The 52,289-nt window shown below is 43.3% G+C and overlaps 1 protein-coding gene across 1 annotated transcript; it reads left to right on the top strand.

Moving 5' to 3' along the window:
• The first annotated feature begins 17,460 nt into the window (after window positions 1-17,460).
• On the top strand, window positions 17,461-47,381 carry med16 (mediator complex subunit 16). Its single transcript, XM_034179296.1, has 15 exons — window positions 17,461-17,671; window positions 20,289-20,396; window positions 20,511-20,680; window positions 21,074-21,355; window positions 21,456-21,605; window positions 22,964-23,069; window positions 23,751-23,906; window positions 40,420-40,637; window positions 40,736-40,942; window positions 41,164-41,374; window positions 44,006-44,139; window positions 44,214-44,406; window positions 45,535-45,751; window positions 46,312-46,395; window positions 46,877-47,381. The coding sequence occupies exons 1-15, from the start codon at window positions 17,533-17,535 to the stop codon at window positions 47,001-47,003; spliced, it is 2,502 nt and encodes an 833-aa protein (XP_034035187.1). The 5' UTR covers window positions 17,461-17,532; the 3' UTR covers window positions 47,004-47,381.
• Window positions 47,382-52,289: the final 4,908 nt, after the last annotated feature.

Below are 52,289 nucleotides of genomic sequence, written 5' to 3'. Positions count from 1 at the left end.
TGCCATTTTTTGTTACAAGCAGGCATCTATGCTAGATCAAGTCCTTATATAGTAAGGTTTCACATCAGGGGCGATGCCAAAAATAAAAATAATTTTTGGGTCAAAATTCAGAAATGGTCCAATCCTTTTGATATGCATATCAAATTACTCGTCTTGACGAGTAGAGTTCAAAAATATATAGTTTGACCTATTTTTGACCTTGCGTTATGTCAATGACCGAAAATGTGGAAAGGTCAACTCACTTTTCGTGAAGGGTCAAATTCATAAAATCTGTTATGATGGTCCGATTATGACAATTTTGGTGTCTATATGTTTTCTTGCACAAGAAAACCAATGAGATACAATACATAGACCATTATGCCAGTCTCAGCTATGAAAATACAATTATGTCAGTTAAGATGGGTCTATTGATTAACTTTAGCCAACTTCAAAATGGTTATGACATCAAAATTGATCATAATTGGCCTCTTTTACATTAAGCACATTAATTAAATATAAAAATTGCATAAGTATGTTTTTTGTGAATATAAAGAAAATCAGAATACAAAAGCAAAGAAGACAGATACATTTTAGAGTACACTGTGGCTAATTTATTAAAATCATTTTTTATGATTCATTGTTTCCATTACACAACATACACTTGATACCTCTGCCACTCCAGACTTCCTCATACAATGCCACAACTATTCTCTTGGCACCCTATCATAAGGTTTTTCTAAGTCCACAAGCACACAATGTAACTTTCTGTCCTTCTCTGTACTTTTCCAACAGTATTCTCAGAACAAACATTGCATCTGTAGTGCTCTTTCTCGGCATGAAACCATATTGCTGCTCACAGATCTTCACCTGTTTTCTAAGCCTAGCTTCTACTACTCTTTCCCATAACTTCATGCTGTGGCTGATCAGCTTTATGCCTCTGTAGTTACTGCAGCTCTGCACATCACCCTTGTTCTTGAAAATAGGAACCAGCACACTTCGTCTCCACTCCTCAGGCATCCTCTCACTTTCCAAGATTTTATTAAACAATCTGGTTAGAAACTCTACTGCCGTGTCTCCTAGACATTTCCATGCCTCCATTGGAATGTCATCTGGACCAGCTGCCTTTCCACTCTTCATCCTCTTCATAGCAGCCCTCACTTCTTCCTTACTAATCTCTTGTACTTCCTATTTACTCTCACCACATCATCCAGCCTTTTCTCTCGCTCATTTTCTTTATTCATCAGCTCTTCAAAATATTCCCTCCACCTTCTCAGCACACACTCCTCACTTGTCAGCACATTACCATGTGCATCTTTACCACCCTAACCTGCTGCACATCCTTTCCAGCTCTGTCCCTTTGTCTGGCCAATCGGTACAAGTCCTTTTCTCCTTCCTTACTATTCAACTTCTTGTACAGCTTGCAATATGCCTTTTCCTTTGCCACTTCTCTTCTCACCTTACGCCGCATCTCCTTGTACTCCTGTCTACTTTCTTCGTCTCTCCGACTATCCCAAAACTTTTTCGCCAACCTCTTTCTCCTTATGCTTTCCTGGACCTCTTCATTCCACCACCAAGTCTCCTTGTATCCCTTACTGCAGCAGCGACTCTGCAAGTTTGAATCTGGTGACTCCAAAGAGAAACACACCCAACCTTTTCCCACAAGTGTAAAAAAAAAAAAAAAAAAAAAAAAAGTGCAAACAGCCTGATGGTCGGCATCTTCACACTTGGAGACACTTCGATGTTTTGCACGCTCTGATTCATAATATCCCCTGTGATGAGGTTATCCAGAGATTTATCTCCATATTGTTCAGATCCAATTTGTAGTGCGACACGTTCATCATATGGTCCAAACCAAGTTCGCACAATCGGGATTTTGACTTTGATTCATTCTGGATTAGAGCTAAAATGAAGTCAGTTAATCTCAGAACAAATGTTGCTTTGATCAACTTGTCTACAGGCTCTGACGTGAAGTGGGTGAGAGTCTGTATCTGTCTGGACAGGATGCCAGTCCCATGCTGCTTACTTCCTCAGCCAAGGCTGGTACCCATTTACAGTTGTGTGGACTAGTTTGGGACAATCCAGATTAAGTGTCTCATCCAAGGACACAGCATGAGCAGGGTTCAAATAGTCTCGAACACCTTGAGGTATGTGCCCAAATCTCTATCCAGAACCAACGGGTCTGAAAATGACCACGCCCTTTTTTTTGTCCAGATTTACTTCATTCGGCTGTATTTTCTAAACTGCAGCAGCTACAGATTTTTCCAAAGTATTCAGAACAACTGGTACATGTTTGGGAGGGTCATAGAAAAGTGTAAAATTTCTATTTTGATATTTTAAGAGAAAATGGTTAAAAGAAGTGGGTCCAACATATTACTGTACATTGAAAGAACACAAACATTTGCTAAATATAATGAAATTTTATTTTCAGTCATGCTGGTATCAATGGAATATTGATTAGAAAACAAACTTGTTTAGCAGACAGCAGTATCTACAGATCATACAGTGAGGAAAATAAGTATTTGAACACCCTGCGATTTTGCAAGTTCTCCCACATGTATCTTTTTTTATATATATATAATTTGTATGTTACTGCTTCAAATAAGTATTTCAACACCTGCCAATCAGCAGAAATTCTGGCCCTCAAAGACCTGTTAGTCCGCCTCTAAATAGCCCACCTCCACTCCACTTATTCCAAATTCGAAGCACCTATTTGAGGTGGTTAGCTGCATAAAGACACCTGTCCACCCCACACAACCAGTAAGACTCCAACTACTAACATGGCTAAGACCAAAGAGCTGTCCAAAGACACCAGAGACAAAATTGTAGACCTCCACAAGGCTGGAAAGGGCTATGGGGCAATTGCCAAGCAGCTTGGTGAAAAAAGATCAACTGTTTAAGCAATTATTAGAAAATGGAAGAAGCTAAACATATCCCATGGGATAAAAAAGCTTTTCAACCTACCATCCCTGGTTCTCACGACCAGGCACCTAAGTGGCTTGACTATACTCTCTTCTACTCTCCTATTTTACTCTTCCTTTTTACCTCCGCCAAGGATGTTATGTTTTCGGTCGCGTTTGTTTGTTTCTGTTTGTCAGCAGGATAACTCAAAAAGTTTTGAATGGATTTTTGTTGAAATTTTGTGGAGTGGTTGGAAATGACAAGATGAACAAGTGATTAAATTTTAGTGGTGATCCGGATCCCGATGCTAACGCGTTAGCATGTCTATGGCATTTTCAATGTTAAAAGTTAGCATTAAGCATTTGCAGCTGTCAGCACGTTCGGTGCATTTGTTTTCAAATTGTAATATTTCTTTTATTTTTGTTTATATATTAATAATCTGATTATTATATACAATTTTAGAAAAAAAGACAAAAAGAAATGGATCACTGTGCCAAGGAGGGAATCTCTTTAGGGTCAGTGACCCTATGGCCTTGTTTAGAGAAGTGTTTCATAAATGTTAAAAAAAAAAAAAATCATATATTTACAGTTGAATAATAAATTGAATTTTGTCTCTTATACGCACATGCAATATCAATATCAGTGCTCAGATGACAGTAGCTTCTGGGAAAGGTGCAAGCTGCAATAAACTGTGATGCCAAGCACTAAGGATACATGCTATCCAGTCACAGCAGATGAAACTTTTTTTCACTACTGAGCAAACATCATTAGACTTTATTAGTTTCAATGATTCCACGGCGTGTAGATGTTATGGCGTCAGTGACCCCATGACCTTGGCGGAGGTTTGCACAAAGTGCTTCTAGTTAGATATTTAGATTTACCTTTATATACTAGCATAGTTCCACCTTAGAATTGGAATATAATATATAAGATATACAGTAGTGTTCAGAATAATAGTAGTGCTATGTGACTAAAAAGATTAATCCAGGTTTTGAGTATATTTCTTATTGTTACATGGGAAACAAGGTACCAGTAGATTCTCACAAATCCAACAAGACCAAGTATTCATGATATGCACACTCTTAAGACTATGAAATTGGGCTATTAGTAAAAAAAAAAAAAAAAGTAGAAAAGGGGGTGTTCACAATAATAGTAGCATCTGCTGTTGACGCTACAAACTCAAAACTATTATGTTCAAACTGCTTTTTTATCAATCCTGTGAATCACTAAACTAGTATTTAGTTGTATAACCACAGTTTTTCATGATTTCTTCACATCTGCGAGGCATTAATTTTGCTGGTTCACTAGTGTGCTTGGGGTCATTGTCTTGTTGAAACACCCATTTCAAGGGCATGTCCTCTTCAGCATAAGGCAACGTGACCTCTTCAAGTATTTTGACATATCCAAACTGATCCATGATACCTGGTATGTGATATATAGGCCCAACACCATAGTAGGAGAAACATGCCCATATCATGATGCTTGCACCACCATGCTTCACTGTCTTCACTGTGAACTGTGGCTTGAATTCAGAGTTTGGGGGTCGTCTCACAAACTGTCTGCAGCCCTTGGACCCAAAAAGAACAATTTTACTCTCATCAGTCCACAAAATATTCCTCCATTTCTCTTTAGGCCAGTTGATGTGTTCTTTGGCAAATTGTAACCTCTTCTGCACGTCTTTTATTTAACAGAGGGACTTTGCGGGGGATTCTTGCAAATAAATTAGCTTCACACAGGCGTCTTCTAACTGTCACAGCACTTACAGGTAACTCCAGACTGTCTTTGATCATCCTGGAGCTGATCAATGGGTGAGCCTTTGCCATTCTGGTTATTCTTCTATCCATTTTGATGGTTGTTTTCCGTTTGCTTACACGTGTCTCTGGTTTTTTGTCCATTTTAAATCATTGGAGATCATTGTAGATGAACAGCCTATAATTTTTTGCACCTGCGTATAAGTTTTCCCCTCTCCAATCAACTTTTTAATCAAACTACACTGTTCTTCTGAACAATGTCTTGAACGTCCCATTTTCCTCAGGCTTTCAAAGAGAAAAGCATGTTCAACAGGTGCTGGCTTCATCCTTAAATAGGGGACACCTGATTCACACCTGTTTGTTCCACAAAACTGACGAACTCACTGACTGAATGCCACACTACTGTTATTGTGAACACCCCCTTTTCTACTTTTTCTTACTAATAGCCCAATTTCATAGCCTTAAGAGTGTGCATATCATGAATGCTTGGTCTTGTTGCATTTGTGAGAATCTACTGAATCTACTGGTACCTTGTTTCCCATGTAACAATAAGAAATATACTCAAAACCTGGATTAATCTTTTTAGTCACATAGCACTACTATTATTCTGAACACTACTGTATAACAAGACTTTGACCTTGAAAATTTTTTCCATGAATATGTAGGTGCAAATGTGTGAAAACCAAAAGTAACTAAAACAAAAAATGAACCAAAGACAAACCAAATGTGTTACCTGGTGGGGAGAGAGAGAGAATGAGGACAGCACAAACAGTTTAACAGCACAGGTGCCACCACTCAAGCAGCCCCTCCCCTGCCTGCCATGGGGAGCCTCCCACAACAGGCAGGGGAGGGCCGTGACACCCCCCTCCTTAAAATGAAGGTACTACTCTCATCCAAACAGGGCTACGTACATAAGACCCACCCAAAGTAATACCCATGCATACAGTACTTTCTGCACCCTTCCACCAGCTGTCCGTACCTCCACCCAGCAGCCCTGGTACCTGGGGAGCAGTTTAAGAGCAGGAGGACAAACAGTGAGGCAAAAAGGAGCAGAGAAACACATTAGGTTAAAGGAGCATAGGAAAGAGCATCAGCAATAATGTTGTCTTTACCACTGATGTGTCTTATGTCAAGAGTGTACGGTTGTAAAAACAAAGCCCAACGCATAAGGCGCTGGTTGGGATTCTGCAGAGACTTCAAAAAGGTCAGTGGATTATGATCAGTGAATACAGTCAACGGAGTCAACCTGGAACCTACATAGACCGCGAAGTGCTGTAAAGCCCAAATGAGACCCAAAGCCTCTTTTTCAATTACAGAATAATTAAACTGATACTTATTAAATGTCCGGGAGAAGAAACTTACAGGGCACTCAAAGTTATTATCATTGTCCTGTAGAAGTACAGCACCTGCCCCAATCTGACTGGCATCCACCTGTAATTTAAAAGGTTTACTAAAACTTGGTGCTGCCAACACCGGAGCGGAACACAGCAATGCCTTAACTAAATCAAAGGCCTCCTGACATTGCGGGGACCAGAAAAACTCAACCTTGGCTTTCAACAGGTTGGTTAGAGGGGCAACTACCATAGAAAAGTATTTACAGAAGGAACGGTAGAACCCGGCCATCCCAAGGAAGCGCATAAGCTCCTTTTTAGTAGTCGGAGGAGGAAACTGCTTTACAGCCTGTATTTTAGCCTCCACGGGACGGACAAAACCTTGACCCACCACTTTACCAAGGTAGGTGACTGTAGCTCTAGCAAACTCACACTTTGGCCAGTTTAAAGTCAACCTGGCCCACACCAGCCGATGAAACAAGGCTTGCACTCTCCAGACATGCTCCTCCCAGGAATCCGAATAGACAACCACATCGTCAAGATACACTGCACACCCTTCTAAACCAGAGACTACACAATTCATCAGCCTCTGAAAGGTGGCAGGAGCATTCCGTAGTCCAAAAGGCATCACTGTGTACGAAAATAAACCAGATGGTGTTATAAAAGCAGCAATCTCACGTGCCCATTGAGAAAGTGGAACCTGCCAATATCCTTTCAAAAGATCAAACTTACTTGCATACTTTGCAGACCCAACCTGATCAATACAGTCCTCCATCCTAGGCAAGGGATAGAGATCTGCTTTTGTAATGCCATTTACTTTTCGGTAATCTGTACATGGTCGAAAAGTAGAGTCTGGCTTTTCAACAAGCAAACAAGGTGAAGCCCAATCAGAATGGTATGGTTCTGCAATACCATTATTTAACATATACTGTACCTCAGAATCCAACTGTCGCCTCTTCTCCTCAGAAACCCTATAAAATTTTTGTTTAATAGGCTTAGCATCTCTGTCTGTCATGTTCAATTAAATGTGTTTGAGTTGGAGTATCAGAAAATAAAGCTGGATACTTTTTAATTAGCCCATCTAACTGAGTACGCTTCTCAACATCCAAGTGGTCAACTAAAGTACCAAGATTTTCCAAAGTCTGCGAATTCTTTAACCGTCCTCTCAAAATCTCATCTGCAGCCAAAGCTACCTCTTCTCCCCCCTCCTCACAATCAAGACTACCAGGGGCAGTAACGGGCACAACAGCCAACGCTGCCCTCTCCACATGACCAGTATTCCTCTGATCAGAGTGGTAAGATTTCAGTAGATTCACGTGATAAAATTTAGAAGTTTTCCTATGTCCAGGAGTTTCAATGAGATAGTTTAGATCAGACACTTTTCGCAGAACTGTATAAGGACCAGAATACTTTGCCTGAAACGGAGAATTAACCAACAGTAACCGAGCAAGTACCCTGTCCCCAGGACAAAACTCATGCAATTCACATTCCCTATCATACTTTTGCTTCATTTTCTTTTGAGAACACTCCAATTTTTGTTTTGCAAGTTCACCTGCTCGGTACAACTTAAACCTAAACCCATTGACAAGCAATCAAGTTCTGTGGTGGCTCCTCAGGTAAACAACCCTCCTGGAGGACAGCTAGAGGACCCCTAACCTTATGCCCAAACACTAAGTCATTAGGGCTAAACCCTGTACTTTCCTGCACTACCTCACGAGCAGCCAACAAAAGCCAAGGTAAACCCTCTTCCCAATCAGCAGATAGTTCAGTGCAATATGCACGGAGCAACGACTTCAAAGTTTGATGAAAACGCTCTAATGCTCCTTGACTCTGAGCATGATAAGCTGTTGACTTGTTATGCTTAACTTTTAACTGCTTCAGAATCTGAGCAAACATTTTGGAAGTAAAATTTGAACCTTGATCTGACTGAATGATCCTCAGAATACCAAATGTAGAAATAAACTGAGTCAAAGCTTTAACTACAGACTTGGTAGTGATAGTACGCAAAGGAAAGGCAGCAGGATATCTAGTTGCTTGACACATTACCGTCAGCACGTAACTATGACCTGATTTCAAACGTGGTAAATGCCCAACACAATCAACGATGAGCTGCTCAAATGGCTGACCAATTGCCGGTATCGGATACAAGGGTGCTGGCTTAACAACTTGATTAGGTTTACTAGTAAGTTGACAAGTATGACATGTTTTAATAAACTTTGATACGTCCCTCTTTAAGTGTGGCCAGAAAAAGTGACGCAAGATTCTGTCACAAGTTTTCCGCACACCTAGATGACCAGCCACAACACCATGCGATGTCTGAAGGACTTTACCACGCAAGGAGGTTGGTACAACTGTTTGAAAAACTGCTTCTCCCAAACCTTGATCATTATGTGGAACATGTTTTCTAACCAACAGTCCATCAAGAAGAAAATAACATTGAGCACTATCCCTCACTGCTACTTCAGGAACAACTTTATCAAAAATTTCAACCAAAGATTTGTCACCCTTTTGCTCTGCTATCAAGGAATCTCTAGAATTTGTCAAGCTTCCAATTTGAAGATCAGTTGGCAACTCAAGATTATCAGGCCGGCTCTCTGCCTCCTTACGCCGAGAACCAGCACGAGTAGTAGCGCAACTTGGGAAAACATCTAGACTGCAATCTGGGAACCCACCAGCAGAGGGCACAGTTAACTCCTTGAAAATGTTAGGCTTGCCATCCGCCCACGCTTTCCCCCCTGCCAGATCATTTCCCAGAATCATGTGGACACCATCCACTGGCAACCTGGGTCTGACACCAACCACAACATCACCCTCGACCAAACCACACACAAGACTGACATTATGTAAAGGGGATGAAAAACGAACCAAACCCATTCCATGGACTAGAACACAACTTCCTGTATCCGACAGTTTTGAAAATGGCAACACAGACTCCAAAATAAAATAATCCAAGGCTCCTGTGTCCCTCAAAATTTTAATTGGAACTTGATTCCCATCTAACAAAGACAACCCCATCGGAAATGAAAGCTGAAAACTCACCCTGGGTAGATTCAGAACCAACCTTAACCTGTTGGTGGTAAAGCTCACCCTGGTGGACAGGTGTGGCAACAGAACTTGTAACCGGAGCTGCCATCACAGCCGGCTTTACTTGTTCCGACCTTTTGGAGCAAAGCAAAGGACAATCTTTTTTCCAATGTCACCCAAACAGTATCTACAGGTATTTGCATTAACTGGTCCTTTTGATCCAACATTAGCAAACTTTCGCTGAGGTTTTTGGAAAGAAACCCCAGGCAGTGGTGACATGTTTTAGCATAGACTCACTTTTATTACAACTTCCCCCCTGGAGGTTTCTTCCTGTTAAAAGGGAGTTTTTCCTTCCCACTGTAGCCAAGTGCTTGCTCACAGGGGGTCGTTTTGACCGTTGGGGTTTTACATAATTATTGTATGGCCTTGCCTTACAATATAAAGCGCCTTGGGGCAACTGTTTGTTGTGATTTGGCGCTATATAAAAAAATTGATTGATTGATTGATTAGAGTCAAAATGAGTTTTATGGGTCAACACATTCATCTGCCAGGATAGCTGCTTCACTAGGAGACTTGACTTTCCGTTCATTAACGTATGTGGCAACAGAATCAGGTACAGAATTTTTGAAGTGCTCCAACACAAATTAGACAAATCCTGTAAAGTAACCACTTCAGCAGCTGTAGACCATCGATTAAAGGCATTTGACAAGTCCCTTACAAACTCAGAATAAGTCTGTGAATCCTGCTTCTTCCTGTACCGAAAACGTTGACGATACGCTTCTGGTACCAGCTCAGACTTTAAGGACTGCCGCTTTAACAGTAGCATAAACTTTACTATCTACAACATTTAATGCTGAAAAAGCCTCCAATGCTTTCCCTGTAAGCACACGCTGTAACAAAGTTGTTCTATCCACATCTGACCAGGCCCTAGCATCAGCAATGTGTTCAAACAAAATAAAGTACGTATCTGGATCTGATTCATCAAATTTAGGTAATAAATGAAGATTCTGTGAAACATCAAACTGAGGCTCCCTTTCAACCCCTGGTCTCATGCCACTTCTCAGCCTTTCCAGTTCTAGCTGCATCTGCAACAGCTCCCGCTGCTGCTCAAAAGTTAACATGACTGGACTAGACTGAACCGCTGCCCCTTGACTGACACCCGACTGAAAGAGAACATCAGCTTCCAAAAGACCTTGTTTTAGTGAATCCCTAACCGTTTCCTTTAACTTCCTATCCACTATACCAATTTTGTAATGGTTTGCAATCTCCAATAACTGTTCTTTTGTGCACAATTCCAAAGCCAACTCTGAAGGTGACTGAACAAAACTAGCTAACATGGAAGACATCATCTCAGAAAGACCAACCAAATTAACTAAACAAATTTAGAAAACTCACCTGCTGCCCCGACTGGGTTATTGGTAAAGTGCTGCACTCCACTAAATAAAAAAAAAAACTAACTGCCCCCTAGTCTTCGTGCAGTCTGGCAGGAGGTTTTTAATCACCAGTGACCCTAAATGCCACTGCACCAATGGGGCTGTGAGCTCCCGCACATGCAGCCATCCACAGGATCCCACGGACGTGAACCCGAGCCGACGAAAGGGGAGAGGGGATAGGGAAGCTCTACCCACCTCGCTGCCGCCTACAAAAAAAAACAAAAAAAAAACACCACAAGCCACCTATTGTGACCCGCTGATAACCTAGCAGGGGAGGACTCCCACCAGGCTAAACCCAGTACTAGGCCCAGATGTGAGCTTCCAACCAAAGTAGCACAAAAGAAAAATGCTAACTGCTCTCAACCCCAACTGGCCCAAACCAAATTTCCCCACACAAAAACTGGCAATCAAAGTAACCTACTGAAACTACTGCAAACAGAATGAATTACAAATTAGGTCAAACAAGGCCAAACTACAAATGCAAAACCACAAAATAAACAAACTAACCAAAATTTAACCGAAATAATAAATTAAATTAACTTTAAATTAGACGAGCCCCCACGTGTGCAAGCCTGGCTCAATGGCAAGTCACAACCTAAACAAACTAACTGGGAGGGGGAAATAACTCGAAAGGTTCAGGCCAATTAAAATAGTTTATTTAACAAACAGTAATAATGAAATGCAACATAAATACAGAGCATGCAAATGTAAGTAAGAATCAGTGGTGTATGCAGTGCATGAAGGCACATTCAAGTCCTTAACTTTTAGAAATGGCAAAAAAGTGGAACCCCCAATTGATCCTGTCCAAACCCTAAATGGCATATATTCAGCCCTCTGCTGCTGGGGGGAGTTTAAGCACTTTCCCAGTCAGTGCCTCTTTATGGTAAATAGATTGCATTTATGTAAAATGTTGATGCTCAATGCTTTACAGTGATGCCTCACATTCATTCGTGTGTTATAAACGCAACACTTTTGGTTTTGCTCCCATTTTGTATGCGATGAACTCAAAGATCTAAAACTTTTTCCACATATACAATATCACCATTTCCCTCAAATATTGTTCACAAACCAGTCTAAATCTGTGATAGTGAGCACATCTCCTTTGCTGAGATAATCCATCCCACCTCACAGGTGTGCCATATCAAGATGTTGATTAGACACCATGATTAGTGCACAAGTGTGCCTTAGACTGCCCACAATAAAAGGCCACTCTGAAAGGTGCAGTTTTATCACACAGCACAATGCCACAGATGTTGCAAGATTCGAGGGAGCGTGCAATTGGCATGCTGACAGCAGGAATGTCAACCAGAGCTGTTGCTCGTGTATTGAATGTTCATTTCTCTACCATAAGCCGTCTCCAAAGGCGTTTCAGAGAATTTGGCAGTACATCCAACCAGCCTCACAACCGCAGACCACGTGTAACCACACCAGCCCAGGACCTCCACATCCAGCATGTTCACCTCCAAGATCGTCTGAGACCAGCCACTCGGACAGCTGCTGAAACAATCGGTTTCCATAACCAAAGAATTTCTGCACAAACTGTCAGAAACCGTCTCAGGGAAGCTCATCTGCATGCTCGTCGTCCTCATCGGGGTCTCGACCTGACTCCAGTTCGTCGTCGTAACCGACTTGAGTGGGCAAATGTTCACATTCGCTGGCGTTTGGCACGTTGGAGAGATGTTCTCTTCACGGATGATGCGAAGGAGATGTGTTGCACTGCATGAGACAAATGGTGGTCACACCAGATACTGACTGGTATCCCCCCCAATAAAACAAAACTGCACCTTTCAGAGTGGCCTTTTATTGTGGGCAGTCTAAGGCACACCTGTGCACTAATCATGGTGTCTAATCAGCATCTTGATATGGCACACCTGTGAGGTGGGATGGATTATCTCAGCAAAGGAGAAGTGCTCACTATCACAGATTTCGACTGGTTTGTGAACAATATTTGAGGGAAATGGTGATATTGTGTATGTGGAAAAAGTTTTAGATCTTTGAGTTCATCTCATACAAAATGGGAGCAAAACCAAAAGTGTTTATATTTTTGTTGAGTATATATATAAAAAATCACCCTGTCAACATGCTGCCATACACGCTCAACTGCACACAGGGAGAAGGCATTGTGTCATGTCTGTGATCTGCTTTTTTTCTACAAAATGAAACAACTGAATGAACATCCTCCGAGGCCGGTCATTCCATAATTTATTGCCAGGGGTTGTATTCCACTGAAAATCACAATACTACGAGGTCTGTGAGAAAAGTATCGGACCTTTTTATTTTTTGCAAAAACTATATGGATTTGAATCACGTGCGATTACATCAGACAAGCTTGAACCCTTGTGCGCATGCATCAGTTTTTTCACGCCTGTCGGTTGCGTCATTCACGTGTGGGCAGGCTTTGAGTGAGCACTGGTCCACCCCTCCCGTCGGAATTCCTTTGAGAACTTCCTGAGAGAGTGGCGCTTTGCTTGATCAAGTGCGTCGCCACCCAGCCGTGGTGAGTCCACACGTCTTTCATTACAAAATCTCCTTTAACCGTGGAATGTCCGGATAAACTGCTGATCCCGACCTCTTCTGAAACTTCTCTGCTCTCTCACGACGTCCTGGATCAACAGAGGCTTAAATTTGGAGGTTTTCAACTTGAAACAGGCTGACGACGGTGGCTGGGGGCGCGGTGCGCCGTCCGATGCCGTGGGCTGTCCTTAAAGCGATCGTAACACTCCATAATCTCTCATCAGCCGTTAAAATTTTCACCGAAAACCATATGAATTTCTCGAATGGTGTCCACTTGGATGTGTCTCACAGTTTCTGAAAAAATTTTGATCAAGCAAAGCGCCAGTCTCTCAGCAAGTTCTCAGACAAAGGAATTCCGACGGGAGGGCTGGACCAGTGCTCACTCAAAGCCTGCCCACAGGCGAATAACGCAACCGACAGGCGTGAAAAACTCACGCATGCGCACCTGTTGGGTGGAAGAAAAAAAAAGATAAAATTATTCAAAGGTCAAAATGGAGCAATAGGGATGTATTAACTGGATTAGGAAAACCAAATACATATGTAAAATTATAAATGTTTTGAGCAACATTTTATTGCTGTTCTGTCTACATATATATTAAAAATTAACATCCATTGTTACTCAGGGTACACTATAAAAATTTCATACCTAATCAACTTGTGGTTGGTATCAATATGCACAAGGGATCTTGGGCAAGGGACTGAAAGTATGAAAGACTGTTTGGGTAGTTTCTATGGAGATAAACAGTGACATCAGAGCACATGTACAACCCCTGGCAAAAATGATGGAATCACCGGCCTCGGAGGATGTTCATTCAGTTGTTTAATTTTGTAGAAAAAAAGCAGATCACAGACATGACACAAAACTAAAGTCATTTCAAATGACAACTTTCTGGCTTTAAGAAACACTATAAGAAATCAAGAAAAAAAATTGTGGCAGTCAGTAACAGTTACTTTTTTAGACCAAGCAGAGGGAAAAAAATATAGACTCACTCAATTCTGAGGAATAAATTATGGAATCACCCTGTAAATTTTCATCCCCAAAACTAACACCTGCATCAAATCAGATCTGCTCGTTAGTATGCATCTAAAAAGGAGTGAACACACCTTGGAGAGCTGTTGCACCAAGTGGACTGACATGAATCATGGCTCCAACACGAGAGATGTCAATTGAAACAAAGGAGAGGATTATCAAACTCTTGAGGGTAAATCATCACGCAATGTTGCAAAAGATGTTGGTTGTTCACAGTCAGCTGTGTCTAAACTCTGGACCAAATACAAACATGGGAAGGTTGTTAAAGGCAAACATACTGGTAAACCAAGGAAGACATCAAAGTGTCAAGACAGAAAACTTAAAGCAATATGTCTCAAAAATCGAAAATGCACAACAAAACAAATGAGGAACGAATGGGAGGAAACTGGAGTCAACGTCTGTGACCGAACTGTAAGAAACCGCCTAAAGGAAATGGGATTTACATACAGAAAAGCTAAACGAAAGCCATCATTAACACCTAAACAGAAAAAAACAAGGCTACAATGGGCTAAGGAAAAGCAATCGTGGACTGTGGATGACTGGATGAAAGTCATATTCAGTGATGAATCTCAAATCTGCATTGGGCTGCATGTCAGGTAAAGGCACTGTGGAGATGGCTGTCATTACATCATCAATAAATGCACAAGTTTATGTTGATATTTTGGACACTTTTCTTATCCCATCAATTGAAAGGATGTTTGGGGATGATGAAATCATTTTTCAAGATGATAATGCATCTTGCCATAGAGCAAAAACTGTGAAAACATTCCTTGCAAAAAGACACATAGGGTCAATGTCATGGCCTGCAAATAGTCCGGATCTTAATCCAATTGAAAATCTTTGGTGGAAGTTGAAGAAAATGGTCCATGACAAGGCTCCAACCTGCAAAGCTGATCTGGCAACAGCAATCAGAGAAAGTTGGAGCCAGATTGATGAAGAGTACTGTTTGTCACTCATTAAGTCCATGCCTCAGAGACTGTAAGCTGTTAGAAAAGCCAGAGGTGGTGCAACAAAATACTAGTGATGTGTTGGAGCGTTCTTTTGTTTTTCATGATTCCATATTTTTTTCCTCAGAATTGAGTGATTCCATATTTTTTTCCCTCTGCTTGGTCTAAAAAAGTAACCGTTACTGACTGCCACATTTTTTTTTCTTGATTTCTTATAGTGTTTCTTAAAGCCAGAAAGTTGCCATTTGAAATTACTTTAGTTTTGTGTCATGTCTGTGATCTGCTTTTTTTCTACAAAATTAAACAACTGAAAGAACATCCTCCGAGGCTGGCGATTCCATTATTTTTGCCAGGGGTTGTATATAGCGCCAAATCACAACAAACAGTTGCCCCAAGGTGCTTTATATAGTAAGGCAATGGTGTGGTGGAAGTTACATTTACAAGGCCAATAGTGCCCGTAGTTAAAGAATCACCCATTTGCATCTCACAGTACAGCCCGTGGAGGTCAGTCTTGTCAACACACTTAAGGTGTCAACTCGGTGCATGGAAGCCCTCACATGTTACCACTGAACTAGGCACCCCCTAGATTTCAGAGCTCCCTTGACCAGTCGATACCCAGATCTGACGCGGCAGAACTGTAGCAAAAGTCACGTGTAAGAACACGTCCAATCGAGTGGCCCGATTTTCACAGACACACGGACACGCACAGATTTCACACGCACAGATCAAAATACGCACGCACAGATTGCTACACGCATTTGTGGATCAAAATAGGCATTTGCAAATACTTTTACTACAATAATGGCCCCATACGAAACGGAGCAGAGTGAACCAGACTGACTCCAAATAAGTACTTTTCTTGAATTGTTGGTTAGGCTTTTATTTTTTGTGAGATGCGCTCAGTACATGTAGTAATGTAGTAGGGGCAGGTGCGCCATCTGGCGTTAAAGAGATGAAACTTCAGTCAATGGGTCAGTCTGCTCCATTTCGCTAAAACAATTAAATAAAGGCCGCCGTGACTCTCATTTAATGCAGTATGTTTGTTTATACAAGTAGTTCCAAGTTTTACCACCGTGCGAATAGACACTTCCTTAAATAAAAGTACTTCATTGAATCATATTTGTAGTCGGTGTTAAAATGATTAAAAACATCGAATCCCCGAAATCAGTTGCACACACAAAGAGCGTGTGTGTGTGTGTGTGTGTGCGCGCGCGCGTGTGTCCGCGGGGGGGGGGGGGGGGCGGGGTTGATGCTATCCTTACACTCCTGTCCTGAAGGTGGCGCAAAGGGAGAGTGAGTCGGTAGGGCGGCACTATTCTATGTGTCAGCCTTCGGTTAAAAATAAGAGACTCCTCATCCTGTCGTAAGGATCAGTCAGATTGATTAGATTGAGACTGGGGCATTGTGGGTTGGCAGCATATTTAAAAGTGATTGGAAAACATCCAGATGGGTTGTTGTCAGTGTGCTCAGTTGGAAAGTGTTCATCATGTTTTAATGTGCTGTCCTCTGTATTCTAGTGATAGGCGGAAATTGTTTAAAGATTTGTCAGACAATGGATTGACTGAGTTTTCTTTTAGGTCATTTTTTTCTGAGGGCAGTTACTCGCATTTAGTGGACAAAGCTGTGATTAAGTTCCTCCATTCCACCAACCTCTATTTGAGTCTAACATGAGATAAAGTATTTACCTGTGGGGGCAGCATTATGCTACGCCAGCGTATAGCCTGCCGGAATCTATTAGAAGAAGAAGAAGGTGGCGCAAATGCACAAAGCAGTTGTTTGATAACCAGCTGCAAAACAAGGTAAACGCGTCTATTTTTCCACTGGTTAAGTGATGTATAAAATGTTTTTTTTTAATTTTGTAAAGGTTGTAAAAGCTCTGTCGACCTGTGTTCAGTATTCTGCTGATTTATGTTGATTGTGTGTGTTGGAGTTACGTTTGTCTTTTATTTTTGCCGGCGTCATACTAAATGATTGTTAGCATTAGCATCGTCGCAGTGAGGCTCAACAACAAAACCAAACTTAATCTTTAAAAATTCTTGACGATAATAAACATCGATGAGGCCCAAGTAGGAATATTTTTCTTTAGAACAGGAATAAAACTTACTGAACACAAACAAATCAAACCTATTTGCAGCAATTTTTGTTCAGTTTCAAAGTTCTCTTTGAAGTGTAAAATCTGATCCGATGACGTTTTTCAATTTACAAACATCATTTGATTCTCAAATTTTGACACGTCAAAGGAGCAAAATAATGTCCGTTTGTACCAAAAAAATACCTGCAGTAAAGCACAAATTAAAACTTTAAAGGCTTATTATTAATATTTTCTGCCAAAGAATATGAGAGTGAGTTTTGAATTTGGTCTTATTTGATCAGGAATGACTCGTCTGTATTTTGGTTGTGATGTCAGCAAATCAGTTAATAGGATTATATTTCTTAGTGTCTAAATTGTCTCCTGTAATGGATGATTCTCTTGATAATTGATTCATTGTTTGACCAGCACAGAATAATCAGATTGTACTCAGTGAGTGACTCTGAGCTTTTTTGGTTTCAGATCTTGCTGGACAGGCTTCAAGTTCTTCTTGTGTTTTTTTTTTTTTTTGGTTGTTTTGTTTTTTTAATTGAATCATGGAGCTGGCTTATGTGTGTGAGTGGGAGAAGAAGCCAAAGTCCACTCACTGTCCCAGCATCCCGCTGGTCTGTGCCTGGTCCTGCAGGAACCTGGTGGCCTTCACCACCGACCTCAAAAATGAAGATGATGACAAAGGTACAAGATGCTGATGCTACCAGAGGAATGATGGCAAGACACACTTGTTACAAATGTAAACATGAAAACCTGTATCACCCGTTCACAAAAACAAACTGTAAAAATGAGATCTTCAGCAGAAACTGAGAAATCCAGTGGTGTGTTTATGCAGCTTACTGACAGCCACAGCGAGCAAATCAGTCAAATATTACAAAGCTGAAGGTGTTTCCATGAATTGCTCATATTCTGGACGTTTACCTCATTCATGTGTCTGGATTCTGCTTCACAATAAAAGCCTGATAGGGTCAAAGTAAGCACACAGGAAAGGGATAAAAAAAAATGCTGAAAACATCTTACCTTAACCTCTTGAGAACTGCAAATGAGAACTGAACAATAAAACAGCAACAACCAGAAAACAAAGTTCAGGAAAAGGTGCAGGGGAAAAAGTGAAGGTATCAGGTAGGGATGTCCCAATCAGGTTTTTTTGGCCCGATCCGATTCCGAGTCATCTGATTTTGAGTATCTGCCGATACCGAGTCCCGATCCGATACTTTAAAAAACTGAATGAACAAATGCTAAATATATTATATTTTCTTTTTAATCACCTTATTTTATTATCACTTAAACAGTGCACTTCTCCTTGAGGTAGCTTGAACAATCAATAATCTACCAGACTTAAAAAATGTACAAATTTCCATGTTATTTTATTTGTCTAAAAATAAATGTCCGAGGTTCCTCATGTTAAACAAGAAATTATCTAATCTGAAATAACATGTGGTTTTAATTTACAGATGAAAGGTTTCTAAAGAACCATTTATTGACTTATTTAGCTATTTTAATTACAAATGTTCTAAAGTTTTTTTAAACAGTAATTACAAATTTTGAGGTAACAAACAACAACAAAACATTTCCAAGGATTTTTCTTCAGAAAACTGCTCCTGTTTTGTACAGATCAGCCACTAGTCTTCCGTGTTTTGGCCCGGCGCGTCGTTCCTATTGGACAGCGCGAAGCTACATCACAGCTCAGTGTCGAAAGTTGGATTGGGTTGAACTTATGTTTTTTTCTTTTGTTCAATAAAAAATAAAATAAAAACAAAAGGTTGGGTTGAATTTTGATCGCGTCAGCCTGTCGACAAGAGGCAATGCGCGCTCCCGTCAAAAGTATCGCTTTAGTTCAGCTTTTGACACGACGCTTCTGACTCCTCTAAAAAGCAACACATCTCTTTGAAAATAATGCTTTTTACACCGATTCTTGACGCTTCTGACGAGTGAAAGGCCCATAAATCTGCAATAATGAACTTGAAATAGTGCTGATCAAAATAATGAGGATAAAATCTAGATCGGATTTCTGATCGGGATGCAACGTCCGATTTCGATGAAGTCTGAAACCACGTGATCGGGCCCGATTTCCGATCACGTGATCGGATCGGGACATTCCTAGTATCAGGGAGTGTGATGAGGAGATGGACATGGAGGTGTTGGGATGCTCCCTCAGAGCGTGTTCTGAAAAATCATTTCACTCTGGTGGCTTCTGGTTGATGCTCACAGGTTTAATAGGAGAGGAGGTGCCGGCTTGCAGGTCGGATGTGTGGGCATGTGACCGTAGAACCCTCAGCTCAAGTTTCTCTCAGGAAAACCAATGAAGTGCCCTTCAACAATCCAAAATTCACTCCTGGTGCATAGGTGAGTGTGGCTGCACTCTTCCTAAAATTCAGAGTCCATCTCTGTTGACTCTGAAGATGTTGGTCCTCTGGCAGAAGAGTACGCTCAGAGTGCCTTCATTCACTGCAGAATGAAGAAACTTGTTAATTTGTGCTGCCTGACTCTTTGAGATCAACTGATGAATCTGAAGTTGTTGTCTTTCAGCTGCTCCCATGTGTTCAAGATCACTACAGCGGGTCCAGTACAGACCCCCACCAGGATATGGCACAGGTTTTACGCCAGATTCCCATCCTCGCGCAACTTCAGTTTCACCTGCAGAAACACACGCTGCCCCTGGTCTTAAGCCTCGTTCACACCGCATGCGATGCAAGTGAGGGCGGCGACAGTTTGCCCCATCTGAGTACTGATCAGGACCCACTCAGCTTCTGAGATCTGGATCAGACACACACACAGCAGCTCAGCTGCAAATCTGAAGACTTTTTCTAAAATGATGGCATTTATTTCCACTTACTGAGAGTTGAGCTCGTAGGTCAGGGGTAGGCAACCTGTTCCAGAAAGAGCCATGAGGGTGCAGGTTTTCTTTGCAGCCACTGACTCCACCAGGTGATTTCACTGATTAACTGATTCCATCTGCTCAAAGTGATATTAATCAGTAAAATCACCTGGTGGAGTCAGTGGCTGCAAAGAAAACCTGCACCCTCATGGCTCTTTCTGGAACAGGTTGCCTACCCCTGTCGTAGGTTTACGGTCACCTGCTAGAAAAGACGTTTGCTGGTACCAAGTGATAATGTGTTAACTCACTTAAGTCATCCACTTAGATTTTTGTGTTATTTAATAATTACAGGATAGATTTTAGTTTCTCTTCACTCTGTCACATCTGTCAGGAGTTAAACCTTCTCCAGAAGGTACCTCAGATACGGGCATCAGATGGACATGTGACATCTCAATACCCCACCTGTTGTGCTCTGTGTTTTAGAGGTCAGTCACATGATCCACATCATTGACACTGAGCATCCATGGGATGTCTTCTCCATCAACTCTGGACACATTGAGGTCATTTCCTGTTTGGAGTGGGACCAATCAGGTGAGGAATTCACAAGCTATGTTCAGGATGTCAACGGGACATCGTGCGCTCTGCTTAATCTCAGCTCCTTGGTTCTGTACCATCCTCTCTTTTTTTCACTTTTTGTGTGTTTAGGCTCCAGACTTCTGTCTGCAGATGGAGATGGTCAGATTAGGTGCTGGTCAATGTCAGATCACCTGGTAAACAGCTGGGAGAGCTCATTGTCCAGTTCCATGGACGGGGACCCCATTGTCGCATTGAGCTGGCTGCACAACGGTGTCAAGTTAGCACTACATGTTGAAATGGTAATGCGTTGATGTGTATATATATGTTCATGTTCACACAGGTTGCTAAGACTGAGGCTCTGTCTGGTCCTCATGCCTGGATCCTCGTCTGTGGCCCAGTAACCCTTGTCAGGACCGCGTGGACTCTTACAGACACAGCGGGCCACGTGGAGCTGATACATCTGTTCATGCAAAAATGACACGTTGATCACCGCTCTGTGATGAACATGCCAACGCGTCCACACTATCAGTCCCGCGTTAACCTTCTCAGCTGTAGCTCACGTTCACTTACAGTCAAACATGGGTTGTTTTTTTTTTTCTTTTTTTTGTTTTGTTTTTTAGGGGGTTGAGTCACGTGTGGAGTGTTTTACTTTTGCACATATTTACCGACATCTTGTTTGTTTTCTTGCACAGTCAGGCTCCACAAACTTCGGTGAGAAGTTTTCCCGTGTGAAGTTCTCTCCTTCTTTGACTCTGTTTGGTGGGAAGCCGATGGAAGGCTGGTTGGCAGTGACCATCAGCGGTTTGGTTACCGTGTCACTGTTGAAGCCAGGGGGCGCCCTGCTAACCGCCAGCGAAAGTCTGTGTCGCCTGCGAGGCCGTGTAGCGTTGGCCGACATCGCCTTCACAGGAGGTGGGAACATTGTAGTTGCAGCGACAGACGGCAGCAGCTCTTCCCCCGTTCAGTTCTACAAGGTCGAGAAGGAAATAGCACTTCAGAAACTGTTAGAAGCATTTTGTTTTCCTGTAGTGCCATCTTCAGGACAGACTGTTGATATTTGCTGTGTTTGTTCAGGTGGTGGTCAGTGTCGTGAGCGAGAAGTGTCGCATTGATACAGAACTCTTACCGTCGCTGTTCCTGCGATGCACCACTGATCCCCTAAGGAGAGAAAAGTACCCTGCAGTCACTCACCTCAAGTTTCTGACCCGAGAGAACTCTGAGCAGGTACGCAGTAGAACCAGAGAGAACTGTGAGGAGGTACACAGTAGAACCAGAGAGAACTCAGAGGAGGTACACAGTAGAACCAGAGAGAACTCCGAGGAGGTACACAGTAGAACCAGAGAGAACTCTGAGCAGGTACTCAGTAAAAACCATGAGATCCTCTAGAACACGAGGAGGATCTGGCAAAATGACTGTAACAGTTTAGCTTTATTTATATGCTCAGAATCCCGTAAATGTGTGAGCACCAGTCTGCGTGGCAGAACCTGGTTATCATTAGGAGAATATGCTCTCAGATCTCTAGTCTTATCCTTTTTTTTCCCCTGCTATCCCTTTTTGCTTCCTCTGGAATTGCTTCTTAAGTCCCGGTCACATGGCACTAATGATGGACAATGAAGTGAAAACGAAACAAGAAATCCGGACTTGCGTTGACTTTCAGAGACCCCGTTTAACCGTCGTCCAGCTTCGTTCTGTAGATGGCGCTTCGTCAGAATTTTCAAACTGTTGAAAAATGTGAACGAATCTCGACAACCTCAATTTGTCTGTAATCTGTCTTGACAGTTCCTCATCGTTTATGTAGTTCCCGCACCGTCAGCATTCCATTTGTTTGTCGTTCAACTTCGTCCAACCTCCCAAGTCCAGTGTTTTGCATGCACATTGATGATATCTGAACGGGTCAGTAACTATAGATCCAACGAACTGAACATGACTCGTCCATGTGTGAGACAAAAAGCAACATTTTCATACAGAAACGATAGAGGCAAAAACATTTGATCAACTACTTATAACTATTTATGCACATTGCAGCCGTCTGTGGCTGGGACGTGTGTGTGTGCATGCACGCGTACGCACGTTGTGAAGACACCTCAGACAGCCAGATCTCGCAGGTGCTGTAGCATGCACACGTTAGCTGCAGACATGATCACAGGCTGGCACTCGGTCTGATACCCGCTGTCACATCATCATGAATGTTTTGTTTTGATTTTGTTTAAAGCGTCAAGGTCGCCGTTCACTTTGTTTTTCTTTTGTTAGTTTCAGTTTTGTTTCGTTCTTTTATGTGCTCTGGACTCGCTGGCTTTTCAGTGATGGGAGAAGTGCCGGATTATTTGTCCACTTTTTCTCGACAATTTTTGACTTTGGGACTTTATTTTTCTTTGTTCAGTGATCGTCATGTGCCGTGTGACTGGGCCCTAACACCAAGTCCACCTTTGGCCCGGTATCTGGTTATTTGACCAGGACAGTCGGGTGATTACAGGGTCGTGTCAACATTTTGCATCATTCTTTGGAATTACCTTTCAAAACGTAGTTGTGTGGAACGGGTAAAATTCTTCAGGGGAGTTCTGAAGTGTTCTTGAATGTTACAGGTTCTGCTTTGTGCGTCAAATCAGAGTGGAAGCATCGTGGAATGTTGGTCTCTAAGGAAGGAGGGACTTCCTGTCAACAACATCTTCCAGCATCGATCACCCGTTGGTAAGACTCAGACCAGTCCATCTTCAGGTTGAGTCGACGCTTATCTGCTATTTGCTGTTTCCAAATGTCCACTCATTCTCCTGCAGCAGAAAGATCTGCTCACTGCCACAGCAGTCACCTATAAAAGGTTTTCAAACTGACGATGGTTGAGCTGCACAGTTCCCTTCCCTTATCTGGATCAGGTTGCTGTGGACCTGTTTAGATGTGGCGTTGTGTTTGACCCTCTCTTAGACCCGTTCCTCCTGGGGATCCCCAGATAAACCCGGTTCCAATGGGATGTAGACATCTTTGAGCTTGTTCTGATCCAGCCCATTGGTCCCTAATGATTGGGCGTTCCCAAAAAACCTTCAGGTACACGTATCCAGGGAGCATCCTAAACAGATCCTCAAACCTCTTCATCCAACTCGTTGTGAGGAGAAACAGTTCGGCTGTGAGCACAGAGCTCCTCACATGCCCAGACACCAGAAGGAAGGATGGTCCTTTTGGCTTTTTCTGTCAAGTCTGTATCAGATGAACTCTAACATTTTGAACCTGTGATTTGACACTTTAAGACATGTTGCTCCTCCATGTTGTCCAGAGTTGTAAATGTTATATTGATGTTAACATGCTGTTCTTTACATTAGCATGTTAGTGGGCCTGAGGTTCATTGAGGGTTTGGGCTTAACTGAGCTCTCTGTCCAGTTGGCGAGAAGCAGCCGACCATTCTGAAGTGGCGCATACTGACAACCACAAACGACCTGGAACGGGTGTCTGCGGTGGCTCTTCCCAAACTACCCATTTCCATCTCCAATACAGACCTGAAAGTGGCGTCGGACACAAAGTTCTGCCCTGGACTGGGTGAGGAGCTGAAATGAACAATTAAATAATCTCTGTTTCCATAGAGTTCCTATTGAAGGACCTGCAGGTTCTATGAAACTTGTTTTTGAGGGATTCAAATATTCCCTCTGGACAAGAGGTCCATATGGAGGATATTGGAACTCTTCACATGGGTCCAACCATCTGTCACTTCATCAAAAACTGCTTCTTGACATTTTGTTTAATTCTGATACCACCGTGTGCTGTTTTAAATGTGACTACACTCAGTTTTTGCCTTTAAACAGTCACATGCTATAGTGTAAATTTTGATATGTAGATTTGCTGCCACCTACTGGTTGTCTAGCTACCATGACATTAACTGGTCTGCAGTGGTTGCTTGAGGTCCCCTTTGGGAGAGAGCAGAAATGTTTCAACTGGTTTACCATTGAGAATTGTAGCGCAGGTAACTTAGTGGAGAGTGTCAGGAATTTTTAATATATTATCAATTATTAATGTCTTTACTTTGATTTGCTGTCTTTGATCTTCATTCTTCATATACACATGTTTCAATTATATAATGTTTCATTTTAATATTACTGTCTTTGTTATGAACTTTGGCTCAGTGAGAGGGCAGACCTGTTTTGCTGAGATCATGTTTTTGCTGAGCACAGATGTACATTTTAATTAACACTCCAGCCTTGAGCAAGGAGTGACCTGTGTATTAGTTCAGGGTTGTGCTGTTTACTCCGTGAGACTGGATGCTTAAAGCCATAACAATTTCATATCGATCCATATGGATTTCATTAAACTGAACCAAGGGGAAGGGGAGAAATATTGCCTAGTATTAATTGATGCATATAGTAAGTGGGTAGAGGTATTCCCTGTTAAATATGAAGATGCTCTGAATTCCCAATTCATAGACCTGGGTTTGATTCCTGGTCACCTTTCTGGGTCCTTGTACAAGATACTTCATTTGCATCATCTTAGTCTACCTAGCTGGAAATGGGTACCTCCCTTGGCTGGGGAAGTAACCTGTGATGGACTGGCGTCTCAGCCAGTCAGTCTGCTTCAGTACTCCATAATCCAGTGATGATCACTGGTACCGATGGGCTTCGGGGCCTGTATAGGACTTAACATACCTTTTGAGAATGAGTCTTTCTGCGTTTCATCTCCACTGACCCTGTCATCCGTGGTCTTCGGTAGGATTTACTCTGTTCCAATTAAAGTTTTAGCTTCAGTCTTGATGCCATTGAACACAGAGCTGTCAAGTCTCACTCATTCGGAGTGAGACTCACGCTTTAAAACGGTCCTGTCAAGTCTCACACACTCGGCGGGAGTCTCAATATGTTGTCACAGTCTCATACTAATGTATGACGTTGCACCAAAATGACCTGCAAGACAAGATTTGGTGGAAAATATCTCCTTGAGCGTATCTCAACTTGAGAGCTCTGTTGAACAAGCATGATGATGATGTTTTGGGCCCATTGTTTGTTTGTTTGCCTGCAGATGCGATTCTAGGGTCTGTTGGGGCCCCAAGCAGAAATTCACCCAATTTTTTTTTGTTATTTTAATAAATCACCAACAAATTGTAAATAGTATAGTTTTTTCACAAGTTACAAATAGTGAAGTTATAAACACGTGAATTTTTCACCATTTCAATAATTCAGTAATAATTCAATAATTATAAAAAGAAAAAACAGAAACTTGGCATTAGACCTTGACATTAAATGTACATTAGACCTTGACATCAAATGTAAATGTACTGTACAAGTTATACTCAGTCATCAGCTGGCAAAGATGAAACATCATCGCATTGGCTCTCTTTACTAGGCACCACTGGTGTAAAAAAAAAAAGTTCAGCAATGATCCTAAATAAATGTATATAAAAGGGAAATAATGGATGATATATAGGCTATAATAGTCACATATCCATTACATTTATTTAATATTTCCACATTATTTTAACAATTCTTCAAAAACACAGTTCTTTGTTTATTGTAGACTAAAACCAATGGAATGGTTTAGTTTCAACAAAGGATTTGTGAAATCGGCACTGGTTGGTTGCTGAAAAATACTTGGTTTAGGCCGAGATGCACAACTTAAAATACACTTGCAGCTAAAACAAGGAGAAGAAAAGGCCAGACTAGAGGCCTGTCATAGCTTGGCTGATAACAGCTTTCATCTGTTTAGCCCTTTCCAAACAACTGGTGTGTGTGTGCTGTAAACCAATAACATGCCAAATTTAAAAACAATACATAAATTAAGTTTTCTGGTCTGAAAGTATTCAAGTATCTTCTTCAGCTTTTAGCTACTGCCTGCGTTCTTCCAGCCTGATAACGACTGTGGTAGTTTATCTGCTGCGCGAGGCTGCCCACTCATGGCATGCATGGCACACAGTGCGGTGTGTGGAGGGAGCCGAAATAACTTTACTGTCAAGTTAAACCAAGCAACTGTAGTACTGTAGTACAGTCATTAAAATCAACATAGAAAAATATGGCCATGCCAACGCGAATGAAACTAGACTAGCACCATTCTATATCATTTGTTATATTTTGACTGACTTACCACTGTCTTGCTTTTTTCTCTCTTCCTCTTTTTTCTTCTTTCTTTTCTCACTCCTGGAAGGATAGTTCCTCTTCATTTTCTTATAGCTGTCATTATCTTGTTTTGATAGTTTGATAATTTGCAGGTGCAGAGACACTTTGCAGACACACGGACGTGCAAGTGAATGACTTTTCAAAACGCAAGTGTCTACTTTCCACTCGCGACTCGCAAATCTCGACTCTCTTTCGCCACCTAGTGGATCGGGGGCCCCAAGCAGCTGCCTGCCTTGTCTGGTGACAAGATGCGCCTTTGCTTGCCTGTTAGCATAGTGCAGCAGATAACAGAATATGCAAATGGTGATAGAAGCACCAAGTTCAGCACAAATACTCTAGACGATTGACCACTTGAATTTTCAATAGGTGGCCAGTAGGGTGGCCAGAAAATGTATAGGAATTTTTTATTTATTTTCAAATTTGATATCACACACCCCCTTATTTTATGAGAATCATTGAATAAACAATGCCTGTGAAATTTTAAGCCAATCCAATAAGTGGAAGTGTCTCCCAGAGGCATTAAAGATCAGTATAATTCAGTAGGATTTGGCGCATATGAAGTCTTTGTCCAAAACTATCACAAAAGGTCAGTTTTCATCAGCTCTGTAAAATATCCATTACAAACTGATGCAAAATCATCTCTCAAAAGCTCCATGGCCTGTCAAATAAACTTCAAGAGATCCAGTCTCAAGCATAAGAGATTTGGAAGAGTTTGGTAGGAGATCAGCTGGATCACACACACATGCACAGGGTGAGAGCTCATGCTGACTCTCTGTGGAATCCAACCTCCCAGCTGAAGTGCACCGTGTATCCTCCCCATCTGATGAGATCCGTGCTTGATATACTGCAACCACAGTCTTTTTCATGAAGAAAGCACAGACATTCAGAGGTCACACACAACAAAGCAGGATGCAGGTATGGACATGAAAATCATATTTTATTTGATATCATACTTAATCATTGAACACTACTAAATTGCTCAATGCTTCAGAATGTTAGTGTGAACTAATTATTATAATAATATTCTTAGTATATAATCACTTATGTTTATTGTAGTAATCTAAAACATTTGCTAACTGTTCTTTCAGAGTTCTACAACTGATTTCAATGAAATCCTGACAAAGTGACGAGCAGCGACAACTTACTTTTTTTTTTTTTTTTTTTTTTGCTGAAAAGTTAACTCCGCGGACTTTCGAGCCAGCCATCGGCCATCTTTGTACTCCTCGTAGAAGCTGTGTGATGACATGCGCAATGTGAGTGTCCAATCAGAATTGATTCACCGTCACATGGTTTTCCAAAATCCAATCATAGGGTAGATTTACCTCACGTGAAAAGCCAAAGATCGTTTTCAGGAGTGATATGTTACTAGTTGGCCCGTTTGAATAGCCCCCGGGTGCTCCAAAGAGTACATACTATTGGGCTCCAATCTGCAATGCGCCCTGCACCATTCCGCACAGCGATCAGTGAAGCAGACGGAGAGCCTCTGATGACAATCTCATGTGCTCAAACAGAGTGTGTAACTATCATGGTTGCTCCACTAGTTTGCATGTGAATATTACTGGATAACTGTTGCTTTCTCTGTGTAAAGCACTGTTTACCATATCAATGGAGCGAGGGGGAGGGCTGCTCCTCAGACTGTAAGGAGTAAGGACTGCAAGTGGGCCAAAGTGTGAATGAAAGCTGCTTTAGGAGCAGCACAGAACACTCCAAAACACAGTAGAAGTAGAAGTTTGTGATGTAACCTTTGTGTAATAGACTCTGTGCAATAACGTCACTGGGTCCCCCCCCCCCCGCCATGTTGGAGGACAAGCAAACACTCCAACATGGCGGACGATGTAGAAAGAAGCGTTGAAGAGAGTGAATATCAAGCTAATTTACGCGCGGAGTATAAAGTTACATACAAAGAAAAGTTGAAAAACACTCAGAAAAAAAGCGCGCACCAAACACATTAAAACACACGCGCCAAACACTCGGGAAAAAAAGCACGCGCCAAACACATTAAGAACACATTAAAAAGCACACGCGCCAAACACTCGGAAAAAAGCGGGCACCAAACACATTGAAAACACATTAAAAAGCACACGCGCCAAACACTCGGAAAAAAGCAGGCACCAAACACATTGAAAACACATTAAAAAGCACACGCGCCAAACACTCTGGGGGAAAAAAAGCACACGCGCCAAACACATTGAAAACACATTAAAAAGCACACGCGCCAAACACTCTGGGGAAAAAAAGCACACGCGCCAAACACATTGAAAACACATTAAAAAGCACACGCGCCAAACACTCTGGGGAAAAAAAGCACACGCGCCAAACACATTGAAAACACATTAAAGCACACGCACACACGCGCCAAACACTCTGGGGGAAAAAAGCACACGCGCCAAACACATTAAAAACACATTAAAGCACACGCACACACGCGCCAAACACTCTGGGGGAAAAAAAGCACACGCGCCAAACACATTAAAAACACATTAAAGCACACGCACACACGCGCCAAACACTCTGGGGGAAAAAAAGCACACGCGCCAAACACATTAAAAACACATTAAAGCACACGCACACACGCGCCGAACACTCGGAAAAAAAGCGCGCACCAAACACATTAAAAACACATTAAAGCACACGCACACACGCGCCGAACACTCGGAAAAAAAGCGCGCACCAAACACATTAAAAACACATTAAAGCACACGCACACACGCGCCGAACACTCGGAAAAAAAGCGCGCACCAAACACATTAAAAACACATTAAAGCACACACGCGCCGAACACTCGGAAAAAAAGGGCGCACCAAACACATTAAAAACACATTAAAGCACACACGCGCCGAACACTCGGAAAAAAAAGGGCGCACCAAACACATTAAAAACACATTAAAGCACACACGCGCCGAACACTCGGAAAAAAAGCGCGCACCAAACATTAAAAACACATTAAAGCACACGCACACACGCGCCGAACACTCGGAAAAAAAGCGCGCACCAAACACATTAAAAACACATTAAAGCACACGCACACACGCGCCGAACACTCGGAAAAAAAGCGCGCACCAAACACATTAAAAACACATTAAAGCACACGCACACACGCGCCGAACACTCGGAAAAAAAGCGCGCACCAAACACATTAAAAACACATTAAAGCACACGCACACGCGCGCCGAACACTCGGAAAAAAAGCGCGCACCAAACACATTAAAAACACATTAAAGCACACGCGCGCCGAACACTCGGAAAAAAAGCGCGCACCAAACACATTAAAAACACATTAAGCACACGCACACGCGCGCCGAACACTCGGAAAAAAAGCGCGCACCAAACACATTAAAAACACATTAAAGCACACGCACACGCGCGCCGAACACTCGGGAAAAAAGCGCGCACCAAACACATTAAAAACACATTAAAGCACACGCACACGCGCGCCGAACACTCGGGGAAAAAAGCGCGCACCAAACACATTAAAAACACATTAAAACACACGCGCCGAACACTCGGAAAAAAAGCGCGCACCAAACACATTAAAAACACATTAAAGCACACGCACACTCGGAAAAAAAGCGCGCACCAAACACATTAAAAACACATTAAAGCACACGCACACACGCGCCGAACACTCGGAAAAAAAGCGCGCACCAAACATTAAAAACACATTAAAGCACACGCACACACGCGCCGAACACTCGGAAAAAAAGCGCGCACCAAACATTAAAAACACATTAAAGCACACGCACACACGCGCCGAGCACTCGGAAAAAAAGCGCGCACCAAACATTAAAACACATTAAAGCACACGCACACACGCGCCGAGCACTCGGAAAAAAAGCGCGCACCAAATACATTAAAAACACATTAAAGCACACGCGCCGAGCACTCGGGGGAAAAAAGCGCGCACCAAACACATTAAAAACGCATTAAAGCACACGCGGCGAGCACTCGGGGGAAAAAAGCGCGCACCAAACACATTAAAAAGCACACGCGCGCCGAACACTCGGGGGGGAAAAAAAGCGGGCACCAAACAAATTGAAAACACATTAAAAAGCGCGGGCACCAAACATTGAAAACACATTAAAAAGCACACGCGCCAAACACTCATGGGAAAAAAAGCGGGCACCAAACACAGTAAAAAGCACACGCGCCAAACACTCATGGGAAAAAAAGCGGGCACCAAACACATTAAAAAGCACACGCGCCAAACACTCATGGGGAAAAAAAGCGGGCACCAAACACATTAAAAAGCACACGCGCCAAACACTCATGGGGAAAAAAAGCGGGCACCAAACACATTAAAAAGCACACGCGCCAAACACTCATGGGGAAAAAAAGCGGGCACCAAACACATTAAAAAGCACACGCGCCAAACACTCATGGGGAAAAAAAGCGGGCACCAAACACATTAAAAAGCACACGCGCCAAACACTCATGGGGAAAAAAAGCGGGCACCAAACACATTAAAAAGCACACGCGCCAAACACTCATGGGGAAAAAAAGCGGGCACCAAACACATTAAAAAGCACACGCGCCAAACACTCATGGGGAAAAAAAGCGGGCACCAAACACATTAAAAAGCACACGCGCCAAACACTCATGGGGGAAAAAAAGCGGGCACCAAACACATTAAAAAGCACACGCGCCAAACACTCATGGGGAAAAAAAAGCGGGCACCAAACACATTGCGTGTGTGCTTTTTAATGTGTTTTCAGTGTGTGTGGTTACTCAACTGCATGTAGATACTATGACAATTTTGCATATTCTAGGATTTATAAGTGAAATAAATACTGTACATAAAACACACTAGTTAAATAGGGAGACTGACCTTTAATGAAATGATCCGAACAGATCCGTAGATTGGCCAAACTGGACTCGGATGTAAGGTCACTTCTAGCTATCCATGCTAGCCAGATTGCTCGCCTCTTTGAAGACAGTTCTCGTGTATTTTCTCCTTGATGCTCGATAATTGCCGGTAACCTGAAGAAACTCTGATTAGTTTCCCTGCTCTTACGATTACTACAGCCATTTATACCACAAAAACTCAGCATTTTATCGCAAATATCTGCAGCAGTTTGCATGTGAATATTACTGGATAACTGTTGCTTTCTCTGTGTAAAGCACTGTTTACCATATCAATGGAGCGAGGGGGAGGGCTGCTCCTCAGACTGTAAGGAGTAAGGACTGCAAGTGGGCCAAAGTGTGAATGAAAGCTGCTTTAGGAGCAGCACAGAACACTCCAAAACACAGTAGAACTAGAAGTTTGTGATGTAACCTTTGTGTAATAGACTCTGTGCAATAACGCCACTGGGTCTCCCCCCCCCCCCCCCCCCCACCATGTTGGAGGACAAGCAAACACTCCAACATGGCGGACGATGTAGAAAGAAGCGTTGAAGAGAGTGAATATCAAGCTAATTTACGCGCGGAGTATAAAGTTACATACAAAGAAAAGTTGAAAAACACTCAGAAAAAAAGCGCGCACCAAACACATTAAAACACACGCGCCAAACACTCGGAAAAAAAGCACGCGCCAAACACATTAAGAACACATTAAAAAGCACACGCGCCAAACACTCGGAAAAAAGCGGGCACCAAACACATTGAAAACACATTAAAAAGCACACGCACCAAACACTCGGAAAAAAGCGGGCACCAAACACATTGAAAACACATTAAAAAGCACACGCGCCAAACACTCGGAAAAAAGCGGGCACCAAACACATTGAAAACACATTAAAAAGCACACGCGCCAAACACTCGGAAAAAAGCGGGCACCAAACACATTGAAAACACATTAAAAAGCACACGCGCCAAACACTCGGAAAAAAGCGGGCACCAAACACATTGAAAACACATTAAAAAGCACACGCGCCAAACACTCGGAAAAAAGCGGGCACCAAACACATTGAAAACACATTAAAAAGCACACGCGCCAAACACTCGGAAAAAAGCGGGCACCAAACACATTGAAAACACATTAAAAAGCACACGCGCCAAACACTCTGGGGAAAAAAGCACACGCGCCAAACACATTAAAAACACATTAAAGCACACGCACACACGCGCCGAACACTCGGAAAAAAAGCGCGCACCAAACACATTAAAAACACATTAAAGCACACGCACACACGCGCCGAACACTCGGAAAAAAAGCGCGCACCAAACACATTAAAGCACACGCACACACGCGCCGAACACTCGGAAAAAAGCGCGCACCAAACACATTAAAGCACACGCACACACGCGCCGAACACTCGGAAAAAAGCGCGCACCAAACACATTAAAAACACATTAAAGCACACGCACACACGCGCCGAACACTCGGAAAAAAAGCGCGCACCAAACACATTAAAAACACATTAAAGCACACGCACACACGCGCCGAACACTCGGAAAAAAGCGAGCACCAAACACATTAAAGCACACGCACACACGCGCCGAGCACTTCAAAAAAAAAAAGCGCGCACCAAACACATTAAAAACACATTAAAGCACACGCGCGCCGAACACTCGGCGAAAAAAGCGCGCAACAAACACATTGAAAACACATTAAAAAGCACACGCGCGCCGATCACTCATGGAAAAAAAGTGGGCACCAAACACAGTAAAAAGCACGCGCGCCAAACACTCATGGGAAAAAAAGCGGCACCAAACACAGTAAAAAGCACACGCGCCAAACATTCATGGGGAAAAAAAGCGGGCACCAAACACATTGCGTGTGTGCTTTTTAATGTGTTTTCAGTGTGTGTGGTTACTCAACTGCATGTAGATACTATGACAATTTTGCATATTCTAGGATTTATAAGTGAAATAAATACTGTACATAAAACACACTAGTTAAATAGGGAGACTGACCTTTAATGAAATGATCCGAACAGATCCGTAGATTGGCCAAACTGGACTCGGATGTAAGGTCACTTCTAGCTATCCGTGCTAGCCAGATTGCTCGCCTCTTTGAAGACAGTTCTTGTGTATTTTCTCCTTGATGCTCGATAATTGCCGGTAACCTGAAGAAACTCTGATTAGTTTCCCTGCTCTTACGATTACTACAGCCATTTATACCACAAAAACTCGGCATTTTATCGCAAATATCTGCAGCTAGCTAGTGTGCGTCTGTAGTGTGCGCGTCTTGTTTGTCCCCCAACAAGGCGGAACAGAAGTTTTGTGACGTCATTTGCACAGGGTCTATAGCAGACAGAAACTGCTTTGAGATGAAGACAACAAAACGCGTAGACCATTTTGTATATTGTTCAAAATGTGCATTTGTGTTTGTTTGAACCTTTTTGTTGTACAGTCTTTCACACAAGACCTCAAATTACCTTTATAAAGTGTCAAAACAGTTGTTTATTATAGTTTGCTGTGTGTTTTGAATAAATGTGTGTGGAAAATTATTTTTCACTTTATTTTTTCCTTGCCTATTTTTAAATGTAAACCTTTATTAAACTTATAAAACACAACAAAAGCATATATATTATGAAAGCACAGGTTCAGGCACAGGTTGTACTGGGAAAAAAGGCATAAAACTTGATTCTGGGATGCAGGGAGAGCTGTTAACAGCAATAATAAAACATTTATGCCAAGCAAGCATTCAGATTCAAGCATTTATTGTCATTGCCACAAGAACAACGAAATTATATCTGGAGCATCCACATGCGTAGTTAAAAAGAGCAACCAGTGCAATAAATAACCCCTAAATACCCCATGTAACATTTATAACATCTGTACAGTGACATTTGACAGCTATAAAAAAACAAGATATCGAAAAAATGCATTAAAGAGTAAGAGCAGACCAAATAAATATAAAACGGTGCCACTGTGCAGCAATGCAGAAACCAGTTCAATACTATTAATTGATGGCTATAATCCATGGAAGGAGGGACATAGGGGGAAGAGGGCAATTTCCAAATAAATAAATAAATAACAATATGCAGCAATGCAAAACCAGTTCAGTGCTACTACATTTGATTAAGAACTGTTCACTGTGTTCACTAATCTGACATCTTGAGGATACAGGCTATTGGCCATTGTTCTGGCCTTTACGGCCCTATATCTTCTCCCTGAAGGCAACAGATGGAAAAAGTGATAAGCAGGATGGTGCTGATCTCGCAGGATATTACGCACTCTATTAAGACAGCGAGTGGGATAGATAGTGTTAATCTCTGGGAGAGTCGTCCCAGTGATTCTCCCTGCTATTTTCACCACCTGCTGAAGTGCCTGCTGATCAGCCTTAGTGCAGCTGGAGAACCACACTAACAACCCATATGTCAGCACACTACTGATGGCACAGTTATAAAAGTTCACCATCAGGCATCTAGGGATACGGGCACTCCTCAGCTTCCTCAGATAATAGAGGCATTGTTGGGCCTTTCCCACAACTGAGGCAATGTGAATGCCCCAGGACAGGTCCTCCGTCACTGTCACACCCAAGAACTTAAAACTGCTAACCCTCTCCACAGCATCAGTGCCAATGAAGAGAGGTTGATGGTCATTATGCCCCTTTTTACGAAAATCCATAACTATTTCTTTAGTCTTTTTGGTGTTTAGCGCTAAATTGTTGTCCTGGCACCAAGACACCAAATGTTGCACCTCAGACCTGTAGTGTGTCTCATTGTCATTGGTGATAAGTCCGAGCACCGTGGTGTCATTGGCAAATTTGACAATGAGATTGAACGGGGAGGTGACACAGCAGTCATGGGTAAACAGAGTATAGAGCAGGGGACTCAAAACACATCCTTGAGGGACCCCAGTGTTAATAACAAGGGTAGAGGAGATGTTTTTCCCCACTCTAACACTCTGTGTGCGATTAGTTAAAAAGTCCACAATTCAATTGCACAGGATGGAATTGAGACCCAGCTGATGGAGTTTGTCCGCAGTTCAAATGGCCGGATAGTATTAAAGGCCGAACTGTAGTCCACAAAGAGGAGCCGTGCATAGCTGTTCCTATGCTCCAGGTGCTCCAATAATGTGTGCAGAACCATAGCAATGGCATCCTCAGTTGAGCAGTTCTCTCTGTAAGCAAATTGGTATGGATCCATTAACGGTGATATTGCAGCTTTAATGTATTTGATAACCAGTCTCTCCAGACATTTGGCAGGAATGGATGTAAGTGCCACAGGTCTGTAATCATTGAGACCTGTGACATTAGACTGCTTCGGAAGGGGAACAATTATAGCTGTCTTGAAGCAAGCTGGGACCAGAGCGCAGGACAGCGAGAGGTGAAAACGTCTGCCAACTCTGCAGCACAGTCTTTAAGTACCCGGCCCAGCACTCCGTCCAGTCCGGCTGCTTTCCTGATGTTAATGCCTTGGAAGATACGTCTCACCTCATGTGTGCTCAGGACAGGAGTAAGATCTGTAATGGGGAGAGGGGGCAGGGCAGGGCAGGGCCGGGCCGGGCCATTGTTATCCCTATCAAAACGGGCATAAAAGAGGTTTAAATCCTCCGCCAAGGTGGAACAGTCAGCAGAGGGTAATGATGGTTCCCTCTTACTCGTATAGTCCGTGATGGCCTTGATGCCCTCCCAGATCTGCCTTGTATCAGTAGTGGTATCAAATCTGGCTTTGATGCGCCTCTTGTATTGTCATTTGGTAGGCTTAATACCTCTCCTCAGCTCAGCCCTGGCAACCCTATACGCCTCCTGATCCCCAGAATTGAAGGCCATATTCCTTTCTCGAATAAGATGTACTCCGCATGTCATCCAAGGTGGTGTGTTAGGAAATACCCGGTGTTGTCTCCAGAATGTGACATGATCCACACAGAAGCAGATATAATCCATTACAGTGGAGGTGTACTTATCCAGTGCACCACGATTGTCAGTACCCTGTTCCCTGAATACATCCCACTCTGTGCGTTGGAAACAATCTTGGAGCATAGGAATTGCATCCTCTGGCCATATTCTCACATTTCTAACTGTAGTCCCCATGCTCTTGATCCTTGATGTGTACCGTGAGTGTAGCAGGAGAGAAAGATGTGAGGAAAAACCTGGGCTCTATATGCATCTGCTACATTGGTATACACCTGATCCAAAATTCTATCTCCTCTAGTAGTACACTTCACATTTCGATGGAATTTGTGAAGAACTGATTTCAAGTCTGCGTGAAATCCACAGCTGCGATAAAAACACAGTCTGGATGTGCTGCTAGACTGTTATTAATACTACTGCTCACTTGTGCTAGTGCTAGCTTAACGTTAGCGTCCGGTGGAACGTAAACAGCAGTAAACTGACACGGGAGATAGAATGGCTGACACTTTAACAGCAACAGTTCTGCATCTGGGCTACACAGCTTATCCGATACCGTAACATTAGTGCACCATGAGTTGTTGATATAAATGCATAGTCCTCTGGGATAAGGGGACATGCCCCCCCCCCCCACCTTTTCAACCAGGGGGGACAGAATATGGTATTTCCCCCCCACCTTCTTACATATATGTGTGTACTTGAAACATGCTATGTCAGTCTTATGTGCAAACCATGTCAGAATAGTCTTTGTTTCTGCAAGTTTGTATTTTTAGCAGCATTGACTTGTTTCCAACACCTGTTTCTTGTCACATTCTGAATTTTCTGGGACTGCATTTGCCCAGATTTGAAACCAAAAATAGTTGCCTCTAGGGACTAGTGTCTATACATAAGTATCAATGGACCATATGCTAATTGACTAAATTCTGAGAGTTAGAAAAGGAAATCAGAAAAGCTATCTGGGACCTCAGAAAGCCCATCTGCAATTATTGCTTGATCTCCAAAATCAGTCTATGCAAGTGAAATTATGTTCAGTATGAGTGTTGTCATTAGTGCCACTTCGAAAATTAAATTCATGATAAGTAATTTATCCTAAACTTATGATCTGTTGTTTTCTCAAACTTATGCAAAAACAAATCTTGAGGAAAAAAATACAGTATGTGAGAGTTAATAATTATTAAGAGCCTGTTCTTTCATATTTATGAATACATTTTACCACATTGCAGTTGTTTTTTTAATGAAAACTCAACCTATCATTCTTTTTGAGTTCTACACATGTGGTGATACCTTATTTACACCAAGATGTTAATAAAATCAATGCTGGCTATTCTCAGAATAAAGTACTTATATCCACAGTTTCATATTGCATAAGTCAAATGGTGTCCACTTTATGGTCTTCTCAAAACATTAAAATTGCTGTTCTGGATGCTCAGAATGCATCTGAGCTTATCTAGAAACCGTTGGCTTCTGGGGGACTAAAGCGGCCCCCAGACCCCCGGCCTATAGGCTTTGGCCCTGCAGGCCTCGCACTTTGTCCCCCACAATTTCTAGTTCTAAATTGCGCCCTTGCAGGTGAGTGAACTGTCCAAAAAAAGCCCTCGGACCCCAGAGGGTTAAATGGAAATATTGTTTAAGTTTGAAGAAAAGTTTAAGTGGAACATATAATCGCTGTAATACTTGTGTAAAAGTATTAACAAAAATGTATCTGTTTGTAGAAAGTGATATAATGAAATCAATAAATGTTCACCATATTTTGGTTCTGATGCATTTTGTTCTTGATTATATTGACCAAAGGTTAAATTCAGTCAAATTGGAAAGTATAGAAATCTTTATGTAGTGTAATGACACTGGCGTTATTCTGGGCGAGACTCGCTGAAATTTCTAATTTTGCAAAAAACAGTGGGGCCTTGGGAGACCACTTAGACATGATGGATTTTCATGAAATTTTAACATATTTTCTTCATCATTTCTCCTAAAATGAAGGGGTGTGTGACTTGAAATTCAAAAAAAAAATTTTTTGGCCACCCTAGTGGCCAGGTAGGGGTGAAAATGTGTATGACCCTCCAACCTGTTTGTTTCCCATCAAGAACTCACACTGAACAAAAATATAAATGCAACACTTTTGTTTTTGCTCCCATTTTTCATGAGCTGAATTTTCACAAAAGACTTGTTTCTCTCAAATATTGTTGACAGATCTGTGTGTGAGCACTTCTCCTTTGCCAAGATATTCCATCCCACCTCACAGGTGTCACATATCAAGATGCTGATTAGACAGCATGATTACTTCACAGGTGTGCCTCTGGCTGGCCACAATAAAAGGCCAGTCTGTGCAGTTTCATCACACAGCATGTCACAGGTTTTGAGGGAGCGTGCAGTTGGCCTGCTGACTCCAGGAATGTCCACCAGAGCTGTTGCCCATGAATTGAATGTTTGTTTCTCCAGCATAAGATGTCTCCAAAGGTCTTTCAGAGAATTTGGCAGTACATCCAGCACTCACAACCACAGACCACGTGTAACCACACCAGCCCAGTACCTCCACACCCAGCATGTTCACCTCCACAATGGTCTGAGACCAGCCACCCAGACAGCTGCTGCAACAATCGGTTTGCAGAAACAAAGAATTTCTGCATAAACTGTCACAAACCGTCTCAGGGAAGCTCATCTGCTGCTCGTCGTCCTCATCGGGGACTCGACCTGACTGCATTTCGTTGCCGTAACCGACTTGAGTGAGCAAATGCTCACATTTCAATGGTGTCTGGCTGCTGGTCAGCTCTATATGGAGATGTGTTATACTGTGAGGCAAATGAGCCTCACAGCACAACACGGAGTCCCAAACGGCGGACTCTGGCGAGGGCGGTCGCATCTCCTCCTCTCTCCTGTATCTCTGCTCCAACCTTCAAAGTCCCTACTTCACTGGATTGTGAATTTTTCAAACTATATTGGATTAACCATGGAATTGATCAGCTGGTCTCTGAACACTATTGACACCATTTTTTAACAAGGAAATCAGGGCCGGGGGTCCCTGCGTGCCCAGATGGAACCTACCCTGCGGGTTCTTGATGCCTGGGAGACTTGGTGTTTCACATGCTTTATGCCATTCTCTGTGGAGGACGTCAAAGATTTATTTATATTTGGTTTTATTGTAGGAGGGCTGGTAATGCAAATGTGTTTTTGCTGCTCAACCATAAACATGGCAGACTTATCAGCCTCTGAAGGACAAAATACCCTGTTGTTTTCCTCCAGAAGAATTTTTACGGCCTTGGTGAACCATTCGGCTGCCTTCTTTCTTATCTTCTGCAACTCCAGCACACACACAGAGACTGATACACATGCTGCCACTCCCTTCCCCCTCCGGGGTGCAGCGCAGCTTTAGCTGCAGCAGCTTTCCCCCCCAAGCTGGCTGCATGACCACATGTTGCTGCCCCTCCACACACACACACACACACACACACACACACACACACACACACACACACACACACACATCGCCTCAGTTCAGATGACGGACTGTTTCAAAGTTTTGTGCACGTCAAATGTATATGTGTTGTCTTTAATTCTGATGTGTGCCATTATTACGGTAAACAAGTAATAATTGTGGATTAATTGCTGTATCTTGTCTGTGGTAATTGGAGTGTGGACGTAATTTCATTTTTGTTGCACTCGTGTAATGACAATAAATCTCATCTATCTATCTAAATGGTGGTCACACCAGATACTGACTGGTTTTCTGACACCCCCCAATAAAGCTTTTTATTATGGCCAGCCTGAGGCACACCTGTGCAATAATCATGGTGTCTAATCAGCATCTTGATATGTGACACTGTGAGGTGGGATGGATTATCTCAGCAAAGAAGTGCTCATTAGCACAGATTTATACAGATTTGTCAACAATATTTGAGAGAAATACGTCTTTTGTGTATATAGAAAATGTTTTAGATCTTTGAGTTCAGCTCCTGAAAAATGGGAGCAAAAACAAAAGTGTTGCATCTATATTTTTGTTCTGTGTACCTTCCTCTTAAATGTTGAGTCTTTAGACAGTTTGGGTTTTTTTTTTTTTTTTGTTAATATTTTTGGAATAAGTCCCACCTCCTCCACTTGTTTAAGGATGGTTAAACTGTACTGTTGAACCTCAGCAGTGGTATTGTCTTTCTGCCTGCTAGCTCGTGTTCACTGCTGCGGTTGGATTATTATTTCCGGCCCAGGATTGTGGTTCTCATTTTTCCAGGTTTGGCTCTGGCCTTCCATGACGGGAGCATCCAGATCCTCCATCGTCTGTCTCTTCACACCATGGGAGTTTTTTATGGCTCCTTGTCTTCCGGCCAGCGAGCGGGTGATGAATCAGCTGTCAAACGCCAACGAGCCGGTGGCCCTGCCATCCATTTCAAAGCCCTACAGTTCTCATGGACATCATTGGCCCTGGCAGGAGTGGACAATCATGGCAAGGTCAGACCCACCACTCTGCTGCCAGCCAGTCGACCACCTCGTTACGTTTGTCGTCAGCTGCAGTTATTTTTGGGGGTATGAAACTTTTTTCTCCACAGCTCCACATGCTGCGGGTGTCGCCCTCCATGGGTCAGATGCTGGACATGAACACCACACTGCGCCACCTCCTGTTCCTGCTGGAGTACTGCATGGTGACAGGATATGACTGGTGGGACGTCTTACTCCATGTCCAGCCCACCATGGTCCACAACCTGGTGGAGAAGCTGCACGAGGAGTACATGAGGCAGAACCAGGCACTGCAGCAGGTCCGCCAGAACATGTGCAAGTGCAGAACAGCAAACTCTGGCACAACATTTTATTTGGACATAGCTTCTTTGTGGCAGACTGTCCCACAATGCACCTCTGTTGTTGTTGGTCCTCCCTGTGTGTGTGTGTGTGTGTGTGTGTGTGTGTGTGTGTGTGTGTGTGTGTGTGTGTGTGTGTGTGTGTGTGTGTGTGTGTGTGTGTGTGTGTGTGTGTGTGGTAGGTTCTGGCCACTCGCATCGTGGCAGTGAAGGCCTCACTGTGCAAACTGTCCTCGGCGACCGCGGCTCGAGCCTGCGACTTCCACGCCAAACTGCTGCTGATCGCAATCAGCTCCACTTTAAAGTCACTGCTGAGGCCGCATGTCCTCAACACCCCGGACAAGAGTCCTGGAGACCGGCTGACTGAGATCTGTGCCAAAAACAGCGACACGGGTGAGAAGAACTGATGGCTTCTACCAAAAACAAAACAAAAAAACGCAGATGATTTATAAATAATAGCTAGAACTTTATTAGTCTCTTGGGCCCTCAGGGTCCCTCACGGAAACAAATATTCCATCTGCAGCACAGCACCAATAAGAACAATAAAAGTAAAAAAAAAAAAACTAAAACAATACATATTGAATAAACCAAAAGATTGCACTAATAACAGAGCATTATGCCGCATGCCCCGTCCTCACCACCCTCTCTCCTCCTGCTGCTACTCCTTCTCTCCCCGAGGTCAGAATTGTCCAGCTTGATGGCTCGGGGATCAAAGGAGTTCTTGGCTCTGCTGGTCCTACTCCTGGGGACGAGCATCCGGCCACTGAGCAGGCTTCTCTGTTTTCTGATGGCAGTATGCAGAGGCTGACTGGCGGGATCCGTGAGGGCCAGTAGTTTTTTCACTTATCTCTTCTCTGCAACTGTCACCAGAGAGAGTGCAGCAGACAGTGGTGGGCACAGCTAACCAAAAAGTTAGTTTCAATATCCGCTAATCAGCTAACTGAAAAGTTATCTGTTATAACGCTAAACCGATAAACCACCAAAAAATTTATCGGACGCTACCGCTAACCGATAGATTTCATAGATTTCAGTATTCTCTCCCATGCACTCTCAGCTACTAACAAGCCGATTTTGAGTTTAGACACCACCAACGCTTCTGATAGAATCAAAAGTGATCACAAACCCAAACACAGCCAACGAGTCAGCGCTTTTGTCTTTGTGCATTCTGCCCACTGCTGTAGGGAAGCGTCATTTACCTTGACAGCATACAGCAGTCAGGCTGTGAGGCAGAAATCTTGAAAAGGAAACCAGGTTTGACTTATGGTTTTGATTTATAAATCAAATTAATCCGGATAGAATAACTACATTAATGTCAAGTGAAAATATACCACATATCTGTTAAATATACCACATATCTGTTAATTTTAAATAATGCACTAATTCTGAAGATTTGAACATTAACACACACACATATAGCCCAAAGGGATTATGGGTAAGTTGTGATTCGACAACTGGGTTCAAAATGCAAAGAACACTGCCATCTACTGGGGCCCATTTATATCACATGGCTGTCGACTTGAATCAGAACTTAAACAGACTTTTCGGTTTTACAAATGCCTTTTTTTTTTTTTTTTTTTACAATGAAAAAATTACATATTTTACAAAACCCATTTATTTTTAAACACCAACACTCACGTTACTTTGACTTGTGTTGGTTTTACATAGAATGAATTAGTCAACCAATCAGTCTGAGCGGAGGCTGAGTTTACCCATAATATCTGTGTGTTAATGTTCAAATCTTCAGAATTAGTGCATTATTTTAAAATTAACATATGTGGTATATTTTCACTTTGTACATTTTAAGAGTTTGCATTAATGTAGTTATTCTATCCGGATTAATTTGATTTATAAATCAAAACCATAATTCAAACCTGCTTTCCTTTTCAAGACGTCTGTCTCACGGCAGGACTGCTGTATGCTGTCAAGGGTAATGACTTTTTTTTTTTTTTTTGTGGCAGCCTGGTGACCAGACCCCTTCTGCTGGGGGAACGTTGAGCTCAGCTCCTATCAGCTACCTCACTGCTACAAAATACACAGCAGACAGGAGCCAACAGGGTTTATAAATGTTTTTCACCATTACCAACTATGTAAAAAAAAATGTTAGCGGTCTAAAAGTTACCGGAACTAAATTTATCGGAAGCTAATTGGTCTGCTGATGGTTTTTGAAGTTAGCCAAAAAGCTATTCCGCTAACAAAAAGTTAGCTTTGATAATTAATTAGTGGTTAGTGGATTAGTGGAACTGTGCTCACCACTGGCAGCAGATAAGAGAATATTTAGATTGGAATCCTGCAAATGGTGATACAAGCATCAAATATGGCACAAATACTCCATAGACATTCCTCTTTTGAAAAATTGAAAGATGCTCCAAAGATAATTGAAAGCTACACCACATTTTTCAATTTTGACCCCTGTGTAATTCTTCTACTGACCCCTACCTGGCTGCCTATTGAAAATTCAAGTGGCCAGTCAGTTATTTTAAAAGAGGAATGTCTAAGAAGTATTTGTCCTGAATGTGGTGCTTGTATCACCATTTGAATGATTGCTTCAGTTATCTGCTGCACTAAGATTCCACCTTCATGCCAACCACAGCGCTGGCACGCCTGATCAGTTCATCCAGCCTGGGGGAGTCCTTTTTGGATTTCCCCCACCCCCATCCCCCAAGCACACCACGGTGTAAAAGAGGCCGCTGGCAACCACAGACTGGTGGATCATCCTCAGGAGTTTCCTGCAGATGTTGTAAGAGCTCAGCCTCCTCAGGAAGGACAGTCTGCTCTGGTCCTTCTCCTAATAAAGTGACTAATGATGTTTGTGGAGTAAATTGTTTTAATGATCACATGGTTTATGTGGAACCTCAGTTCAAATGACACCAAAGACTCTGACTTAAAAAAAAAAAACAACAACAAAAAAAAAACAGTGTAATGAGAAATGGATTCAGACTATGAAACTGGGACGTTCTCAGGAACCCGTCCACACCGTCTCCTCAGAGCCTGATGAGTCCGTTATCATCGATTGTCTTTTCTCAGATATTGATAAAGTGATGATCAACCTGAAGACGGAGGAGTTTGTGTTGGATGGACCACCGTTACAGTCACTGCAGCAGCTCATCCAGTGGGTGGGAGACTTTGTCCTCTACCTCCTGGCCAACCTGCCAAACCAGGTCAGACCACCACGAACCTACTGAGTGCTTCTGTTCTTTCACAGCATTAATGGAGTGTTTAATTTGTGCTGCAGAGTTCCATGGTACGCCCTGGTTTTGGTTTCATGAGGGATGGCGCCTCTCTGGGGATGCTCAGGGAGATGCTGGTGATGATCCGGATCTGGGGTCTGCTGAAGCCTGGCTGTCTGCCCACCTTCACCGCCACGTCCGACAACCAGGACAGCATGCAGCTGCTCTTCAGACTGCTCACCAAGCTGTGGCTCTGCTGTAAGACACAGACTTTCAGACAGGAAGTCCACCTCACTCACTGCTCCTCAGCTCTTCTAATGTCCACAGGACACTGGAAGAAGCTTGGTTCTAGTCTTTCCATCGTCTGACTGGATCCCTGTCTTCTTTACCTTCATTTTAACCTCTTAGCTCTACTGCTGGTTTTGTCTGTGTGACACAGTCTGTCTGTCTTTCACACCGGGCGCGATCAGACGCTACAAATTTGCGGGGGTCGCATGGCGATGGATGCATCTCCTTCACCCGGTGTGTCGCTCTGCTTTTGCTGTGAAAATTTGCCCCGGTGCGTCATCAAATAGGAGGCGCTTCCATTCCGCTCACTGGCTCCAGTTGTCAGTCAAGTTAACATGATGGATCTTGATCACACGGAGCGAGTTGTTGTGGAAAGCTGACAAACGTCATGAGATGTTCCCAATTCAGGGAGTATCATTATTTGCTGCAGGAGCTGCGTCTGGATGACGGCCACTTTCAGCGGTCCTTCCACCTCTGCAGGACCCAGTTTGAGGACCTCCTGTCCCGTTCACGCGCGCACATGTAAACAATTAATAAAAAAAAAAAAAAAAGAAACTCTGCTGCAGGGCTGCAGCTCGCTCTTCCCCCAAAAACTCTTTCATAATTGTTTAGAAACCAGTCACCATTTGCTTTATTATACATCTGTGTAGTTAATAAGTAAAATAATCTCCTTTATATCTCTTTTATATTGAGAAACCTGATTTACTGTTTATATTTGAAATGCCATAAACAAATTTAAATGTCTGAAACACCAACAGGCTGAATACTTTAACGAGCCACTGTAGCACATCTCTGTTCAGTGAAGACTTCTTTTAACATGACGTCTAAAACTGGTCTGTTTCCTGTCTGTCTGTCTGTCTCTCTGCCCTCCTGACTGTCTGTCTGTCTGTCTCTCTGCCTGTCTGCCTGTCTCTGTGTTTTTATTGGTGGTGGTTAGTCTAGTGTTCTGGAACTGACGTTCGTTCACACACTCACTCACCTGAACAAAGTTTGTTGAAACATCATCAGTAGGACTCAAAGTGAGGTTTGACCTCATGTCAGATTCTTGACTTTGGGAAGAGTTTTAACACTGAACCTTTCTGACTGTGGTTGTCCCAGCTCGGGACGACGGCCCTCCTCAGGATCCCGATGACAGTCTGGTGGACGAGTGCTGCTTGCTGCCCAGTCAGCTGCTGGTTCCCAGCATGGACTGGCTTCCTGTCAACGACGGCATCATCGTCAGGCTGCAGGGCAAACATCCTCTCAGGCTGCAGTTTGGTAAGGCCTCGTCCCTGCCTGGAGCCGGCGCCACGGGACCGCTGGAGGTCTTCACCAGGTAACTACACCCAGACCTGCTCTGACCGGGTCACCACATCTGGAGCCGCTGTCTGCCTCACAGAGGGTGATCCGAGTACATTTGATCTGGTGTTCCAGCTGGGTGTGACACTATGTCTCTTTATGACATCATCAGCCTAAATACTGGTCACTTATCGTGCAGCTGCCTGACATCATATGATGAGTCATGTCCACGCGTACATACACCACACCACACAGCCACCTCAGGCACACGACTGCTCCGCCTCCGCCTCTCTGGCAGCTGCAGCCAGATCCAGACTGAGTTTGGCACTAGTTTTACACCGATGCTCTTCCTGATGCAGCTCCTGTTCTCCATGAGAATGTAGCCAGTCTGTGGTTGTCCCAGGTGCTCTTCCAGTCAGGACTCAGCCTGAGTGTCTTCTGAATGGGATCAGTTGCACTCAGAGCAGCCCGGGTCTGTGTCGGGGGGGGAGTTGCACCTGTTGAGTTTGTAGTTTCTATTTCCAGACTTTGCAGGGTCGCGGGACCTTTTCAACAGCACGGCTTCTTTGTTCATTGTCCTAGTGTGTGTGTTCGTAGGAGTCCAAGTGCTCAGAAGATGGACAACCTGCGCTGTGTCCACATGGGAGTCTGTCCAACTGAGGAGAGCAAAGCCTGCACCAGGTGTGTCCGCCGGAAGTGATGTCACAGCCTGCTGCTGAGTGTGTTCTTTCTAACATGAACCTCTGGGCCTCACAGATTTTACTTTAAGATCAATGTGGTGAATGTGTTAATATTTAAAATGAGTCATGTGACTATAGATACGGTTATGAGGTTTTTTTTTTTTTTGACCTTGTGAAGCTTCTCGCTGTAGTTTCCTGTTTACAGATGTCGCACTCGCCTTTATAACGGTAGTTGCCATGTTCACATGAAATGCACAAAATACGCTGTTTTGTTGCAGAAACTCACCTCCAGCTCACACACAAAGCTGCATTTCCTGGAATTCATGATGCACACAAATTAAACAGGTTTCACTGTGAGAAAACAAATATGGAAACCCAGGACAGCGGCACCTTGGGGAGTAAAAGTACAAATGCTCATGTTGAGACGTGCTGCTTTGGTTTCGCTAGCTGGTAACTTGGTGGTCGTGGTTGTGATGTCACAGGTGCGGCTGCGTGACGATGCTTCGCTCCCCCAACAAGACCAACGCCATGAAGCAGTGGGAGCAGCGCTGGATCAAGAACTGTCTGTGTGGAGGTCTGTGGAGGAGGATCCCTCAGAGCGTCAGCTGACCCTGTGCCGCGCGGATGCCTGACCGCAGCATCGGTCTCAAATCACACCCATCTGGATCCGGATCCACCAGGAATTCCTTCTGACCTTCAGGATTTAAAAAATAACTAATTATAGAAATAAAGTGAAGCTTTGGACTAAAGAAAAGACAGAACACTGAGCTGAGTTTGGGGGCAAAGGTCAACATGGACTGAAGTCACTGACACGTATGTGTCATGTGATAGATGTTTGAGCAAACTTGAAGCTTTTTCATTCTGAGATCTTTGAGCTGAGCTGAAACCTTTAAAAGAAAGAAGAAAAAAAAACAAACACAATTATTTTTACAATGTCTGTTTTTGTTTTTTTTTACAATGTAACTTTGGTTTGTTCAACAAACATCACATTAAATCAGAAAATAACAAAAAAACGTCTTTCTTCATATTTGCTGTGTTTATGAACAGCCACTGGCCACTTTATTAGGTACACCTGTTTCTAATCACCTGATCTCTGATTAGTCAGTCACGTGGTGATGATCTGCTAACGTGAAGAAAGGTGATTTCAGACCTGGACTCCAGGAACGCTCAGAAGAAGCAGCGTTCAGCGGCTCTCTGGGCTGAAACACTTTCACGAGGGCAGAGCTCAGACGGGTTCCTGCTGATAGAAAAGAACCCGGGACTTGAACACTGCTCCTTCCAACCAGAACCCACACGACATCAGAACCAAGACTGCACCTGGTACCACTTCCTGTCAGCTCAGGAGTGAGAGCCTAAATATGAGCAATGCGGCTGCATATTATGGTGGACGAGACGTGTGCTGTCTGACCTGAGGGGGGCGCTCATTCACACCCATGTTGCTGTGAGACACCACATCCAGTACACTGCAAAACTGTCCTGGATGCCAACCACTAAGGCAAACAACCAGTACAGCCCCACCTCTTCGAAGTAACCATCTACCTGTTGCAGCCAGGTGAAATTATGGACGTGTCTTTGTCCAGGTGAGACGTGGGTCCTCAGACACCTGTGTCCTGGATCATGTCCAGAGAAACTCACCGCATGGACTAAATGTGGTATCTGTTGTTCCTCATCTGAGTCTCACTAAGTAACCCTTTTTTGGGGGGGATGGGGCACATTCCAGCAGGACCCAAAGATCCTCCACAGAGACCTGGGACCAAAGACATCCATTCCTCACCTCAAGTTACATCTCGACACTTTCCAGATGTTTCTTGATTTCAAAGTCCAAGGAACCACAAATGTGAATGAAGGTTGTTCTTGACAGTTTGGACACTTTGACCACAAACTGAACCACTTCTGAAGGTTGAGTCCACAAAGTCAGCAGAAGCCCAGATATTCATGTTGATCCAGGACAATCACAAACCCAGGTACAGTGACTGCTCACGCAGTCTACATGAAATCATTCATCCCAATTCCTGACTGAAAAGCTTTAAAAACAAAAGTCACACGGACAGATTTCTAAGATGATGCCCAGAAACCATTTTGTCAAGTGTTCTGGACAACAATAACACAAAGGTAAATTCTAGCTGGGTCTTTGCTCCAGAGACACCTGGGAAGATCTTGTGGAGTCATGAGGTTCCTGGACAGAGGTCTTCTGGAGAACAGGTCCAGGTGATGAGCAGCAGACAGATGGAGACTTTCACGATGGACCTGCCAACCAGGATCCAGGGTGGTTTCATCAACATCAGTGCTTTCTGCCACCTAACCTGGTACTGAAGAAATCCCAGCTTTAGGACGGCTCCAAAAAGAACCACAAATGAACATAAGGGTTCTGCAGTACAAAGTCTGGACTCTGAGCCTGAACTCAGCACTGTGGGAACAGTTACAGTGCGCCGTGCCTCACTATTCCAAAGGCATTGGGCTCCTGACCCGCAGTCCTCTGTACATTACATCACTGTGCTGAGACCCCACATCCTGCCACGGTTCCAGGTGTGTCCATCTGCTTGGTTCCAGTCCACCAGCTCTAAATGGGTTCTGGGTTTGGCTGGTTCCTCTGATTTATGCTCCAGTATCGACCCGACGTGCCTATATTGGACTCAGATTCCAGTCCATTACACTTCAGATGGTTCTGAGTGAATCTGCAGAGACAGAAGCAGGACCAGAACCCAACCAGGGCTTGGCTGAGAGGAAACCCTGTAGGTGTGACTGTGCTGCACAGCTGGTCCACCCAACACCAGACCATAAACTAGACGTGTGAAGGACCTGGAAAGCTGTGCAGTTCCAACACCAGAACCATGGTTCTGTAAAGTTCTGTTGGCCTGATCAGTCTGAGGTTGTTGGAAGACAGAACCGGGCTCCCTGGGACCGAAACCGGGACCCAGCCTGTGGCCCATGTGTTTCCCGACCCATCCTGGTTTGGGGTCGATTGAGTTGTGCTGAGAACCAGGTGAAATATCACCTCAGCGCCTGCGGGGGGCGTCAGCCGCCTCCAGTGCGCTGGAGCCGCTCGTGCACGAGCGCACACACACGTGCAGGGAGTCAGAAAACCGATTTCTTTGCAGCCCGGACCCGGACTGACAGAACCACCGCATTCCGGTTCCGTTACACAGTTCAGTTCTTTTGCTACACACGTGAGACCGGAACCGGTAAACCAACAGGAACCGAACGGATCGATCCGCTTGGACCAGGTGAGACGTCGGTCCGATTCCGCTGTGAGTCACTGCGGGTCGATGTGATCCGCATCGACTTCGGATCAGCACACTGCGGTACCGGTGAGGTCCAGTGACTGCAGTCCAACAGGCAGAACCAACCAGCACCGACATTTACCTGTCAGCGGCCACAGTCTTACTGTGTGTTACTGTGTGTGTGTGTTACTGTGTGTGTGTGTTACTGTCTGTTACTGTGTCTGTTACTGTCTGTTACTGTGTGTTACTGTGTGCCACTGTGTCTGTTACTGTCTGTTACTGTGTGCCACTGTCTGTTACTGTCTGTTACTGTGTGCCACTGTCTGTTACTGTCTGTTACTGTGTGTGTCTGTTACTGTGTGTTACTGTGTGTTACTGTGTGTGTGTGTTACTGTGTGCCACTGTGTCTGTTACTGTCTGTTACTGTGTGTGTGTGTTACTGTGTGCCACTGTGTCTGTTACTGTGTGTTACTGTGTGTGTGTGTTACTGTGTGCCACTGTGTCTGTTACTGTCTGTTACTGTGTGTTACTGTGTGTGTGTGTTACTGTGTGCCACTGTGTCTGTTACTGTCTGTTACTGTGTGTGTGTGTTACTGTGTGCCACTGTGTCTGTTACTGTCTGTTACTGTGTGCCACTGTGTCTGTTACTGTCTGTTACTGTGTGTGTCTGTTACTGTCTGTTACTGTGTTACTGTCTGTTACTGTGTGTTACTGTGTGTGTGTTACTGTGTGCCACTGTGTCTGTTACTGTCTGTTACTGTGTGTTACTGTGTGTTACTGTGTGTGTGTTACTGTGTGCCACTGTGTCTGTTACTGTCTGTTACTGTGTGTGTCTGTTACTGTCTGTTACTGTGTGTTACTGTCTGTTACTGTGTGTTACTGTGTGTGTGTGTTACTGTGTGCCACTGTGTCTGTTACTGTCTGTTACTGTGTGCCACTGTGTCTGTTACTGTCTGTTACTGTGTGTGTGTGTGTGTTACTGTGTGCCACTGTGTCTGTTACTGTCTGTTACTGTGTGTTACTGTGTGTGTGTGTTACTGTGTGCCACTGTGTCTGTTACTGTCTGTTACTGTGTGTGTCTGTTACTGTGTGTTACTGTGTGTTACTGTCTGTGTGTGTTACTGTGTGCCACTGTGTCTGTTACTCTGTTACTGTGTGCCACTGTGTCTGTTACTGTCTGTTACTGTGTGTTACTGTCTGTTACTGTGTGTTACTGTCTGTTACTGTGTGTTAGTCTGTTACTGTGTGTTACTGTGTGTTACTGTGTGTTACTGTGTGTTACTGTGTGCCACTGTGTCTGTTACTGTGTGTGTCTGTTACTGTGTGTTACTGTCTGTTACTGTGTGTGTGTGTTACTGTGTGCCACTGTCTGTTACTGTGTGCCACTGTGTCTGTTACTGTGTGTGTGTGTTACTGTCTGTTACTGTGTGTGTGTTACTGTGTGCCACTGTCTGTTACTGTGTGTTACTGTCTGTTACTGTGTGTGTCTGTTACTGTGTGTTACTGTCTGTTACTGTGTGTGTCTGTTACTGTGTGCCACTGTGTCTGTTACTGTGTGTTACTGTGTGTGTCTGTTACTGTGTGTTACTGTGTGTGTCTGTTACTGTGTGCCACTGTGTCTGTTACTGTGTGTTACTGTGTGTGTCTGTTACTGTGTGTTACTGTGTGTGTCTGTTACTGTGTGTTACTGTCTGTTACTGTGTGTCTGTTACTGTGTGTTACTGTCTGTTACTGTGTGTCTGTTACTGTGTGTGTCTGTTACTGTGTGTTACTGTCTGTTACTGTGTGTGTCTGTTACTGTGTGCCACTGTGTCTGTTACTGTGTGTTACTGTCTGTTACTGTGTGTGTCTGTTACTGTGTGTTACTGTCTGTTACTGTGTGTGTGTGTTACTGTGTGCCACTGTGTCTGTTACTGTGTGTGTGTGTTACTGTGTGTTACTGTGTCTGTTACTGTCTGTTACTGTGTGTTACTGTGTTACTGTCTGTTACTGTGTGTTACTGTCTGTTACTGTGTGTGTGTGTTACTGTGTGCCACTGTGTCTGTTACTGTGTGCCACTGTCTGTTACTGTGTGTTACTGTGTGTTACTGTCTGTTACTGTGTGTTACTGTCTGTTACTGTGTGTGTCTGTTACTGTGTGTGTCTGTTACTGTCTGTTACTGTGTGTTACTGTCTGTTACTGTGTGTGTCTGTTACTGTGTGCCACTGTGTCTGTTACTGTGTTACTGTGTGTGTCTGTTACTGTGTGTTACTGTCTGTTACTGTGTGTTACTGTGTGTGTCTCTTACTGTGTGTTACTGTGTGTTACTGTGTGTGTGTCTTACTGTGTGTTACTGTGTGTTATTGTGTGTGTGTGTTACTGTCTGTTACTGTGTGTGTCTGTTACTGTGTGTCTGTTACTGTGTGCCACTGTGTCTGTTACTGTGTGTTACTGTGTGTGTCTGTTACTGTGTTACTGTGTGTGTCTGTTACTGTGTGTTACTGTCTGTTACTGTGTGTGTCTGTTACTGTGTGTTACTGTCTGTTACTGTCTGTTACTGTGTGTGTCTGTTACTGTGTGTTTGTGTCTTACTGTGTGTTACTGTCTGTTACTGTGTGTGTGTTACTGTGTGCCACTGTGTCTGTTACTGTGTGTGTCTGTTACTGTCTGTTACTGTGTGTGTCTGTTACTGTG

This window comes from Thalassophryne amazonica, chromosome 10, assembly GCF_902500255.1.
Source record: "Thalassophryne amazonica chromosome 10, fThaAma1.1, whole genome shotgun sequence".
Taxonomy (NCBI): Eukaryota; Metazoa; Chordata; class Actinopteri; order Batrachoidiformes; family Batrachoididae; genus Thalassophryne; species Thalassophryne amazonica.
The sequence above is the reverse complement of the archived record's forward strand: the minus strand, read 5'-3'. Positions and strand labels throughout refer to the sequence as shown.

Excerpts from the sequence above, each read along its gene's own strand:
- med16 (XM_034179296.1), top strand. The coding sequence starts at position 17,533 with ATGGAGCTGGCTTATGTGTGTGAGTGGGAGAAGAAGCCAAAGTCCACT. Across the intron at positions 20,397-20,510 it reads TTTGGAGTGGGACCAATCAG|GCTCCAGACTTCTGTCTGCA; the intron begins GTGAGGAATTCA and ends TTGTGTGTTTAG. Across the intron at positions 21,606-22,963 it reads CCCGAGAGAACTCTGAGCAG|GTTCTGCTTTGTGCGTCAAA; the intron begins GTACGCAGTAGA and ends TGAATGTTACAG.